Source organism: Mangifera indica, chromosome 9 (genome assembly GCF_011075055.1).
Source record: "Mangifera indica cultivar Alphonso chromosome 9, CATAS_Mindica_2.1, whole genome shotgun sequence".
In the NCBI taxonomy this organism is placed as follows: domain Eukaryota; kingdom Viridiplantae; phylum Streptophyta; class Magnoliopsida; order Sapindales; family Anacardiaceae; genus Mangifera; species Mangifera indica.
In genome coordinates this window covers 6,216,105-6,288,193 of record NC_058145.1, presented here as the reverse complement: position 1 = coordinate 6,288,193, position 72,089 = coordinate 6,216,105, and the positions used below count along the sequence as shown (strand labels likewise).

General features: G+C 32.5%; 2 protein-coding genes across 5 annotated transcripts; both read right to left on the bottom strand.

Annotated features, from left to right (window-relative positions):
* Positions 1–31,054: 31,054 nt before the first annotated feature.
* On the bottom strand, positions 31,055–34,260 carry LOC123225726 (lycopene beta cyclase, chloroplastic/chromoplastic). The gene has a single exon (XM_044649844.1). It carries the CDS (start codon positions 32,668–32,670, stop codon positions 31,165–31,167), a length of 1,506 nt encoding a protein of 501 aa, XP_044505779.1. The 5' UTR covers positions 32,671–34,260; the 3' UTR covers positions 31,055–31,164.
* Positions 34,261–34,404: 144 nt separating this feature from the next.
* LOC123225725 (ABC transporter A family member 1) lies at positions 34,405–65,027 on the bottom strand. 4 transcript variants are annotated; one of them, XM_044649840.1, is made up of 40 exons: positions 64,741–65,024; positions 64,443–64,522; positions 63,955–64,123; positions 63,106–63,188; positions 62,262–62,478; positions 59,550–59,779; positions 59,350–59,410; positions 59,170–59,256; positions 58,249–58,481; positions 58,003–58,117; positions 57,834–57,923; positions 56,319–56,542; positions 56,127–56,239; positions 53,558–53,664; positions 52,279–52,341; positions 52,096–52,182; positions 51,574–51,672; positions 51,309–51,493; positions 51,174–51,228; positions 51,000–51,071; positions 49,498–50,205; positions 49,150–49,328; positions 47,859–48,069; positions 46,808–46,891; positions 45,617–45,658; positions 45,435–45,531; positions 44,487–44,614; positions 44,289–44,393; positions 40,115–40,261; positions 38,988–39,251; positions 38,757–38,892; positions 38,332–38,411; positions 38,118–38,225; positions 37,374–37,524; positions 37,088–37,224; positions 36,341–36,415; positions 35,908–36,211; positions 35,207–35,340; positions 34,861–34,919; positions 34,405–34,770 (listed from the first exon to the last, which is right to left on the bottom strand). In XM_044649840.1, the coding sequence occupies exons 1-40, from the start codon at positions 64,825–64,827 to the stop codon at positions 34,692–34,694; spliced, it is 5,685 nt and encodes a 1,894-aa protein (XP_044505775.1). In that variant the 5' UTR covers positions 64,828–65,024; the 3' UTR covers positions 34,405–34,691. The 4 variants fall into 4 exon arrangements, with proteins under 4 accessions (XP_044505775.1, XP_044505774.1, XP_044505778.1 ...); XM_044649839.1 differs by having other exon boundaries at positions 34,405–34,773; positions 64,741–65,023; XM_044649841.1 differs by lacking the exons at positions 34,405–34,770; positions 34,861–34,919; positions 35,207–35,340 and having other exon boundaries at positions 35,986–36,211; positions 36,341–36,437; positions 64,741–65,027.
* Positions 65,028–72,089: the final 7,062 nt, after the last annotated feature.

Sequence of the window (72,089 nt, the reverse complement as noted above, 5' to 3'; positions counted from 1 at the left end):
CAATAAAGATAATAATCAATCATATCATAAGATACATAGAGACTATAGTTGATCAATAAAAGATTTGTCACACTTAATACAAGAGAAGATATTTCACATGAGAATATTAAATGATATTCATGATTGTTTGAATCTGTGGCCATAATGAGATGAGGTTATAACCTTTTTTATGTTAGTCATTAATGTATATCAATTCATATTAAGGAATCACTAGGATAGACACACTTTTATGTTTTAGCCTTGAGAGATATTGGTTGATAAAAAGATTGAATTACACTTAATTGTGATATTGTAAAAACTTAAGAGATGTTTATTGACACTTTGTCATTTAAGTAGTCATAATACTTTGGTAGAGGTCAATCTTGGTTTATGTTCAAATTCAACCAAAATCTAGACACTATCAGTTTGATAAAGAGCTTATAAGTCACAAACATTAAGAAATTGTATTTAACTCAGAGGTATAGATTATTTGTTGACAATCCTAGTGCTTAAGGCTAAGAGAGAGATTAAGTATGGACTAGGCTTGCCTATTAGGTTTGATAAAATTCAATTGACCATATTTTGACCAAGTATACAACCATACACCTTAATATGCAAACCGTGCACTTGGTGGGATGGTGTCAGACATGTAATGCATAACGTCAGCCAGTACCATGAGAAAAAAACTATATCAATCGGCACACATATATAGTGTTAACCATGCAAGCTTTTGGCCATTCCAACTGGTACACAATGTGATGCCAACTATGCAAGTCTTTTTTAATGCATGTTAATTGTAAATGCATATGCAAGTCATGCATGTGTGTGTTAATGAGTATCATGTTTGGACACTTGCACATATAAATTAAAGTGTGATTTGAGGAGTAGAGAACACAAAACATATAAAACCCTAACCTTTTTTGTGTTTTCTTATTTTACTATAAGCACACTTGTCTAGCCAAAGATCCTTAGTAGCTTCTTCACTTGCAATTCCTCTCTTTTGGATTCGTGCTTTGAATGGATACTAAGGTGCCACCTCATGAAGGTGGCATTTTGTAATATCTTAAGCCACTTGAAGTTTGAAGGGGCCATCAATGCAAGTATTAAATCTAAAACACCCTTTGAGTGTCTTTTGTATGTTTCATGAACTTTATGTTTAAAACGGATATCTTGGTTGGAGTTTTCAGATTTTTTTAGATTTTTAAAACTTTAAATTCCATTAGGTTACTGATTATTAGAGCCACCATTTAGCATAATTTTCATAAAAATTATACTTATAGTTATTTTGATTAATTTATATTTTAATTGCATGTAATTGGAAATAACTAGAACTAAATTGGTAAAGATGATTTAAAGTCATGTTGTTACACAATTTGTTAAATATCATGTATAATGTAAACTATGTTAAATTACTGAGTGATGGTTTTTTAATTTTTGTTCAAGTTTTTTATCAAATGCCTTTTCAAATAGGCTAAATACCATATGTTTCCTGTCGTTGAACGAAATCAACCTTAAATCTTGTTGTTGCATGATTCAAGTGTTGTTGTTAGAGTAAGTACGATTTACGTGTCATATTCCCTGACCCCAATGAATTGGTTTGCCTAAAAAATGATATTTTTTAGATTTCTTGTCATTGAAAAATCTTAAAATTTAATTTCTGGAAAGCCTACCATGCATGATTGGGACCAAACTGTGCATGATAGGTGTTAGGTGGACACCACCCAACACCACTAGGGTGGACACTTCCTGGCACCAAGTGTTGGTACATGAATGGAAATCCCTTACAACTTTCTAGTCGTGACCTTTGCATGGTGCCAACCTAGCACCTTGGTTCATTTCCAACCATGCATAGTGTCTTTCAATTGTGTCCTCTAGTCATACATTATTCTAGAATTTTAGTTAATTGTAAAAGCATGACTGAATGCTTTATTTACATGTCCAATAAATTTAAAAATATCAGTTTAGTCCTATTTTATTGAATTAGGACTGAATTAAGATTTTTTTGAGCTTTAGAGTTGAATTGTAATTTTGTAAAACTTTAGAGACCAAAATGTAATTTGACATGTATATGTGTGGATATATATATGCATGATGTCTAGTATACAACTAATGAGCTAGACATCCTTATTACTGAACACATAGGTGGGATCATTGATATAATTGCGTAATAGTGATACATGGAACATGTTATGAATGCAATCTATGCTAGCCAGTAGTTTATGCTAGTAGGCAAGTTTTTCCTATCGAATCTCATAATAAGCATGTAAGGGCTACTTTGACAAACACCTTATCACCTACTTAAAACTCAAGTTCACTTCTCCTAAGATCTGTGCAACTTTTTTCACGGTTTTAGGCTTGTTTCATCCTCTCTTTGATCAACCTCACATTTTCAATCATTCTCTAGGTTAGCTTGGGTCCTAATAACTAAACTAAGGCATCTTTCTCTTATCTCATCCTAATGCAACGATGATTTATATCTCCTGTCATATAGAGCCTCTTATGGAGCCATCTTGATGTTATCTAGTAACTATTATTATAAGCAAACTCTATCACTGTTATCACATGCATCTTACTTACTCTTTTTTCTAAGCAATAAGACCTCAACATGTCCTTAATCTCCTGATTAACTTTTTCTATATGTCTATTGGTTTATGGATGATATGTTATGCTAAAAGCCAATCTCGTACCTAAAGACTTTTGCATACTTTACCAAAATGCTAAGACAAACCTAGTGTCTTGATCTGATACTATCATCCTAAGTACTCCATAAGGTTTGACAATCTCTCTCATATAGATCTAATCTAACTAATCTGTACTTGTGGTGTCTTTGACTATTATAAAATATGCCAACTTAGTCAAACAATCAATTATGACCTACAATACATTATAGCCACCTCAGAACCTTGATAATCCAACCACAAAATCTATTGATATGTGTTCCCACTTTTATTCAGAAATGCTAAGAGGTTGTAAAAGTCCATATGGCTTCTGATGTTCAACCTTAACCTACTAACACATAAGACACTTAGTCATAAAGTCTACAATGTTTTTCTTTATTCCTAGCTACCAAAAGGTCTTCCTAAGATTCTGATACATCTTTACACTCCCAAGATGGTTATGTAAAAGGAATTGTGTACCTCTACTAGGATCTTATCTCTAAAACTTTGCTCTGAGGGAACATATATCCTCCCTTAAAACCTCAGGATGTCTTTTACCATATTGAACTTAGTCTTAACATTCTCAACCATTTTTTATCTGATTTGTAAACATACCTCATTTAAAGCTTATGTTACAAAGATCTTATCCCAAAGCTTATTGAATCTAGAGAATTGTCAACTACCTTATGATAATCTCAATCTGTTTTCTCACTTACGTCTATTGTAATTGACAGTGATTGGTAATCTATGATAACGACACTTTCTTGATAAGGGTATCTATAACTACATTAGTTTTACTCGAGTGGTACTTAATCTTGTAATCATAATCTTTTACTAACTCTAACCATTGTATCTATCTCATATTTAGTTCGTTTTTAGTGAAGAAATATTTAAAGTAGTGTATATGTTACTCTTCACCCTATATAGGTAGTGTTACCATATCTTAAGTGTAAACACCATGACTACTAACTTAAGATTATGAGTGGGGTATTTGGTCTTATACTCTTTTCACTAATGAGAAACATAAGCTATCACCTTCCCTTTCTGCATCAGTAGTGCTCTCAAACCCTGATGTGAAGCATCTGTGTATAAATCATAGTCCTCACCTTCCTCTGGCAAGGAAATGATAGAAGCTGAGGTTAATCTCCTTTTTAATTCCTAGAAACTTTGCCTCAACCATCTGAAAGAAATCTCTCTATGTGTTAACTTTATGAGAGGTTGTAACTTTATAAGGGGTTATGCTAACTTGGTGAATCCTTTAACAAAGTGTTTGTAATAACCTTCCACTATTCGAAAACTCTTAACCTTTTTAGCTATCTTAGGTCTCTGCCACTCTAGCACTGCCTTGATTTTATTGAGGTCTGCTGATATGTCATCTACTAAAACCATATGACCTAGAAATGCCACTCTATCTAATTAGAACTCACATTTAGAGAACTTTGCAAACAATTGCTTCTCTTTCAGCCTTTAGAGCATGAACCTCAAGTGCTACTTATGATCTTCTCGAGTTCTAGAGTAAACAGGATGTTGTTAATGAACACTGCCAAGAACTTATCCAAACAATCCTAGAATACTTGTTCATGAGGTCCATGAATATTGTTGAAATGTTGGTCAATCCAAAAAGGATGACTATAAACTCATAATGTCCATATCTCATCCTGAAAGCAGTCTTGTGTATAACTTACTTTGCTACCTTGACTTGATGATACCTTGACCTTAGATCTATCTTTGAGAATACTAAATAACCCTTAAGGTGATCAAACAATTCATCAATTCTCGAGAGTGTGTACTTATTCTTCATTATCACTTTATTTAATAGTCAATGCACATCCTTGTTGATCCATCATTTTTCTTTATAAAAATGATTGGTACACCCATGGTGAGTGGCTTATGCACATGCCAAATGACCTATTAGGCTATATAACTAGGACACCATGATCACATAGGAAAATTTCTAATAACATTTTTTTCCCTTACCACATAAACTAATCGAAACTGCTAGCTAACTATCTAAAGATGATCCCTACCTCGGGTATATATGTAGTGTATCTCATTAATCACGTGAGGAATATCTAAGAGCCATATCCTTACTATGCATACTTGAACTAAACTGAGTGGCTATTCATCTTGACGCTGAGTGCATCATGTATCTCATAGGTATCCAACTCTATTGCTTTTACAAGTATCGTCACTTATGCACATAGTTGGTGACTATCTAGTTGTATGACCTTAGCCTTAAAGTTGCTAACTTTTTAACTCAAATTTGATTCGATCGAGTTTATGCCATTGTTCATATAATTGAACACTTCATTTATGTCTTAATTTCTATTGGCTCATTATTCTCCTTACATAACTCTCTCTTCTTATGCAAATAGTTTGAGGGTATAAATGTCTTTTGGTCTATGTCTAAGGTTATACAGTCATGTGCTTATTAACCTATGCCCATGTGCCTCCTAAACTATATACATGAGTGTATGACACTTGACACGTGGTTATGTATAAAACAAATGTACATGGAGAGTTGGCTTGGACACGCTCTCATGCACTTAAATCCATATGTCCTTTGATACACATCGTCTACTTTTGGAGGGTCATACATGGGCATATGTCTCATACCATATAACCAAGTATTTCTTCCCTCAAAACAGGTATGAAATCTTTTGGTTTTCAAAATTCTGGAATGACACATAGGTGTGTATTAGATCACACACGACCATATGTCATAATCTGGGAATCATACCTTAGGTTTCTAAAATGTTATGATCCATATCAAGACATTCAAACATATATTCAAGTTTATACAAAGAATCTCTAAGTCCCTTAAGTTGTTTATTTATTGAAAATAATTCTTTATTACCAATACACACATCAAATCAATGACCTTATTGAACTATCAAATCAAAACACCCAACATTCATGCATTCAAAAGACTAAGATACTTATGGCCCATTATACCTACATTGATGGCTCCTTCAATCTTCAAGTGGCTTAATACAAAATGTTATCCAATATTCGGGAGGTGATACCTTAGTATCCATATAGAGCACAAACAAAAGAAAAAGCTAATTCAATCGAAAAGGCTACTAGGGCTCTTGATTAGAAGCTTTGTATTTAAGCAAGAAGAGAAGAGACACATTGTTTTACAAACACATTTATATATAGTTTTATGATGACAAGCACGACTAGCACTACTTGAATGCATAATTGACATTCCTTAAAACCTTGTGCCAGTATGCATAACTTAGTTAGCATAACTAGTAAACCATTTTTCATAGTGCCAATCAACTTCATGCATAACGAACAGTTGACACCTTATCTTACCATGGTGCACAGTAGGCCAACTTCATGCATGGTCATGCACTTGGTCAAAACATGGTCAAACTAGGCTTTCAACCCTATTAGACAAGTCTAGTCCATTCGTGATCTTTGTCTTGTCTCTAAACATTAGGATTATCAATAAATAATCCATGCCTCTAAATCCAATTTAACTTCTTTGTGCGTATGATCCATAACTTCTCTATCGAGTTGATAATGTCTGCATTTGGGTCAAATCTAGTCACAAACCAAGATTGGCCTTTAGAAAGTGTCATGACCACCAGAAAGATAGAGTGTTAGCAAATATCTCTTAAGCTTTGACAACATCAGAATTATGTGCAATTCAATCATTTCGTCAACCAATATCTTTTAAGGCTAAGACATATAAGTGTGTTTATCTCAATGGTTCTTTGGTATAAACTAATACATATTAATAACTAACATGGATCAGGCTACAACTTAATCCTGTTGTAGCCACAAATTCAAGAAGTCATGGATGTCATTCAATATTTTCATACGAGATATCTTCTTCTATACTTAAAAAAGATGAATCCTTTACTGCTCAACGATAACCTCTATGTATCTCACGATATGGCTAATCATTATCTTTAAGTTACCTCTATTACAACATATTGGATAGTGTTAAACCATCTGGATCCTTACATGAGACAGTCTGGTGACCTCAAATCAAGGGATCACATGCATTTGTGGTGTTTAGAGGACTTATTCCACAAATACTAAAGCAACCATCCATATAGATATCCTTTGATCAAGTCTATCCAGTGAACACATCTACAATGTACACCCATGTGTTGTACTAAATGGTTTATAAACAATTTTGATATGTAAAAACTATTGCTACCTTTTAGTGGGGTTATTCAACACTATAATAATCTTATCATTATTACATATGCCCTTACTCATTGTAATGTCAGGATTACGAACATTTCTAGAATGTCATTTAATGTGTGCATAAAGTTCTTATGATCAGTCATCATATCCCTTCATCACATTTCTTCAATTCTAAGGACCTGTTATTTGTACGATTATATAATTAATTGGCATATGAATTAAATAACCATAAATCTTTTATTAATGATTAATGTAAAATTATAATTGTAAATGTCAAATGTGATTGGCTCTAGAACATCTACCTTAATACCAGACACACCTATGTATATACTAAGAAAAGGAAAAAAGACTATTTTGCTAGAGGATGGTAAAAGATAATGGCATTTTAGTTAGTTTTTCGCATGGTCATGGGATATATCACATACGTGCTCGTGGTAGAGGTTATCTGAGGATGGTAATTTAGTTAGCAATCCTGTAGTTTTACATAAGTGGTAAGGGAGGGAATACAACTAGTTTTCCTTGTGTGACCAAGGTATCATAACTAGTTAGCCCAATAATCTAATTGGCATATGTGCAAGGCATAATAGTTACTAGACATCCAAGATGTTGATTGCTTTGTCTTGGGCATCAAATATACTAAAATTAGCTTTTTCCTTGTAGGTTGTGTGAAACGTCCTATGTATTTAAGGCACGAGAGTGCCAAAAGCAAGCAAATAGGCATAGAAGGATATTAGGAAACATCCACTTTTACCATATAAAGATTCAACAATGGAATATTAGTTTTAGTTTTATGCTTTGTGCAAGGTATCGAGAGGTCACCTACTTACTAAGTATTTTTCACTCACACATTCTTTTTTATGATTTTGTAGGTAGAAGTGAGTAATAGGGCATATAAGGGAGCCAACGATCTAGCTCAAGCAATTGCATGAAAATAAAAGGCAAAATCATCATTTCTATATTTTGTGTTATTTATGCATTTATGTTTTTAGTTTCTGGACTTTATGAATTGTATTTATGCACTATTAGAGTTATGGGATTTCATACACTAATTACTAAAATGATGGTTATTTAATTATGAATTCCATTTATTTAGTTACACTTTTTTGCAAGCACTTAAGTTTAAGCATTTAAAATTGTAAGAGTTAAGAAAGCCAATTGTGCCTGTCCCTTCAAGTCATATTTTGTATAGGGGTATGTATTTGGAAAGAAATGTTATAGGATGCTTATGCATGCACTTGGCATTATAATGCTTTAGAATTTGGGATGCTCATACAAGATAAGGAAAAGCCTGAGTCTAACTTCTTATGTGATTAGGGTATTATTAGCTCGAAACCTAGTTGATAAGTGTATTGAGTGCACTTTTATGATAAACATCTAAGATGTATGTTTTCATCATGTATATGGGATGTCAATGTATATCGTTTGTCATTAGTCATCTAAGATGACATTATCGATGGAGTTATGACATAAGTGTGCTAGAATGATTTAAATGGGTGTTTTTGATGTTAGAGAAACATTTGAGAATGCCACACTGTGTTGACAACTTGAACATATTGGTTTTAAGTTGTATAGATGGTGTCAAAAGGTTGTTTACTGATTGTTTTCACTCATTGTGTTCATTGTTATGATTTTGCAGGTATATGAGATGAACACTAAGGCAGTAGAGGAACTAGTGGACAACTTAAGATGTTGCATGAGGAAGGGGGCATTTGGGTCATTTTTTTGTATGGACATTTTTTTATATGTTTATGGATTTACATTTATGTTATGCATTATTGGTATTATTATGTGGATTTTAGACACTTTAGTACTTATGGATGATTTGTTATGGTTAAATTATGACGTGGATGTTTATCATTAAATGTGTTCACACCTTTTTGCACATTGTATGTTGAGATAAGTTTAAATCATGCTTTTAAATTCTTCTATATCTTTTAGAAAAGTTTGAGTTAGCATGTCTGTTCGGATCTATATTCTAAGTAAAGGTGTGTATGTGGATAGGGTTATTACATTTATAGTATTAGAGAATGATTTTGGAACCCAAAAAAATATTTATGTTAAGGGTATAATCATAATTATGTTTATAAGTAGCTTATCACGTAATGCGCCCCTCATGTTATGCCGATTTTTCCCACATGTTTACTATTATAAGTATATTTTACTTGTATTTATAATAGTAGTATATCTGCTGAGTTTGTATATTTAATTTCAAGACAAAGAGATTTAGGAGAGGCTTATAGTGTCCTTACAAGAAACCAAGTTGAGGTTCAAAGAAAAGCCTTTAATGCAACTATAACATGACAGATAGACAATTCAATTATCAAGCAAGTCGTGCAAGAGGTTCTTTAAAAGAACCAAAAGGCATATAAGAATATTGGGCAACCAGTCGAGGTTTCTCTTATAGTTGACTAGCCACCAATTATGGATCAAGCATTGTAGTAAGATAGAATGGGCAGAGAGGCATAAAAATAAGCTATTATAGGTGGTAGTAGAAGTCAGCTACACCCTATTTATAAGTTGGTAGGTAGACATTAGCTTCTTAAGTTTAAAGATAACTTAAGGACTTGATCTATGCCAGCCAAGGAATGACTTAAGGCATTTGAGGATGTTATGGGGTTGTTCAAAATGATCAATTAGGATAAGATCTAGTATGTTAGATTCTATTAAAGGGAAATGCCAAGATGTGTTAGCATATGTTGTGTGATACTTACCAAGCTATAAAGATGTCATGGGTTGATTTTAGGTTTGGCCTTTAAAAAATAGTATTTATCTATCAATATCCTTTATGTCTAAGCCTAAAAGTTCATCAATTTAAGGCAACATAAGATAACGATCAAAGAATTCTCCACTAAGCTTAATGGTTTAGTAAAATTTGCCTTGGAATTGCCAACACTAATAAAGGTAAGATAGAGATATTTATTAATGGGTTCCAACTAAAAATTATTGAAGATGTGATGATATGAGATAATGTCCCAACTTTTTATTTTGAGGCCTTGAGTAGAGCACAAGGTTAGAGGCCATACAACAAAGGATGGCTAAAGACAAGTATACATCAGTTCAGCTTGACATCGTAGCCCTAACCTCGAGACCTGATCAAACAACTATAAGTGGCAATCATAATAAAGACAACTATGATTATAAAGGTAAAAGAGATTCTAGTCTAAAGGATTTAAAAATAACTAGAAAAGTAAGAAGCTAAGGAGAGATTACTAGTCGAAGAGTAATAATCTTTCAACTTGTTATAAGGGCAGACATATACAAGCCGAGAAGAGCAAAGTTGAGTAAAAGTTATGATTTAGGTGCAAACAACCAGGTCACTTTGCCCCGTAAATGTACAATAGTAACACCAGCCTCTACTAAATAGACTGTCGGAGGAGGACAAACAAAGGTTTATACAACAACCATGACTCAGGTTAAGGTTAGCTCTTTTATAATTATAGGCCAGTTATATTTTCAATTTTGTTCATTATATGTATTAATTAATTTTGGTGTCATTCATAGCTTTATTGCATGAGGTATGGTTGAGATTTAAGATTAGAGCCTACATCAATTTCATATATTTGCATTAAGATGTCTGATAGGGATAAAGTATTAAGTAATCAGATGTTGTTAGATAAGTTTGTTGTTGTGAGAAGTCGGGAGTTGGTCATGGACCTTGTTGTGTTTAATATGCCAAATTTCACTGTGATTCTCAGTATAGACTTTTTGAGTAAATATAGGACAAATATTGATTGCAAAAAGAAGAAGGTTTGGTTTAGTCTAGACAACAATGATAAGTTCACTTTTAGGAAGGGTCAAGTTCTCAACATAATGGTTAATAATGTTAATGCTAGAAAGATGTTAAGCAAAGGCTATATGGGTTATTTGGCATAAATTATAAGTAGAGTTAATGAATCAGTCTTGAGTTTACAAAATACTCCAGTGGTGTGTGAATTTCAGAATATGTTTCTTAATAATCTATTAAGGTTAACATTAGAGAAAAAAATGGAGTTTTATATTAAGTTGCTCTCAAGACAATGCTGATGTCCAAGGCACCAAAAAAAATGGCCCTAGCCAAACCTTAGGAATTAAAAAGGCAATTACAGGAGCTATGAATAATGGCTTTATCAAACCAAGCCACTCACCTTGGGATGTACTAATCTTTTTTGTTAAAAAGAAGGATGGATCGATATACAAATGTATTAATTATCGAGAATTGAACAAAATGACTATAATAAATAAATACCCACTTTCGAGGATTGATAATTTGTTTAATCAGTTTAAGGGTGCCTCAATGTTATTTAAAATTGACTTAAGATCTAGGTATTGTCAGGTTTGGTTGGCTAAGAGATATTTCAAAGATTGCATTTAGGATGAGATATGAGCTCTATAAGTTTGTGATGATGCCTCTTAGGTCGACTAATACTCTTGTAGTTTTTATCGATATGATGAACAAGGTATTCCAAGATTACCTTAATAGCTTTATTGTGGTCTTTATAGATGATATTATAGTATACTCCAAGACTCAAGAAGAGTATGAGTAGCACTTGAGAATTGTGCTGCAAAGATTAAGGGATAAATAGTTCTATGTTAAATTCTCTAAGTGTGAATTTTGGTTGGATAGGGTAACATTCCTTAGACACATGGTTTTAACTCATGGCATCTCAGTAGATTTAAGTAAAATTGAGGTTGCGTCTAAATGGTAGAGGCCCAATATAACAAAGGAGGTATGAAATTTTTTTGGATTGGTTGCGTATTATAGAAAATTCATAGAGGGCTTTGCTAAATTGCCCCGACTATTGGCTAAGCTAACATATATCAGTGTTCCATTCAGCTGGTCTGACTTTTGTGATGAAAGTTTTTAGGAGTTAAAGAAAAGATTAACATCAACTCCTATTTTGACATTGTTGACTGAGGGTGAGGATTATTATATCGATACTAATGTTTCACACCAAGGTTTATAATTCGTATTGATGCCCAGAGGTAAGGTGATTGCATATGCCTGTTGTCAACTTAAGGATTATTAAAATTGACAACCTACTTATGATTTGGAGTTAGCAACAGTGATCTTCACATTGAAATTATATCGACTTTATCTGTAGGAGGTCAAAATGAACATATATATAGACCACTAGAATATTAAGTACTTTTTTACAAAGAAGTAACTTAACATGAGATAGAGGAGGCAGATAGAGTTAGTCAAAAATTATGAATATGAGATCAAGTGCTACCCAAGTTAATGCCAATTTTGTTGCAGATGTTGTAACACTTTACCCTGAATATTCTACCTTTTGGAGTGAAGTGTTACTAAAATCTCTATATGCATGAATGCCATCTAAATTTAAAATCAATGCTCTCAATTCTGATATGCATAATATCTCCTATAATATGAATAATTTCTCAAGTCTGTATTAATAAAATAATAAAAGTTACAATCCAATAATCACAAAATAATCCCCAAGCATATAAAATAAAATCCATAAATCAATGTATTATGAATCATATCAACTTTACAATCATAATAACATCAAGGTTTATCAATCAGGTTATCTACATCTATGACTCCATCTCTAGCATAGCGTTCTATTATAGAATTGTCACCTTATCACTATTGTCATCTCAAATCTTGTCACTTACAAAATGCAAAGGAATAGAATGAGTATAAAACTCAATAAGTAGGAATGATTTATCCTACAATTTGAAACCTTAATTCATCTCAAATCAATGTATCAATTCTAGTGACCATTCTCAAGGCAATGTCTCTCTAGTCTGGATTGTCCAATCTTTCATCACTATTCGATAGACTCATAGTCTTGATTAAATTAATCGATAAACCCTCAAACTCGTTATATCTTGGTAAGTCTTAGACCCCCCTAATCAACAAACTATTTATATCCTAAGAAGTCTTAACCACTCAATAGATACACAGTTCTAGCAATGATGTATCCCTTAATCTAAAGATACCAATAATCGAACTTTACCTTATTGCAAGTTTACTTAAGTCACAAGTACTCTTTTACCAGCCTAATAATCTTAATCTCTATGTCCCATAGGTATCAAATAATCTCAAATCTCAGTGGGATATCTAATCTTTATCAATACCCAATCTCTCGAAATATTTTCAGACTTACCTCGATCTAATTTATTCATAACCTAGGATTTTCTCTCTCTTTGATCATATATATTCTCTCCCTCAGGTATCTATCCCCTTGAGTATTTTTCTCATATTTGTATTAAATCTTTGCCTCGGATATTTAATCCCTCAAGTATTTCTCTTATCAATTTTATTCTTTTCTTTAGGTATTTTACCCCTTGAGGACCTATCTTATGTTTGTATTGAACCTTTCCCTTAAGTATTTAACCTTTTGGGTATCTCTTGTATCTATATTAAATCTTTCTCGTGGGTATCTAACCCTTTAAGAATCTTTTGACACCTTAACAAGCATTTTATCTTAATCAGACTTATCACAATTCTAATAATTTATAAGTCGCATTCAATTTATGTGCAATCAATTTACATTTATATTTTTAGTCATATTTGGATATATGAATTGATAGGCTGACATGTGATTCACCCCAATCAGAATCTAGCCATATATCACCAAAATCGATTAATGTTTGACATGTTTTTCCTTATCACACATGGAATTTTTTTGAAAACATATTTGCGATGATAGTAAAAGAATTTTTTTGATTCTCAAGCAATTTGTGGCTTAATATTTTGACAAGAAAACCAGTCTAGATTTGTAACCCAAACACATTATGTTTAAAAATGTGTATGACACTTTCATGAGAAACATTTCAAAAGCTTGTCGATGTCCTCAAGAAGAGATGTTTTGACTAACATATGATCTATTGTCCAGCCTACATCAACAAACAGTATACTAATTTCTCTTTATGGGCCAAAAAAGAAACTTTTAGCCTAATTTTTTGACCAAAACTCCAATCTGAACTCATAAATAGAACACATCATGTTTACAAACACATGTAAATGTCTCATGGTGAGCATTTTGACAACTAATCGACATCCCTGGGAAGTAGATTTTTTGGCTCAAACTTGGTCCAACATAATAATTTCTAGCAAACCTAATTTTTTTTCTTTTCCGCATACATTATCACAAAAGTTTTATCCCTTTTATCTTTTATCACATGAATTGATACATTATCCAATACAAGTACACCAATTCAACAACCATCCAAGAACCATCTTTGCTTTAGAATGGTGTTGGACCTTCTAAGAATAATTAGTAGAATCTTATGTAACAAGTATTAGGATAATGTCCTAGAGCTAATTGTCACAATTAATATTTAATGTAATATTTGGCATTTAATTAATAAAAAAGCATTTATATTATCTATAAATTATATCAAATAGATAATTGTCATAAAAGTAGTTGAACTATGACGAGGGTATCAATGCTCGACATATGATTGTAAGAACCATATTAGCACATTTAGTGGCTATTCTTAAAACATTCATAACTTTGATATTACCATGACCAAGGGCACGAGTAATAGTGATAGAGTTATTATAGTGTTGAACACTTCATCAAAAGATGATGACAATTTTCTTATTTCAAAGTTGTTTGTTAATAACTTGGTACAACACATAGGTGTACGTTATAGACAGGTCTATTGGACTGATCCACCAAGAGGATTCTATATGAATGGTTGCTTAAGTATCTATGACAAATATCTTCTTAGTGAACGAAGGTACATATTATCTTTAGACTATAGGTCACCAGGCTATCTTGCACAAGGATCGAGCCCAACATAATTTGTTTAGAGGATTGTCGAAAAGGTGGTGATTAACTATATCAAGATCTATACAAAGGCTATGGTGGATTAATAAAAGATTAGTTACTCCAAAACATAGGAGTTGATATCTCAGTTAGGGTTTACTGACATATATCAATGACTAATTAAATCTGTGACCATAGTAGAATTGAGGTAATGCCTAATTCAATGTTATTCGGTCATTAACATATGTCAATCTATGTTATTCGGGGAATCTTGAGGGAGATACTTAATTTGTACCTCAGCTTTATAGAGATATTGTATAATGAAAGGATCGAATTGTACAAGTAACTGTTTCTCTAACAAGTTAAAAGAAGTCACATTCTGACCTTTACTAATCGGGTGGTTATAATGTCTTATTAGAGGTCAATCTTGGTCTGTGTCCAAACAAATGTCAAGTTGAGAGCTTGATACAAATCCAATCACTACTAACTTAGTAAAAAGCCTATAGGTTATGCACAAAAAGAGTTAATGAACCTTGGAGGCGTAAGGATTGTCCAAGTTAGATTCGGTTCAAATTTTGGATGGAGAATCTAAACCCTTCGAAAGGTTTGTCGACCTGAACAAATATATTTTATTGTATTTTGGGACCTTAGTGCAATAATCTTAAAGGCTACTTGTCTTTGTGAGAATTGACAGGAATGAGTTTATCCAGTTGGATAAATCATATCCTAGTCAAATATTTCAAAATTTAAATTAAAATATGATAGGATCTTATCCCATCCAAAATTGTACCCATAATTTTAGTTGATTGCTAAAATCATTCGATTGAAATATTTGGGGATTTTATTCCACCAAATTTCCACCCATGATTTTAGCACTTTTTTAGTGCTAAAATCATGGGATTAATAATTCTATCTAGAATATACACTTGGGTTCTTATGAAAAATGTGTGTGTGTATTTCGTTTGCATAGAACAGTTAATTTACACAAAAAACCTATCGGTTGAAGAGAACTTCAACCTTTGCTGAAACATAAGACTATTCTTAAGCTCTAGCAAGTTTCGAGTACAGTCAAGCCTCCTTCCGAGTTACTGCTTCGTGTGAATACCAAGGAGCAAGCTTAATCTTTGTTCTAAAAGCACAACCTCACAACCTCTCGCCATCAGAGAAAGACAAAGGAACTATCAACTAAGGTATATCCAAAACACCCTAAATGTGTTATATATATGTTTGTAAATTAATCTTATTATGAGGATGATCCAGAAAGAGGTTACAAAGTGAATGTGTTAATAAATTAAAATTTTAATTTGTTATTTCGTTGCTAAAAATTGCAAAATCCAAATAGTGATATCAGAGCCACCCTTGAGGGATTAATTTTAAAAAAAAATACTTGTGTATAATTTTGTTTCGATTGCATATTTATGTTGATATCAAATATTATTTAATATGTAATTTATTATTAAAATTGTTGTTGCAATTTTGATTGATGTTAATTGAACATAAATTGTTTGTTATATTGTTGATATTTATTTTCTTAATTTATGTTGATTTAAATTGCAAAGATTCTTAATATATATATATATATATATATATATGTATGTATGTATGTATGTATGTATGTATGCATGTATATTATGGTTGATGTTTGTTTTTGTATAATTGCAAGAAATCATTCTTATTATGTGTTGATACACACAATAGGATTATCGAAACGGGATTGGCTTTCACATGGTTTTTTTGGCCAAAATAGACTGCCGAATTTCGAAAGAATATTCCAGAAATTTATTTCATGATAAATTACGGAATATACACTATCTTAAGGGTGCTTGGAATGTGAAAATTTTTCTCGTAGAAAGTGATGTACACCAGTGTGCCAGAAAGTATATAAGCGGACATTGGCTAATAAAGCCAATGTACACCAAGGTTAGAAACTTTGTCCAGGTGTACATTGACGGAATATAAGTGAATGTGCACCTGGGCAAGGTGTACGTAATTAAAACAAAACTTAAAATATTGAGTGGATTTTGGGGTTGTGTACACCAATTCAAACTACAGTCACAAATAAACATGCATTTAAAATATTGCTTGACCAATTTTGACTCAATTAGACTTGATTGTAATTTTAAAATGCTTTGGGAGCTAACAAATTTTTGGAAAAATTAAGATACTAAATTGTAGTTTAACAAAATGGTAAATAATAGCACTATTTTATTTCGTGCATACAAAAATGTCACTTATCTTAAAGCTTTCACAAATATACCACAACAGTAATCACCTTCCCCAAAATACCCCTCTTCAAGTTTTCATGCACAAATTCTCTCTCTTCTTCTCTGCAACTTTTTTCTCTCCTCTTCCAAAGTGATAAAGGAATCACTCTCTCTTCTTCCTCATCTTAAAAAACAAAAGTAAGAAAGAAAATACTGAATTCTTCAGATTAAGAATTTTTCAAAGTAAGGATTTAAAAAAAGAAAAGAGTAACTCACAAAAAAACTCAACTACATCCACTGTATATACCTTGGAGGAAATGACGATCGGAAAAACCATGTAACAGTATTTAATTGGAAAAAGAAAAAAAAATTAAAATTTAAGGATTAAAACTGAAAAAAAAATTTTTGCTTTAACTACAAAAAAAAAAAAGGTGAAAGTTGCTGCTGGTGCCAACCCCTGAAGATATATACATATAAGGGTTGGTGACGCCAACCCTTATATGTATATATAATATATTTTTTATATATAATATAATATTATATAATATATTATATTATATATATTATTATAATATTATATTATATATAAAATATTATAATATTAATATTAATATTATAATATATAATATTATTATATTTATATACTATAATATTATAATATAATAATATATTAATATAATATATAATATATTATAAATACATAATTAAATTATAATATTATTATAATATTTTATAATATTATATTATATATAATATAATTTTGTTACCAAGGGTTGGCGGCATCCCTTGGTTTATATATTATATATATAATATACATAATTATATATTATATATTATATAAATATATATATAATTAAAATATTATAATTATATATTATATATAATATAATAATATATAATAATATATTAATACATATTATATATATTATAATATATAATATTATATTATAATATATTATATATATTATATATATATTATAATATATAATATATATTATATATTATAATAATATAAAAAAAAAGAGGGTTGGCGTTGAGAATAAAAAAAAATTAATTAATAAAACAAGGTCAACGCCAACCCTCTTTTTTTTATATTATTATAATATATATTATATATTATAATATATATATAAATATATTATAATATAATATTAATATATTATAATATATTAATATATATTATAATATTATATATAATATATAATTTTAATATTTTAATTATATATATTATATAATATATAATTATATATATTAATAATATAATATATAATTATATATATTAATAATATAATATATAATATTATATATTATATATAATATATATATATATATAATAACCAAGGGTTGGCGAAGGGTTGGCGATGTCGCCAACCCTTGGTAATATATATTATATATAATATAATATATATTATATTATATATAATATTATAATATATTATAATAATATTATATAAATTATAATATGTTATATATTATTATATTAATATTAATATTATAATATTTTATATATATATATATATATTATAATATGTATATATATAATATAATATAATATAATATATATTATAATATATATAATATATTATTATATTATTAAAAAAAATTAAAAAAGGGTTGGCGTCCTTCAAAAAAATATACCAACACCAACCCTTACTACCTTTTTTTTTTTCACTTTTAATATTATAATATATAATATCTATATTATATATAAAATATATTTTATATATTATAATATATAATATTATAATATAATATATTATATATAATAATATAATATAATAATATATTAATAAAATGGTGATCAACCCTTTATTTTATTTTATTTCATAAAAAGGTACGCATGTCAATCCTCGCATTATATCTTTTATAAAGAGATGGGGCTCATATCAATAAAAAGGTTACAGTATTATATTATAATATAATATATATATATATATATATATATAAAAGGGTAATAAGGGTTAGTGTACGCCAACCCTCAGTGTTCCCAACTTTAAGTTTTTTTTTTTACATTTTTTTTTCAGTTAAACGTAAATTTTTTTTTCAGTTCAAATCCTTAAATGCTAATTTTTTTTTCAGTTAAATCCTATTAAATGGTCTTCTTCAATCGTCATTTTTTTCAAGATATAAAGTGGATATAGTTGAGTTTTTATGGATTGTTTTTTTTTTTATATCCTTACTTTGAAGAATTTTTAATATAAAGAATTCAGTTTTTTCCTTCTTGTTTTTGTTTATGAAGATGAGGAAGAAGAGAGAGTGATTCTTTTATCACTTTGAAAGAAGTGGAAGAAGAGAGAGTGATTCCTTTATCACTTTGAAAGAAGTGGAAGAAGAGAGAAAAAAGTTGTAGAGAAGAAGAGAGAGAATTTGTGCATAAAAGATTAAAGAGGGGTATTTTGGGGAAGGTGAGTACTGTTGTGGTATATTTATTAAAACTTTAGGATAGATGACATTTTTGTATACACGAAATAAAATAGTGGTAAAAATTTCAATATCCCAACTTAAAATATTTAGTGAATTTTGGGGTTGTGTACACCAATACAAACTACAGTCACAAATAAACATGCATTTAAAATATTGTTTGACCAATTTTGACTCAGTTAGACTTGATTGTAATTTTAAAATGCTTTGGGGGCTAACAAATTTTTGGAAAAATTAAGATGCTAAATTGTAGTTTAACAAAATGGTAAATAATAATTAAATTTATTTAACTATTGTATGCATGTTTGATATTACCATGACCAAAGGCACAAGCAATAGTAATAGAGTTAATATAATGTTGAACAATTCATCAAAAAATGATGACAGTTTTCTTTTTCAAAATTGTTTGTTAACGACTTGGTGTAATACATGGGTGCACGTTGTAGAGATGTCTATTGGACTGATCCACCAAGAGAATTTTATATGAATGGTTGTTTCAGTATCTATGACAAATATCTTCTTAGTGAACGGAGGTACATGTTATCTTTAGACTATACCTCACCAAGCTATCTTGCACAAGGATCAAGCGCAACATAATTCGGTTAGAGGATTGTTGAAAAAGTGGTGATTGGCTATATCAAGATCTATGCAAAAGCTATGGTAGATTAATAAAAGATTTGTCACTCCAAAACATAGGAGTTGATATCTCAGTTAAGGTCTACTGACAGATGTCAACAACTAATTAAATCTGTGACCACAGTAGAATTTGTAGGATCGAATGGCCTAAGAGGGGGGTGAATTAGGTAATTTAAAACAATCTTTACCCAATTAGAGAATTAGAACAACTTATTCAAATCAATGAATATTGCATATTTTTAATCAAATTTATGAGAATTACTAAAATATTTCAAATAACCAACACAATCAAAATAACATAACATAAAGTATGAGTTTAAGGGAAGAGAAAATCAAACACGCGATGTATAGTGGTTTGGCTCAACCCGGCCTACGTCCACTCCTCCAAGATTTCTCTCTTGGAGTATTCCACTAATCCTTGGTTGACCAAAACCTCAACCAAGCTTCTCTTCACAACCAAAAATAGCTTCCAAGGTGCTATTAACCTTTACAAATGTTAAAGCTCAATTTCTCTCACTAGAATTTTTCTAATCTCTCCAAGAATGAATCTCACTCTTTTATAATACAAATTTTAGTACGAAATTGAAATATGATCTCTCTCAAAGAGTGTATATGAAAGTTAAAGTTTAGTACAACCCAATGCAAATGAAATTACAAAGTGTATGAGCAAAGGTTTTGATTAGAGAAAAGAATTTGTAAGTAAATAGCTCAAAACTAATTTGCTCTCAAATATGTGAAAGTTCTTGGTGGCGAAAGTTCTTGGTGGCAAAAGTTCTTTTCGAACGAATTTGATTGGGTTTATATAGGGAAAAATAAGGAAAGTTACCATTGTGCACAAAGAATAGTCGTTTTAGTTTTCCAGAAAATGCACAATTCGATCGATCAGATTTAATTTGGTCAACTGGATGCGACATGACACTTCCATGAAGCTTACGTGGCACTAGCTGTTGGAAAATTAAAACCAAAATTCGATTGACCGAATTTTTAGAAGCCAAAATACATGGCTTCTGGACAATTCGGAAGTTGATTTAGTCGGTCAAATTCGGTCGACCAAATTTTATTAAATTTTACCCCCTAAATTTTCAAAAATCACAATTTGACCCCTAAAACTTTGAAAAGTGACAATTTAACCCATTTTTGAAAATTCTTTCAAAACCAACTTTAAGATATGAAAATGTAGTTCACAAAACGACATTTTAAACCCATTTTAAATGAATTAATAAACTTTAGTGAAAAAATTGGCTTAACCCAATAAGTTTGAAAAATGACATTTTAACCCAAAATGTGAAAGATATGAAAGTGAGTTTTCAAGTGAGCTATCCCATGCAAATAAACATTTTATCAAAACGAATGTTCCAAATTATAAACATATCTACCTAAACTTGAGTTTTACTTCAAATCTTCAAGAATTCTTCACTTGAGTCTTGTCTTCATTTTCATCTTGAAACGCCTTCAAGTGCATTAGATAAATTCTTGCAATCTAAACTCACATTCAAGTAAAATCATTAGTTAATATGCTAAGGGACATATTAGTTTGTTATCATCAAAATAAGAGCATAATGACTCCTTGAGTCAACAAGAATTGAGGTAATGTTTGATTCAATATTATTTGGTCATTAACATAAGCCAATTTATGTTATTCGGGGAATCTTGAGGGAGATACTTAATTTATACCTTAGCCTTAAAGAGATATCGTATAATGAAATGATCGAATTGTACAAGTAACCGTATCACTAACAGTTTAAAAGAAGTCACATGCTAACCTTTACTAATTAGGTGGTTATAATGTCTTGTTAGAGGTCAATCTTGGTTTGTGTCCAAACAGATGTTGAGTTGAGAGCTTGACACAAATCTGATCACTATCGACTTAATAAAGAGCCTATGGGTTATACGCAAAAGGCATTGATGAACCTTAGAGGCGTAAGGGTTGTCCAAATTAGATTTGATTTGAATTTTGGATGGAGAATCTAAACCTTTAGAAAGGTTTATGGACCCGAAAAAAAATATTTTATTGTATTTTGGGACCTTCGTGCAATAATCTTGAAGGCTACGTGTCTTTGCAAGAATTGATAGGAATGGGTTTATCCAGTTGGATAAATCATATCCTAGTCAAATATTTCAAAATATAAATTAAAACAAGATAGGATCTTATCCCATCCAAAATTGTACCCATAATTTTAGTTGATTGCTAAAATCATTCAATTGAAATATATGGGGATTTTATTCCACCAAATTTGCACCTATGATTTTAGCACTAAAATCATGGGATTAATAATTCTATCTAGAATGTACACCTGGGTTCTTATGAAAAATGTGTGTGTGTATTTCATTTGCATAGAATAGTTAATTTACACAAAAAAACTACCCGCTGAAGAGAACTTCAACCCTTTTCTAAAACATAAGATTGTTCTTAAGCTCTAACAAGTTTTGAGTACAGTCAAGCCCCCTTTCGAGTTACTGCTTCATGTGAATACTAAGGAGCAAGCTTAATCTTTGTTCTAAAAGCACGACTTCATAATCTCTTACCATCAGAGAAAGACAAAGGAACTATCAACTAAGGTATATCCAAAACACCCTAAGTGTGTTATATACATGTATGTAAATTAATCTTACTATAAGGATGATTTAGAAAGGGGTTATGAAGTGAATGTGTTAATAAATTAAAATTTTAATTTGTTATTTTGTTGCTAAAAATCGCAAAATCCCTATAGTGGTATCAGAGCCACTCTTGGGGGATTAATTTAAAAAAAAATACCTGTGTCTAATTTTGTTTCGATTGCATATTGAACGTAAATTGTTTGTTATATTGTTGATGTTTATTTTCTTAATTTATGTCGATTTAAATTGCAGAGATTCTTAATATATATATATATATATATATATATATATATATATATATATATATATATGTTTCATGTTTGTTTTCGTATAATTGCACGAAATCGTTCTTATTATGTGTTGATACATAATAGGATTATCGAAATGAGATTGGCTTTCATATGGTTTTTTTGGCCAAACGACTATTTCCCACCCAAGGTATGCCTTTTTTCCAAATCCCCCCCCCCCCCCCCCCCCCCCCCCCCCCCCCCAAAGCCCTAAAAATTAACAATTTCTCCACAACCTAAGTTTTCAAAAACTGTATTTTTTCCCTAGGGTTTCTAAACTTTTAGATCCAATTTTTTCAACGACGACCGAAGATCTCTAAGCATCTACTCTCTTTCTCCGACGACCCCTCCTTCCGACTGTACATCTTTCGATGTCATATGGTGTCGTCTGAGATAAAGACACATCGTCTTTGTTGACGATGATGCCTAGGAAGGGAAGACATCACACGGTCAAAAAGAGGAGACACCGGGGAGGAAGAGACGTCGCCTGAAGATCGTCAATCATTGTCAAAAAATTCAATCCGAAAGTTCGGAAACCCTAAAGGAAAAAATGTTATTTTTGAAAACCTAAGGTGAGAAAAAATTGTTAGTTTTTAGGGTTTGAGAGGAAAAATTAAATTAAATTTAAATTTATGTTTAATATTATAGATAAAATAACGATTTTACCCTTAAAATCGTTTTTTAAACAGCCTATGAATAGATAAATGAAATTTTTAAAATTAAAGAGAGGGAATTTGAAAAACAACATACCTTGGGTGGGAAATAATCTTTTGGCCAGTTTTTTTGTTTCAAAATAAACTGTCGAGTTTTGGAAGAATATTCCAGAAATTTATTCATGATGAATTACGGAATATACGCTATCTTCAGGGTGTTTGGAATGAGAACTCTATCACTATGTAATATTCAGACATGCACAACTGAAAATTTTTCTCGTAGAAAGTGATGTACACCCGTGTGCCAGAAAGTATATAAGCGGACATTGGCTAATAAAGTGAATGTACACCAAGGCTAGAAACTTTGCCCAGGTGTACATTGATGAAATATAAGCGAATGTACACCTGGGCAAGGTGCACGTAATTAAAACAAAAACTTAAAATATCGAGTGAATTTTGAGGTTGTGTACACCTGTACAAACTGTAGTCACAAATAAACATGCATTAAAAATATTGTTTGACCAATTTTGACTGAATTAGACTTGATTGTAATTTTAAAATGCTTTGAGGGCTAACAAATTTTGGAAAAATTAAGATACTAAATTGTAGTTTAACAAAATGGTGAATAATAATTAAATTTATTTAACTGTTGTATGCATGTTTGATTTATCTGCATAGTGTATGATATACAAATAGATGATCTATGTTGAATGTTGTTTATTTTTGGGTTTGTAATTTCAATAAAATAAGACTTGCGAGCCTTGTCTTCGCTCAATTTTTGATGTACTTCTTTTCTCACCTAACTCTCTTCAAATGTAACTTGAGATTTTTATTTTATAAATGTAAAATTAGAATAAGATTTAATTTTTCTGTTAAAAAAATTGTAACCAAAAAATAAAGTTTCAGGACAATGTCTTCCAATACAATGTTTCAGGACAAACCCCTTAAACATATTAAGTAAAAAATAAACCCTTAAACATATTAAATAAAAAATAACCAAAGTCTTCCAATACAATGTTTCAGGACAAACCCTTGTTTATTAGAACTTTTTTCTCCAAAGTAAAGGTAATACTTCTACTAGGCAAAAGATCAAATGATTGTTCATATTGGATCTGACTTAACTAGTACACTTAGCTTGTTCACTAAAGCAAAGGTGAAAGTGTATCAAAGGCAAAGTTAAGGACTTGCCATTATCATTGCATAGGCGATATGTATTATCCACCCTATTGTAGACCGAGAGTCACAATTGAGATCGTAAGATTGATTCATGCTAATTGTTGAATTAGAGATCGTGGATTTTTGTGATTGGTTTGATTAACCTACTTATTGATTAATTTAAACTTATTTGTCAAAACAAAGGGAAAAGTTAATGCAATGGGATTTAGCCCCATTGGGAAGTCCATCGGAGTTCTTGAGTCTAATAAAGAGGGCTATTGGTTTGAATAAAATATTATGAGGATTTATTTAATAAAGATTATGTTGAATAATTAATTAAAATCAAGTTTATTAATATTACTTTTATGCACATGGAGATAAAAAACCCACCATGTCAAACAATATGCACCTTCGATCGATTTTGGAAGAAGAAAGCAGGTTTGAAGGTAGTAACTTCAATTATGGGTACCGAAGCCTTCATATTATACTACGTCAATAAAAGAAACTGTACATTCTTGAAGGAGTAATGCCCTTAAGCTGGTTCTGATGCCACCTAAGAATAGAAGAATACTTATTATAAGTATCTTGATGACTCAATGATGTCCAATGTTTAATGTTGGTTGTTATGACACCTAAGCTACAAAAGCATCATGAAGATATTGATGCCCAATCCATTCTTATTCACTTTTATGAGATGTTCGTAACTTGTACAAGGTATGAGATTTACAAGGTGTCAAAAGCATTTTATAAGTGCAAGATGTCTAAGAGAGAACCAGTGGGCCCTTATGTAATCAAAATGATTGCTTATATAGAATGGTTGGCGTCACTGAGAATGATTATGGGTAATGACTTTGCAATTGACCTTGTCTTATAGTCCCTTCCTGACTCATATGGAATGTTCATTATGAATTATCTTATAAGTGAAAAGGAAAAGCTTTTCCTAAGCTCCAAGGGTTGCTTAGGACTATTGAGTATAAGGTAAAGAAGTTTGCTAATGTGCTTCTAGTAGATGCCAAGACATGCAAAAGCAAAAGTAAAGGCAAGGCTAAAGCCAAGTCCAAGCCCAAAAGCAAGCTTCTACCCTTATGTAACCTACAAGTGGCGTTGGAAAAGGTAAGGTTGTTTGCTTCCATTATAGCAAGAAAATACATTGGAGGAAACATTGTGAGGCCTACCTTGAGAGCAAGAAGAAAAAGTTAGTTGTTTTAGTTTTAGGTATATTCCTTATTGAGATAAACTTGTCAACATCTATATCTTGGGTTGATAACATTAGATGTGGTTTTCACATATGTTCCAATTTGTAAGAACTAAAGGAGAGTAGATTACTTGTCAAGGGAGAAGTGGACTTACACGTTAGATATTGAGCTAGAATAGTTGTATTAGTCATAGGAAATTGTTTTATCAATTTGCCTTTTGAGCTTGTTTTGGAACTCAAAGATTGTTTTTATGTTCCTAGCATTTCTAGGAAGTTAAGTTATATGTCTACTTTGGACAAGTTTAGATATTTTGTCTTGATTGTTAGTGGTGTTATAACCATCAACTTGAATAATGTTCATTATAGAACTGCTAGTTTAATAAATGGTCATTATGTTCTTGATTTGAGTGATAAAATATATATAGTATTGAAAATAAGAGAACTAAACATACTGATTTGAACACTACATATGTGTGGCATTGTAGGCTCGGTTATACAAGGTTGAAAAGCATTTTGAAACTTCACAAAGATAGGGTTTTATAATCTTTTGACCTAAAATTTTATGATTAATGTGAATCATGCCTTTTAGGCAAGATGACCAAGTCATCCTTCACTAGACATAGTGCAAGAGGAATTGAATTGCCAGGTATCATCATAATGATGTATGTGGACCCCTAATAGTGCAAGCTAAGAATGGGTATTTTTACTTTGTCACATTTACTAATAATCTCAGTAGATATTGTTATGTGTATCTAATGAAATACAAGTATTAATGTTTTGAAAAATTTAAAGAATTAAGAGAAGTAGAAAAACAGACTGGAAATAATATAAAGATCCTCCAAAGTGATCGAAGAGGTGAATAATTGTCTATTGAGTTAAAAGATTACCTAAAGAAACATGGGATAATATCACAAACTCACTCTTTTAGGTACACCATAATATAATGGTGTCTCTGAATGAAGAAATATGACTCTGATGAGCTTTACAGAGTTATCCATATCATTTTAAGGATATGCTCTAAAAACAAGCGTGTATACATTGAATCGAGTCTCGTCGAAGTCAGTGGATAAAACTCCCTATGAGTTGTAGACTAGGTATAAACCCAATTTAAAGTATCTAAAGGTTTGGAGCAATGAAACTTTTGTCAAGAAATTGACTTTGAACAAACTAAGTTCCAAATCTAAAAAATGTATCTTTGTAGGGTATCCTAATGAAACTAAGGGATATTTCTTCTACCACTTAGACGAGCAAAAGTTCTTCATTGTTGGGATCAAAGTTTTCCTAGAAAATAAGCTCATCTTTAGAAGAATGAGTGGAAGGAAGATTGAATTCGATGATGTTTAACCACCATAACATATCACAAACATAAGATAAAAAGATATGCCACCTTAGGAGGTTAAACATCGTGAAAAGGTTGTTGTGCAACCATCTCAACATACACATGAGTCATATAGGTCTAGTTAAGTACATCACGGGTCAAAGAGGTTTGGTTATCTCTTGACTCAACACAATAATGTACTGGTCATTCAAGATGACAAACCTAGGACTTACTAAGACACTTTCTTAGATCCCAACTCTGCTAAATGGCTTGAAGCCATGAAATCCAAAATGAACTGCATATACCAAAACCAAGTATTGACTTTGGTAGATCCACCTGAAGGGGTAAAACTTGTAGAGTGTAATTGGGTCTTCAAAAGGAAGACTAGCATGAAAGGTAACATGCATACTTATAAGGCATGACTTATTGCAAAAGGTTTCACATAAAGACATGACAAACTATGACAAAACTTTTTCACCAGTTGCAATGCTGACATCTATTCAGATTATGCATGCAATAGTTTTATACAATGATTATGAAATCTGGCAAATTGATGTCAAAACTGATTTCCTGAACAGAAACCTAGTAGAGAATGTATATATGGCACAATCTAATGGTTTTGTCCTTAATGGACAAGTAAATAAGATATGAACAAAGATCCATTTATGGACTTAAACCAGCTTTTAGGAGTTGGAACATTCATTTTGACAAAACTATGAGAGAATTTGGATTCATCATAAATGAAGATGAGCCAAATGTGTATAAGAAGGTCAATAAGAGCAAAATAGTATTTCTGATATTATATGTCAATGACATATTAATTATTGGGAATAATATACCGAATTTGTAATTGATAAAGGCTTAGTTGTTCAAGTATTTCTCCATGAAATATTTAAGAGAAGTAACCTATATCCTTGGAATAAAGATTTACAAAAATAAATCACGTAGGTTATTTGGACTAAGTTAAAAAATGTACATTGAAAAAGTGTTGACGAGATTTAGCATGGAAGAATCCAAGAAAGGATACCCTCTAATAGGTCATCACGTATATCTTTCTAGTGATATGCGTCCTAAAACACAAGAAGAGAGAGATAAAATGAAACTTATCCCTTATGCTTTGGTGATAGGATCAATCATGTATATTATGTTATATACGAAAATTGATGTCTCATATGCTTTAAACATCTGTATTAGATATCAATCAAATCCAAGCAAGCATCACTGGACTATTGTCAAGAACATTCTCAAGTACTTTAAAAGGAAAAAATATATGTTATTAGTTTATAGAGGAGAGTTTGAGCTCATTGTACAAGGATACAATGATGACATTTTCCAAACAGAACGAGATGATTTCAAATACCAATCAAGATTTGTATTTTTCTAAAATGGTAGGGCAGTCGGTTGGAAAAGTTCTAAGCAAAGCAGTACAACTAATTTTACAACTAAGTTTGAGTAAATTACTTTGTCAGATATGGCAAAAGAAGCAGTGTGGTTGAAAAAGTTTGTCATCGAACTTGGTGTGGTTTCATCTATAAAAAATCCTATAGAACTCTATTGCAACAATAACAGAGCGATAACGCAAGCAAAGGAGTCATGGCCTCACCAATAATCCAAACACATACTCAGGAGATACCGCCTTATTAGAGAAATCATTCAACATAGAGATGTATAGGTAAGAAGAGTAGATACTGATGATAATTTGGCTGACCTATTGACAAAGCCTCTGTTACAGTAGAAACATGATAAACATGTAGTCTGGTATCACATTAGATATATGTTTGATTAGCTATAGTACAAGTGGGAGATTGTTACGATAATACCCTAAAGCTAATTGTCACAATTAATATTTAATGTAATCTTTGATATTTAATTAATAAAATAACATTTATATTATCTGTAAATTATATCAAATAGATAATTATCCTAAAAGTAGTTGAACCGTGATGAGGGTATCAATGCTCAACACCTGATCGTAAGAATCCTATAGCATATTAGGTAGCTATTGTTAAAACGTTTGTAACTTTGATGTTAACATGACCAAGGGCACAAGTAATAGTGATGGAGTTATCATAATGTTAAACACCTCATTAAAACATGATGACAATACTCACATGTCAAAGTTGTTTGTTGACAATTTTATGCAACACATAGATGTACGTTATAGACATGTCTACCAGACTAACCCGCCAAAAGGATTTCCTATGGATGGTTACTCCAGTATCTATGAAAAATATCATCTTAATAAATAGAGGTATATGTGATCCTTAGACTTGAGGTCACTAGATTGTCTTGTACAAAGATCGATATGGTTTGACACTAACCCAACATAGTCCGATTAGAGGATTGCCAAAAAAGTGGTGATTCACTATATTGATATTTGTATGAAGGCTATGGTAAATTAATAAAGGACTTATCACTCCCAAATATAGGAGTTGATATCTTAACTAGAACTTGCTGATAAATGTCAATGACCAGTTAAATCTATGGCTATAATGAAATTGCGTTAATGTTTGATTTAATATTATTTGATCATTAACAAGTCAATCTATGTTATTCAAAAAATCATGAGGGAGACACTTAATCTATACCTTAGCCTTGAAGAAGTCACATGCTGGTCAAATTATACACTAACGCAATTTATGATGAAAAGATCAAATTATACAAGTAACCCTATCACTAACTAGTTAAAAGAAGTCACATGTTGATCTCTACTAATCGAATGATCATGATGTTTTACTAGAGATCAATCTTGATCTATGTCTAAACGGATGTCAGGTTGAGAGCTCGATATGAGTTCAATTACTACCAACTTAGTAGAGAGCATATGCGTCATACGCAAAAGAAATTGATGAACTTTAAAGGTGTGAGGATTGTCTAAGTTAGATTTGGTTTGGATTTTGGATGGAAAATCTAGAGTCTTGAAAAGGTTTGTGGACCCAAACAAATATATTTTATTATATTTTGCGACCTTAGTGCAATAATCCTAAAAGCTACAAGTGTTTGCGAGAATTGATAGAATTGAGTTTACCTAGTTGACTAAATCAAATCCTAGTCAAATATTTCAAAATTTAAATTAAAATAGGATAGGATCTTATCCCATCTAAAATTGTTCCTGTGATTTTAATTGATTGCTAAAATCATGGCATTGAAATATCTGAAGATTTTATTCCACCTAATTTGCACCTATGATTTTAGTACTAAAATTATGGGATTAATATATTCTATATAGAATATACACGTAGGTTCTTATAAAAAAACTTATGTGTATTTGACTTGTATAAAATAGTTAATTTACATTAAAAAAAACCTAGACACCAAAGAGAACTTCCACCCTTCTTTGAAACATAAGACTATTCTCAAGTTTTGGTAGGTTTCAACTACAATCAAGCCTCCTTCCGAGTTGCTACTTTGTGTGGATACCAACAAACAAGTCTATATTTGGCTTTGAAAGCACGACTTCACAATCTCTCTCTATCAAAGAAAGACAAAGGCTCCATCAACACAAATATTTCCAAAACTCTGTATGTATATTATATACATGTTTATAAATTAATTTTACTACGAGGATGATCCAGAAAAGGGTTTTGTAGAGTGAATGTGTTATCAAATTAAATTTTTAATTTTTTATTCCGTTACCAAAAACCTAAAAATCCTAACAGCAAGCAAGCAACAATGCAAACTATGTAACAGTTTGTTTGGACAGGATTTTTACCCATTTAGTTCATAAAATTGGGAAATTATCCTTCGAATATATTAAGCTCGTTCAATAATTTCAGCTTAAATAAATGTGTAGATCATTTTTCAAGAATAGAGCCGAAGTGCACCGCAGGCTTACAATTTATGAATCAAAAGATTGCCACTTGGTGCATTTCAAGCATTCATAACAATGCTCTAACTCAATTACTTCTATCATAGTTTATTCATTTGATCTACATACTATCTACCTAAAATTGTCAAGTCAAATGATATTCAGCTTCTTGAACAAAAAATTAAATTAACAAATGAATGAATTAAACTTGTATAGAAATGCATGGAATCAACAAAATTTAATAGGGTATAAACATAACAACAAATTTGAGGTGTTTTATTGACAACTAGGGAAAGTGCATCTAAACTATTAGAAGCAGATACATAAACACATTAAGCATATAACGAATAAATATAGCAGTGATTTTAATCTCTATCCTGTACCAAGTTGTTGACCATGTTAACCAATGGAAGAGTTCCCTTCCTCATGATCTCTATTCTACAAGTATTAGAGGCTTGTGAGAATAGCGAAAGCCCAAAAACTACAAGTTCCGGAAGAAACAGTCTTGATGACAAGAAACCATGCCAATAATGCGGTTCCAAATCAAAAAAAGCATCAAAAAAACTTCTAGTGCCTTGTAAATCAAGCTTCAGCAGTATATCCATACCAAAACAAAAGAATTCCCTTTGTCTCCTCCTTTGTATAGGCCATAAATCTTTCCAAACTTGAGCTGACAATTGATTTCCTGAAAGGCTTCTGTCAGAATCAAGGCACCGTACTATAGAGTTAGCTACAATAGGGGCTGCTGCTAAAGTCCTGGCCACCATATACCCAGTCGAAGGATGCACCATACCAGCAGTACCGCCTATTCCAACTACTCTTTGTGGAAGCACTGGGAGGGGTCCACCCATTGGAATGACACAATGCTCATCCTCTTCAATGCTCTTTACTTTTATGCCCAAGTGCTTCAGTCTAGCCACCATTCTTTCCTGGATATCTTTCATGGGCACTCCAGGCCGCGCTACAAGTGAAGTTTCCTCAAGAAATATCCTGTTGGATGAAAAGGGCATTGCATAAAGAAAAGTGGGAATTTTACTATTAGCTTCTTTTAGCACCGAATTGCTGTTTAGATGTGAATCTCTCCAATCCATAAAAACCATCTTATCTGCATCAAATGGGTGCTCTTCTACTTCAGCCAAAATTCCATACGCCACTTGGTAACCTGGATTATAGGGCTTATCATACTGAACAAGGCACCTAGAAAACCCAGTTGCATCAAGAACCACAGCAGCCTGAATTGTAACACCATCGTTGCAAATCAACAAGGATTTCCACTCTTCATGGATAACCTTAATAACTTTAGCTTGGTGAAACCTAACACCATTGGATATGCATTTTTGCAGCATTTTGGACTTGAGCTGCTTCCTATTAACCCTCCCATATGGTCTATCAAGATCCTTCTTCACACCATTGTCAATGTAAACAACTGCGCCAGACCAGGTGGTGTCAAGGCAATCAAGCAAATTCATGGCTTCAAATTCATCCACCCAAACACCGTAATTGTTGGGCCAAATCAATTTGGGGGAGGGGTCAATTGAGCAAACAGAAAGCCCTGCCTCAGAAACTTGCTGAGCAACAGCAAGCCCAGCTGGGCCACCACCTACAACTGCCAAGTCCACAACGAGACCCTTTAAAGGGTCATATATGGGAAGCTCAAACTCTAGATTTTCCTTCTTGGTTTCAGGAACAAGCTCCAAAAGAGTAGTACTACCGGCCTTTACACAGCTCATACAACGATGATACTTCTTAAGACCATACCTAATCTCTGGACCCTGACTCTTTGAAGAGCTTAAACTAGAGGATTTATCAGAAACCCCATGAAGCTGGGGCAAGAATTCAAGTTTGTTATGTGTTTTTAGTAAGGTATCCATGGATTTCGACTAAAATACAAGATGGATCTTAAAACAATTGATGAAACTAGAGAGAATAAAGATTCGAAAACTTACCGCAGAGCAGAGAGAAGAAAAATAGATGCATTTTAGAGAGAAGATTTGGAAAGCTTTGTGGCCAATGAATAAACAATAATTTGGGTAGCGTAGTGCTGCAGTAGATACATACGATACGAGTCATTATCGCACCTTCACGAACACTCACTCAAGACTAGTCTCTAAATATGCCACGATAACACCGGATATATACAAATATTGCAAGGGTACTTTTGACAAGACATTTTCATATAATAATATAGTGAGTTGGCCACTTGAGGGTACACGAGTCATAGGTTTTCCCTTGCTCACTTTATATCCCTGTCAATTGGATGGGTACCTTACGATTTTGCATCAGTTTTCTTTTGTTTGTCCAAACTCGGCATCCTGTATCGTCTTTGCTTTTGTAGTTGTTATTCTCCACCTTAAAGTTGCCACTTCAGAGAGGTATTTCCTCTTACAACGCTTTAGGCATTGTTCAATCCCGTAAGGAAATGATGGAGTCACTTTTCTTCTTTGTCTTTTATCGCAACTTGTACACCCTGCATTGTATGGTTTAGCAAATCCTTCTAAGACTACTCATTTTAGTGTTGTAAAAGAGAAATTAACTTATATCATTGTTGAGCAATGGCAATTTCTCTCTTTATTCCTTGATAAAATTGCTCTTCCAACTCCTTCCCTCCAAATAACACTTTCACGAAGTTCGTGGACTCTAATCTTCTTCATATAAATCACCACTTAGTTTTGGCAGTTTTCCATGTATGAAATCAAGCTTGACCTCGTACACAAATGCATAGATGATTGAGCTTCACCAAGTTGATTGTCAGAGCCTGTTGGAACTGCTCAATAGATAATATGAAGGCCTATCATTTCAACTTGGTGCTCTTTTGGTGGTTTCTGTTTCAGATAACATTTTACTCTCACAAAAATTCCAGCTCTTTGCTCTGCTCTAATTACCATTTAATATATAGTAAGGAAACTGATCATCTTTTCATAACTCAACGTAACACATACAAAATCTAGAAAGAAATCTATACAAACAAAAGTTAGCTCTTAACCTGATTCAACGGTGAACTCTTTTTGTATAGTAGATACAGCTATTATCTGAACGGTAGAAATGAGTTGATCATATCAATGATATTATCCTGAAATTCCTCAAATCATGCAATTGAAATATCCCAAAGTTCAACACCCCCATCCACGAAAGAGTATATGCACCATCTTTCCTTGCTATACAACAACAATTCATGAGCCTGGATTTTCCATATCAACATTACTTTCTTAAATTAGTTGGAACAATTTGTTCATCATCCCAAAACAAAGGAATTCTCACTAACAGGAACTTATGAATTTATGTAAGACAAAGAACCCAAGATATCTATGCCTGCCCCCTCGTTCTTGCCTTAGAGAACTAGTTTCTATAAAGTAGATTGGCAAGATTTACAGGACAGGTATGCACTTAAATTCATTAGGACTTTGGATCCTACCAACACTTCCTCCCACAATGCATGTGTTCGGGGACTACTTATAAGCCACACCATGTACTTGCAACAACTATCCATCTTAGCATGTGTCTTCAGTTAGATTCCTAATAACAGTACATAGCGACAACAATCCCAAGACAATATACATCCATCCCCTTTCTGTTACCTAAAAAGACCATGTCCATGCAGAGTCACCTGAACCAAATTTACCTATCTGATTTTATGTACCAAATGAGAGCAAGACAATTGCATCTATAGTAATGACAGCACTAGTAATTCTTCTATATGACGCATATTACATGTATTGTGACTTTACAATTTAATTAATATGCCAAGATTTTAAAATTGAAGATTGCCCATTTATCATATTTACAAGTGGCCTGTAAACCATTTTTGTGCCTTAGCCTAGGGAGAAGCAAATGCTCTTTGAACCCTTCTAAGAAATAAGGGTCAGAAAATTGAACCTAAAAACATGGGTATATGTCATGAGTTTGCTGCAAAATGATTAAAGATGGTCTCCAGTGTTGATTGACTGATACTGTACTCTGCTATTCCCAGTCGACTTCTGACAAAGAATTTCCAAAAAAACCTGGTAAGCTTGATGAGCCCAATTTCAAGGAAGATAAAACAAAGAATTGAACATGTGCCTCACCTGTTCTGTTCTAGGTGTCCAAAAACATCAGCAAGCGAAAGGCTTTCTCCATATGGCAGCTGCAGTAAAATTCTGGATCAATTACCATTACAACAAGGAAGTAGCTACGCACCATACCACACAAACACATTCAGCTGGCACTAAACGCTACATCTAATAATTTGCACAGATCATCAGGGCTCTGGTCAATTATTTATGCATGTCTTGCTTGATTGTCATTTCATTTGAAACTTTCTAGTTTCTAGAACATTGAAACGAGCAAATGGAATTCTATCATGCAGTTGAAGATTTACATGTGTTATAAGATAATGAAAAGCCAATGGAAAATTAACACCATCAACTTTACCTGATATTTGACACTCAACCCATTGCATCCGTGAAATGTACAGCCAGGAAATGACGACAAGATAAAAGAATCAATCACAGAAAATTTTTCCTTCTCTAACCACCACTCAGAAAAAATTGGCAAAGGTATACCACCTATGCAAATTCAAACAGCTAATTGTGAGGAAGAGAAAATAAACAACAATAAATGATCTTCCATAATGATTAACAAATTAATTATGATTTAATAACAGACAATGATTCAGGAAAATAGCTAGTGGAAGTTGACTTGACCTCATGAACTCTGATAGTACCAGCATGCTTATTCAAATAACAATGAGACACATAGCATAGAGAAGTCAAAAAGGAACTTATAATTTTATATTTGCAAAACTCTGTTATATGAAGTACAAAATGCTTGACATGACTAGACAGACTTCAGCATTTATATATCCATATTCACAAAGAATAAAATTATAAAATGTTATATAACTAGTGCAATGCAATAGACCAATAAAACTGCTGCCATGAAGGTGATTGCCGTGTGATCAACATTAGCAACCAGACAAATCACAAGTAGCAGGAGCAATCATGTGAGAGTTTCTGTGAAGAAATTTGAAAAAATAAAAACTTGGAAGATGTTTCAACTCACAATCTCCAAGCAGACAGGAAAATACCAAAGTAATTTAAGTCACATATCAAAATATAAAGAATCATTTATACCATGTCGAATCAACTGCTCTGTTAACTGTTCACCAAAAGCCCCACCAGGGACAGATGTTGAAGAAAAAAGAGTCTTCGTTCTTTCTTCATTACCAAGCCAACGTCCAATTGTAACTATCATTTCTTCTGACAAGCTAATCTCCGCCACTGATGCATTTTCTGATGTAATGGAATCAGGACCACCAATACAAACTTCAAGGTCATCCAGTAAGCTCCTTGGATGAGAAGGAATGCCAAAAAGCTTTTGTCGAATAACTTGGCAAAAGTTTTCCAAGTCCATGGAACTGACTTCAGTGGGTTTAACCTGAGATGGAACACAGAATTATGTATTTGCCTGAACACTAAATCTTGTAGTATGCACTGGAAAAATCTAAATTTTAGGAATTATCAGTTTTAAACTCATCAAAAACAATGTTCATATATCATGAAATACCTCTAACTCTAGATAATTTCCAAATCTTGTCTTCAAATGTTGCGGACTTCCAATGCATCTTAAGTGGCCTCCAACCTAAGAGTATAGTTAAATGGTCCTGTCAAAGGTCACTCAGAAGTGTCTCAAATCGCAAAAGCTTGTAGTGTAAAATGTAGGGGTGTGCACGGTCCGGTTTGGTGCGGTTTACAATATTTTTTAACCCAAACTGAAAAAAACGGTTTGAAAAAATTTCAAACCAAACCAAACCAAACTGAAAATATACGGTTTGGTACGGTTCGGTTTACGGTTCAAACCGAATAAAAAGTATTCACTTTCAATTTTTCAAATTCAAGAAAAAATAAATGAATAATAACCATGATTAAAAGACATAATTAGTGAAAAATCATCATCCATGTCTTCCATATGTGAAATTTAATAAAATTATAATAATACTATCATAAACATAACATGTTTAAGTTATAGTAATAGCATCATAAACACAAACCTAAAAAAAAGCACATTCAACATATATATATATATATATATATATATATATATATATATATATATATATATATACGGTTTACGGTTTGGTTTGGTTTGGTTTGAAAACCGTTCAAACCGTAAACCGTTTTTAAAAAATTTTTTAACCCAAACCAAACCATTTTATAATCCAAACCAAACCAAACCGTAATTTTCAAACGGTTCGATCCGGTTTTACGGTTTGAACCAAATTATGCACACCCCTAGTAAAATGTAAATTTGTACCATTATCCCAATTCGAGTGCACAAAGCTTGAGCTTCATTCATACTGTGGGTAGTAAGAATCACAGCTGTTTTCCCTTGTCTTGTTGATAAACGGGATATTACTTCCCACATAAATCGTTTAGCAATAGGATCCATGCCTGAAATAATTATATTAATCAGCAACAGAATATAGAAACAAACTTGTTGACAAGAGTATGAGTAAATCTATAAAGCACAACTTTTTGTCTGAGTAGCTATAACTTGTTGATCCTTCAGCAAGAAGTAAACATGAGAAGTATATATATACCTGTTGATGGCTCATCAAGGAAGACTATTGGAGGATCCCCAATCATTGCAATTGCAACAGATAATTTGCGCTTGTTGCCGCCGCTCAGTGTAAATGATGGTTTGTTAGCATGCTTTAACAGGTCAAACTCTACCAACTTTTCCTTAACAACCTACCAACAACATTAGAAGTGTCACTCGTCCATAATGCAATGCTCACTCTGTAAATATTTCCACTTAAAACCTTTTTATAACCCATAATTCTCTTGATGTATGAACCTAATTTGAAATTTAGCAATACTGTAGGACATTTTAATCTGTAGTTAAGGGAATTCAACCTATCAATTCTTGGTTACAGACAAGTCACACCATTTCATCTACCCACCTAGGCTTTGCAAAAACTTCTATAGATATGGTAGAAAATTGCAGCCATGCAACATTTAAGATATTTTTGCAAAACCAGTCACATTTATGCAACTGTGGGACTATAAGTCAATTCTACCTAACTTGTAAATTCAACTCCAGAATAAAACAAAAGGAAAAAAATTGCTGCTGGGCAACTTCTAAATAGTATAATATTTGAGCTTTTACTCTTTCTTTACTTTGAATTGGAGATGAATTTACAAGTTAGATAGAGTTGACTCATAGTTCCTAAATTAGATACCCATATCAATTTCAATGTTGCAACAGTTAAACTACAGAAGTTATGAGCAAACCACATATGCAGGAAATAAGAATAATGGTATTTCTAATTTAATATACATACATCCTCTATCCTGTAATCTGCCACTCCTTTTATCCTCGCATAAAGCTCAAGATGCTCTTTGACAGTCAGATATTCTAGTAGAGCATCAAATTGGGGGCAATACCCAACCTGTCATTGATTGAATAAAAAATAAAAATTAAATAGATCAAACTTATTTTCCAACAGATGTACACACCCAATTACAAAATGATAAAAGAATTGAGTCAGAACATACAAGCCGTCGTGCAGCCTTGGGATTTGAACGTATATCTTTGCCAAAAATAAAAACAGTTCCATCTGTCGGGTATTCTTCTCCTGCACATTAATATAAAATCCAAAAATATGAATAATGTATCCTTCACAAACTTTATTCAATTATACAAACAGGCACACATTATTACAACATTCAGAAGCATGGAAAGGCACACATTTCACTCCTAATATAATAAATGTTAATATTGGATAAGTGACATAATTATCAAATATCTATAGCACAGTTAATATTCATTACGATCTATCTTACTACATAAATGTTCCTTGTGAAGCAAAATCGTCCAACAAAATAAACAACAACTATCTTGGGAGTAAATAATATTATTCTATATATTCAGAGTTACAAAATTTTGCAATACTGTAATTTGGCAAAGACTTGTTAATTACCGGATAGCATTGAGAGAGTAGTAGTCTTCCCAGCTCCATTTGTTCCTAAGAAACCAAAACACTCTCCTGCTTGAACTGAGAAAGTCAATGAATGAACAGCTATTTTAGGATCATGATGGTTTCCTCCAGGATAAACCTGAAATGGGTGAAATTCACTATTAGATAATGATAAATTGATGCAGTAAAACAATTCCAAAGATTAACTTGAGGGCAGAAAACATTACAAATAACCTTACGAAGATTACGCAAGTGGATTATGGCATTATCAACAGAACCAGAAAGTACTCTGTTTCTTTCCATCTTCACATCTATATCTTCATCAAAGTCAACAGCAACAGTTTCTGTGGAAGATCTTAGTAGCGGCTCTAAATAACTAGAGGGATTATCACAGTGGAGATTTTTTGTAGGCTTCCACCATTCTTTAATTCTCCCAAGAGTCCATTTGTGAGAAGGCAAAAGTTCAAGTCCAAGTGTTATAAGTAAGTAACCAACACTCTGTCATAGTTGAACATTATGAATAAGATCTTTGGTTATGTTAGTCTTTCTTTCCTCGCTCAAGAAGATTTACATATTTAGGAAAACATATTCCTCAAAAACTATATCATAAAAAAGGATAATAAAATTTTTTAGAAAACATAAATAGGAAAATAAATGCCAAGTCTTTTGTCTACACTAACATAAATAAGTTGATCCTTACGATGCTCACTAGCATCATGACCTAGATGTGGACTAATATTTGGATTGCATACTAGGCATGGACTCAAGCTTGATTGCCAGCTCAGTTTAATCAAGCTTGAAACAAGCAACCATTGATATAAGAAAGTATTGAGCTCGATCCATGGGAGGTTTGGCTCGAGCTCGATTGAAAAAAAAAAATTGATTTATAACAAAATTATTTTTTAAAATTTATGTTTTATAATAAAAAAAACATTAAAGTTAAATTTTGTTGAGAAAGTTAAAAAAACAAAGCTCGTTTATAATGGGTAAGGTGTGTTGTTAAAGTTTATCTTCTCAATATGAGATTTTTGGAATTGGGTTGAGCTTATTTAAATTAGGTGAATGAGTTGTTAAAGTGTCTCTTTCCAATTTGTTATATTTTTTAAAACTCTTCTAATCTAGGCTTGAGCTCGATTTCATTTTGTTAAGTCAAGCTCGAGCAAACCCAAGCTCGAGCTCAGTTTGGCTCAACTTGACCCCACCCTTATTGCATACTCTCCCTATCAAGTGAAATAGCGTGCTACTCTAACTATGGATATTGATGTTACCTCTAAAACCTATTGTGGTAAGATAATAGTACCACCAACAAGCATTAAGAAGAATAATTTTATGTAGAAACCTTGAATTGCAAATAAAATCACCTCACAACCAAGGTAAAAAATGGAGGCACCCGTAACATTCCAATCAAAAGCTTCATTGTTAGATTTTACTTTCAACCCTTGTCGTAGAAGAGCCAGTGAAGCAAGCCCATCAGCAAAGCAAAATCCTGGCGACAATCTGAAGAAATTCTGAAAGTGTATATTACAAAAGTCAAACCAATTTCTTCAACATTTATTAAAAAGCTACTTCAAAATATAATAAGCTCTTTAAGTGATTAATAGCATAAGACTGTCAAAAGGTTAGATTAAGTGTAACAGCAGATAAGTTTTTGCTAGGCCTAGAATTTCAAGGTTTTGTTTGGTGTCCTAATAATAAAATAACAAAAATAACTATATCAATACACTTTTGAGTACACACATAGATACATACAAGATATATCATCATGTAATTAGATAATTTTGAATTAATAATAAAATAATGTTTAATCATATGATGACACATTATGTATATACCCATTTTTGTACTCGAGTGTAGGAATAACATTGCTCATAAAAATAGAGTATACATAGGACCATCTTTAATTGGAAGAATTTATGAGGTTTGTATTTGATTTATTTAATTCATTAGATATATGAAGACTTCTTTGTCTCATTTTACCCTAAGGAAATGACCTGACCTCTTAAGTGGATAACTGATTATTAGTGTATTTCTTTCTTTCTTTCAATAATATTATGCAATCTTTCAATGCTTTCTAAGAAACAATATAATTCCACAACTTTAACCATGCGAGAACTTTATTAAAAATCCTAGCATGTGTTATGTGCATAATTATACATCTTAAGATAATGAAACAGTTAAATTAAAAACCAAAAATTATGCCTTCCTTACTCATCATCTTTCAACCTCCAGAATGCTACAACAACTATAAAGGCAGTGTTTGAGCAAACTTAAACTAATTCAACTGAAGCCAAAAGAGTGAAGAAAGTATCCTATGAGGAGTCTCACACATTATTGGTGTGTGACATGTTAAAGAGGTAAAGGGTCTTCCAATCATCTTTTGATTCATTGCATTGTAGCCTTAAATTCAAGGGCAAGAGTTTGTATAAAATCTAAGAGATCAGGTGCCATCATGGGTTTTTGTGATTCACTTCTTATGATGAATTTTATTTCTAATTTGGAGAGGAAAGAGGTTTATTAACACTTTGGAGATATGGCATTTCTGTTATTCTTTGGGAGATTTAGCTAGGAAGAATTAATTAGATTTCAGAGAGAAAACAGAAATAAACACAGTGAACTATGAAATAGAATTTTCCATTTTGTTACCCTTTGGCTTTGATTGCTACGGAGGGTGAGTCTTCTTTACATATATATATATATACACACACATACATATCAATTAGGAATAAATAAAGATTAGATAATAATAATAATTATAATAATAATATTGTTGAGAAATTCAATGTTGTCTCTTAATTAGGAAACTGTAAATTGTTACTATTTTGTTAGGGATTTAGCTGCAATTTTATTTTTAATTTAGATTCCTTTGTTTTGTTTCCTATTTTTTAATAGAGAAGTTAATCAAGCCAGTTCCTAGTTTCCATTATATGTTCTATAATCAATTGTATATAGCCCAAGATTATTCCTGAAGAATAGTAAGATTAATCAATTATTCAACTTTAATCATGGCATTTTTTTTCTCCTGATATGGGCTTCTTATGGTGAAATTATTGTACAAGGGCTCGTCACACAATAGACAAGTGTTGGAAACTCATGATAAACCTCTCAGGAATGGAGAATCAAAGGGGCAAAGATAAATATATGTGACAAATACTCAACAAACAACTGAAGAGGGTCCTCAAGCACATTCAAGAATGGTTGAGCTCAACAGAAAAAAAATTAAAAAATTGAGAAGTTTTTTTGGAGTTGTTGAAGAAACCAACAGGAAAAGGTAGTTGTACTCCAACCTTCACAAGTATCTCTCTCTAATCTCATGCGCTTAATGATTTAGATATAACTCACCCAAATCAATGGATAGTTGACTCATGAGCTACAGACCATATGAACCATTTTTCTCACAAATTTGTTTCATACATACCATGCCCAAGTAATAGGAAAATAACCATTGCTGATGGTTTAATAACCACTATTGCTAGTCAAGGAGACGTTCATATAAATACTTATCTCACTCTAAAAAATGTACTTCATGTGCCTAGACTGTTTACTATTCTTGTGTGAATCCAAAAACTCACATTCCAATTGCAGTGCCATTTTTCATTCATCTCATTGTGAGTTTTAGGAAAACGACACGAGGAGGATGATTGGACATGCTAAAGGGAGATGGATTTACTACCTTGAAGAAACCAATGGACTAGTTAATCCCATGATACCTTCACCTTTATCATTTCATGTTGACTCATCCAAATCCATTAAAACACAAAATTTGGCTTCACCACTTTAGTTTTGTTCATCCCTCTAGTATTTTCAAAATAATATTTCCATTATTGTTTAAAATATTAACTATGGACGATTTACATTGTGCTGTAAAATATAAGCAAGTTCAATTCCCAATTAGTAATAAAAGAAGTATTTGTCATTTTACAATTGTTAATAGTGACATTTGGGCACCTTCCACCATTCCTAATATTTCTGAGGCTCAATGGTTTGTTTCCTTTACTGATGATAGTATTCGTATGACATAGCTATTTTTTTTGAAACACAAGTATGAAGTGAGCCTAATTTTTCCAATCTTCTACAATATGATCCAAACACAATTCAACATTGTAATAAAAAAATTCATTCAAATAATGCAAAGGATTACTTCAATCAGTCTTAGCTCTTTATTTTCAGGAAAATAGTATAATTCATAAGTCATCATGTGTCAATACACCACAACAAAATGGAGTTGTTAAAAGGAAAAATGAACATTTTTTAGCTATTACAAGAGCACTTTTATTTCAGTATAATGTTCCAAAATATGATTAGGGGGTAATAGTTTTGAGAACCACCCCATTCTATAAACAGATTACCCTTGAAATGCCTTGATTCCCAAAGTCTAGTACAACTCACAAAATTTTTTCCCACCTTAAGGGTCTTCAATGGTTGTGTCCTTTGTACATGTCCATTCTCAAACCAGAGGCAAACTTGACCCACGAGCCCTCATATGCACATTTATTGGTTACTCTTCCACTCAAAAATGTTACAAGTGTTCTTTGCCTGAATTTCTATAGCCTTCGATTCCAATCTCTACTCTCATTATGTCCCATACTTTTACTCAACCTATGTCTGAATCTCTTACTCTACCTGAGTCTAAACCCATTGTGTCTCATACACTTACTCTACCTGAGTCTAAATCCCTTACTCTACCTAAGTTTGAGTCTCTTAATATTTTGACTTCTTCTAAGTCAACTTCTCACATCAAGAAAGGAAGACCAATTAAATATGACTTGTCCACTATAGGTGTATTCAAGCAGAAAGATGCCAACTACTCAATTTAGATAGATTCAATTGCTTGAGTCTGGTCCTAATTATGAAACTGTGAGGTAAGCACTGCTCCTAAATCTGATAAAATTGAAATTTTTGTTCTAAATGATTTAGATATTCCTATTGTCATTAGAAAATGTATTAGAACATGCCCCAAACATCCTTTGGTTGAGGTTGATAGGGAGACTACAACCTTTGGGAGGACTAACACCTGTTATTGCCAACGCTTTTATCTTTTAATCTTAATAATATAATATTTGAAAACGATTAGGATAAAATAAATTATATGGATAATATTTGAATTTGAAAGTTAAATAGGGGTAGAATAAAATAGAGGTGATTGGATTGATTGAGGAGAGTATTGTCATTTGGGTATTTTAAACAACCTTTGGCTGAGTGATAAGGAGGCTATGACCTTTGGAAGAAGTTGACACCTCTTGTTATGAACACTTTTATCTTTTAATTTTAATAACTTGTGTTAGATCCCTAACAATAACAAAGAGAAATTTGTTCTTCTTTCTTCGTTTTTAGATTCTTTTAGAACATCTAGTCCAAGATTATGTCAACCTTATACAGTAATCAGGAAAAAAAAAAACACAAACAAAATATAAATGTATAAAATAAAAAAGCAGCTGACCGAAATTATGAAGGACGAGGAAATACAAACTGACTTAAAACTTAAGAAGAAACTCTCTTCTTGGATTTGACAAATATTAAAAAAGAATGGAATCAAACCTTGAGAAAAGAATTTGCATTTACTGTAGCTGGTATAAGCCCCATAATAAATGACATAAGCATAAGAATTAGTCCAGTGAAGAAGTGAACCAAGAGAACTACATTCTGCATGTACAATAGAAATTTGACAATATATGAGAGTAATCTTGATTCCCAGGAATTCAGTAATAGCAGAAAAAGGAAGTAATAGTACACTACCTGAGCCATTGTGTGCTCAGAGAAGAAGAATGTCAGGCAATATGTTGATGATGCAATTGCCAACCCATATTCCAAAAATATGATTACTGTTTGCAACAGGCAATCCCTTCCAATAAACTGATCAAGACCTAAAAACCGAACAATCTTTGTGACCAAGAAAAGATTATAAACAGAATTTTAAACTAAAAAACTAAAGAGAGAGAATGAGAGAATAGTGGAAAATACTGTATGACATACAGTGCAGTTCAAAGAAAAGTAATTATCTAAAGGAAAAGAAGATACGATGATTTTCTCGAGCACCCAATTGACCAAAGAGCAGGTAAGCAAGAAGAACATGCCACTCATGCAATTGCATTGGATCAGTCAAAAACACAAGCACAACCCACAACCAAATATACAACTTATATGATAACCAGAAACAAAACATATTATAATTTAAATTATACAATATTAAAGTCTTTCTTAACCGTTACTATAATCAAAATGTCCAATTCAAAATGTACATTGAGTTACTGGAATTGATGCATATATCAGTGGTAACCTTTCAGAAATTTAACATAATTGACATGGATAATCAATCAGTAGCAAGTGTAAGGAATAAATATAAGATATTTTATCGTAGCAATTAAACTTTGATGCTTGAAACATCACTTCAGATTGCTAAAAAAAAACCAAAGCATTTGAACCCTTTTTTAATTGGATGATTATGAAAAATGACTGGTATTAGAATATTCAAATTTATAAAACACAGCAAGACGTCCGTTAAAACTAAAAAAAAGTGGCAAGGAGACTTAGTATTTTAAAAATTCGCATGACAAAAGCATTTTGAGAGTGCAAATTGGTTATATGGTGGGAAATCATATTACATTTATATTCACAAATATAAGAAAAAGAAAGCCTGAATTGACCAACAATTATGCAATTAGCAAGGGAAGTCTCACAACATACCAAAGATGTAGAAGAGAATTATTGCAAAACTTGAAGGAATTAAAAAGCTGATGAAGTCCCATATGTATATAGATGTCCAGTATGAGAATACAGAAACCTGAGTTGTATTATGAAATAATTAATTACAAAAGTATAGTTTTAAAATTTTAAAGAAGCTGAATTTTGTAAAAGAAAAGCCATACCCCACTAATTAATTGTTGATGCTTAGCTTTTACTTCCCGTTCCTGCATCAAAAAAGACTGGAGTAAATTTCACAGATAAAATAATAAAAAGATCCCACAATAAAGATAAAACAGCATAACGTAAAAATGAGCAATATTCTTCATTATAAAATAGCTAAATGATATTTGTTGTCAATTAAGTGATATATGAATATAATTGGGTAGATAGCTCAATCAGTGCCAAGATAACCAATGCTATTTAAAAGTAGAGGATCAAAATAGTCAACATAACACAAACAACAATTAGCAGTTTCTCTTATGTGAGCCAAAACTAGTGGATGCTTCATTGATATGTAAAGAAACAAGCAACGGCTATATGAGAAAAAAATTTCACCAAACTGAGAACAAATAGTCATGAGGTCAAAGCTGTTTCACAAAAAAACCATAAAACAGGACAAGTGAGCAATAACAAAGCAACGGCACTGACTACAGGTGATCTCTAGAAAACAATTATTAAATTTAACATCATATATGATAATTTACATATTTTTAACCATATTAAAAGGTTCTTTATGTATTTCAGCAGACAAAGAAGACCAAATACAACAAGAGTTACTAATGGAACACTACCAGTTGCTGAGTTTATTTATGAATTCTTGTTACTACAGCTTGCCTAAAGAATTCCTAGTTTTTATTTATGAATCACAACGTTCCCTGGCACTCTCAAAAAAGGAAAAAATAATAATAATAACCAGAGAAGGCATATAAAACCTATATATATTTCTGATAAGAACAGACCTGATCAGCACATGAATAGGCATACAGTTGCAAAAGTAAACACTTGGAAATATGCTAAATGAGAACATATGACATGAATTCAAAGATAAGTTCTCTTTAAACCAACCCTAATTTTTGGCATCATACATGATAATTTACATATTTTTATAAACAGGCCAATTCAAGAGTATGCTATATGTATTTCTGCAGACAAAAAAGAATAACAAGAAGAAGAAACCAACGAGAAAAATAACACTTGCTGAGTTTGCATAGCTAGGAAGACCGGAGAACTCGATGCTAAAGCACAACTATTTATTGATGAATTATGGATATCCAGACTACAGCTTAGCCCTTGCAATTTATATATAATATAGATATAACAATATATTAATCATGAAGCAATACCAGATATTAGAGAAGTTGCTAAAAGTTTACCTTTACAATGGAAACAGCAAAGGAAGCAGGAATGAATGAGAAGGCAATACTAACAATAATTGCAGCAGAGAAGGCATCCAGATCCTACAAATTACAAAATTCAAGTTAAAATCTAATCAGGATATTATGATATTATGAAGTCGAGAAACTGGTAAAAACCTAGATCTGTAGAGCAGATAGGAGCAACATAGTAAAAATATAAAATTCACTCTTCATACCAAACGTTAACACAAGAACAAATTCACGTAGGTCTGTTAAGACCTCTTTTTGACATGAGCAGGTGGAGTCCTTATCACATGGAACACTAAGTTTCCATTAGAAAAGGCCACAAAGTGAAATATGATAAAGAATACAGCCACAAGAAACTATGTAGCCTCTGTTACAAAGATATGTCAATAGTTTGTGATATGCCATGCATAATTTAATCATGCAATATTGCACTCTGGCCGAAGGAGCCCTGCTGACCTTTTAGGTCCAGAAAGCAAACACATGAAAATTCTCCATATGATATGTAACCAGAGAAATCTCATCCATTTTCCACACATCTATAAAGAGTGTTGCATTTGTCTTCTTTGAGTGTCCAACAGATCATGAACTAACATCAGACAATTTTAACATAAACTAGCAGAACATTTTAAGCATCAAAACTGAAATATTATTTCTGAGCTTCACAAACATATCCTCCATTTGTTATAGAAAATAAATAAATAGCTACAAAAATTAAAAAGAAAAAATAAATACGGTGTGTTTGCAATCAGTTCCTTTCATCAACCAATTAAAAAACCAATTAACTTCAAGGTGAAAATACTTCAAATGCATTCCTTCTAAGAGAAGAGTTGGATCTTATAAGGCTGTTGCTAGTATATAGGGTGTTGCAACGTGATCTGTAATGTTCAATGGGTTATTCACCTGATCTCCTCGTGTAAATCTGTGTATCAAGTGGGTGTCAATGGAGCTAATATTCTCATATATATCTTAAAGCAAAAGGCTTAACCCTTCAGTTTAAAGAATATATGTTTGAAAAGACACAAAAATGAACAGATTGCCATACACGATGTTGTAACCTCTGGCTTTTTGTCATGGGCAGAGGATGGTTGCGTGTTCGAATAGTCATATTATTATTACGAGTAGCAAGCCTGAGGATTGCAGCATTCATAACATTGATATAAGTTGGAGCCCCATGCTGGCAAGAACTGTTATGCAGTATAGTGAATCCTAAACTTCCATCACTATTCTGATTATCCATCACAACAGCCCCATATCTGGATATGAACAAACATCGAAGTGCAAAAAAATAATCAGATCAAACTGCTCAGAATGCTCACAAGAAACATATTTAAAGAAATCCAGACTTGGGACTTCAGAAATCAAGTCTATTAAACTACTTCTACAAGTAAATATTACATGTGAGGCAATGGTTGATAATAAAATAAACATGGCAAGAACATGAGAACATAAATTAAGTGAATTATCTTTTTTCACTTGTGTACATCAGCTATTATACAAATAATTATTTCAGTATATAACAGAAGAAAACACAACATGGAGAAAATAAACAAAGAATCTACTTATCAGGTTGTATGCTTCTGCAGCATTCTGTTTTATGCATAGCAATAATCTATGCTACATCCTCCCATGCAACACTTTCCTATTCTATTGTCTTGTCCATGTCTTCTGGGCCTTTCTATTCTCAACTCTAACTATTTCTTTATATCCATTTCATACTCTTTTAAAAAAAAATAAAAGAATTTAACACCTCACCAGCAACCTGGCATTTTAATCCAACCCCAAGGCTTGGGTTGAGTGGCTAAGGCCTTTGGTCTCAAAAAGGTGGTCATGACTTCAACTTCCCTGAGAGACACCTACTCAGGATGTTATATCTCACACGTATCTCAACTACTAAGGCTAGCTATTATAGGATCAATAATAGTCTGCTATTTTGAACTTCATAGATATCTAAGAGATGCTTGGGTTAAAAAACCATAAAATGTTATTATTTTTTTTGAAGAAAAAAAGATCATAGAATGCTAATCCTTGGTTGACAAGAGTGATGCAATTAAAAATTTCAAGGATCAAATTGAAGAAGATGAAACAATAAGGACTATATTAGAGACCTAAGTGAAATATGCAGCACTTATAACCATACTTTAACTTTTTTTTTCTCTACTTGATTCAGTTTCTTCAAATTATATATAGGTGTCCATAAAGAAATGCTCCTCGAGAACACAATGAAAACCATTCCACTTTGTTTTCCAAATGGCTATCCACAAGACATCCTTGAAGATTAAACAAATATTTGAAATTCAAATAAAGAAGTAATTTGCAAATTTAGGTCACTGCACCTTGACTGGTAGGATTGATTAAAGCTTGACATAAGAAATTCACTCATTGAAAGTAAAACTGGTCCCAGAGTAGGCCCTGCTGCCTCAACTGCATCAGCTAGTGCCTTTTCTGAACTGGGAAATTTATATGTACTGTTTTTAAAAGTTTGAATCCAACCCCCTTCAATGTATTTTGAAACCTGTGGCATCAAGAACATTTTAAGGGGAGAGAACATTGTATTCGCATGTCATCAAAATGAGCTCCAGTAGCCAGCAAGCTTAATGAAGTTTAAAAACCATAAAATTACAGTAAAAAATAAAAATAAGACAAGAAGAAAATGCCTCAAAAAATCAGTAATTACAACAGACCTCTTTTGCAATAGGCCAGGATAGATCAAAAGGAATAGGACCACCACCACCCCCACCACTTAACAGAGGATTAAACTCTGAAGTTGTGAAGGTTACAGACGGCTGATCAGGATGTGGCTTAAGCTTCAGAAAAAGTAGACCAAAAAGCAAGAAGATAGCAGGAATCAAAAGCTGGAATACAATCGTTTTGCGGTCCCTACGAGCAGATACTGCCCTCTTTATAAATAATGCTCTACAATGTTGCCAAAACATTGAGCGGGGAATGATACAACAGGAACAACACTTCATACTTAAGAAGTTCAGGAAACTGAGAATAGTGGCCAAAATCAAACCGCAAGCTCTCTGCACTACAGTGAAAATGACTCCAACTAGCCATTTATAATTACCAGACAATTTAGAAAGGGAAATCTGTTTGGAAGATTGTTCGTGAGAAGCATGAAAAGCCACAAGATCTGGTGTAAAGAAATTATTTTCCTGGTTTTTACACTTAGATTCATCAAAATTACATCCTGCAACTCTTAGAAATACCTCCTCCAGCGTCGTGACAGATATACCGTAACTTTCAATGCCAAAATAATTTTTATCTTCACCACCAAGTGTTTTGACATTAGAACCTGATCTTCTCATACAACTTTCTATTTCTCTAAACATATTTTCAAAGGTCGATGAAGATGCCAGGGGAAGCTTGAAGGTGATCTCAGTCCCAACCTGGAAAGGTAGTCAATAATCATCATGAATATGGTATAGATGAGGATTTCCTTGGGAAACAAGGATTCACAGGGCTAAATAAAATTATATATGATAGAGGTACAGCAAATTGTTAAGCATTATTGCTGTAACAAACATTGATCTGAAAATTTTCATCAAGTACATTTACATTAAACCAATTCTGGCAAATCAGAAAAATTCTTGCCTTTTTCACTTTCTAGCCTTCTTTGGATATAAAAAGTGATTTAATAATTAATGTACAGCTTAGAGGACATGAAGTTCAACAACATCCTGTCATAAATGGCATGGATGTTCTAATTACAAAAATAAATTTAAAAAAAAGGTTAGTCATAACATGTGCCCTAAGCTCAGTCCACTGAAATATAAAAATGTTATTACATATCAGTGCATGGAAATTGTGTTTTCATGTCTTTCTGTAAATAAGAGGAATTCATGTAGTAAGAGATGGTGTCTTCTTGTAGCCTTATCCTATGCCCCTAGAGTACTTATTAAGGCTATCTATAAATAATATAGAAATTGAAGTTTAATGCATAATACATTGTAAACCTTAACCCCTAAAAAAAATTGCATGTAATACATTCTGATTAAAAACATTACAAATGACAGTGAAAGCCCATTCTTGTGTATTGTCTTAGAAAATCAATAAACTTTGCAGTTATATCAAAGCTGCTAAAAGAATTGGAGATTACTAGGAATAAATGCTACAATGGCAGGAATTTAATAGTTTAAGCAAACCAAGATTCAGTCTACAAAAAAAAAAAAAAAGATAATACCTCACTAACACACATGGCTGATGGAATATGCCGATAAACAATATCAGCAGCTGTAGAGGCAGTGGGCACAGACTGAACAGCATAAAATAAGGCCATTCAGTAGCATATCATGCCTAAAGAATTAAGAAAACACAGTTCAAGATACTGTACAGAATGAACATATTAATAGCAAACCTTCACCAAGGTAAGGGTATATCCGACACCATATTGATGCTTCAAGAAAAGGGAACTGTTGAAATTTGATCATTTCAGAATTTAAATAAGAATGATCATCAAAATAAAACAGAAGGGAGCTAGAAGAAAATTAACCTTCCACAGCATTTCAAACAACCATTGGCCATGATAGCTATCCTATCTCCGAGTTCATCAGCTTCATCCATTGAGTGAGTTGTTAATAATATAATCCTTCCTTTCTTTATTTTTTTAATTAACTGCCAGGTCAAGCGCATTGAATATGGATCCATTCCACTAGTGGGTTCATCAAGAATTACAACCTGTGAAAGAAAATACAAGAAACAATTCAATATACTCCCACAAATAGGAAATATCAATCTCCCCTAAAAATTTCTGCCACCTTACTATCTCCTATCAACGCAATTCCAAGAGACAATTTCCTCTTCATACCACCGGAAAGAGCCCTCACAACCGTGTTAACTTTATCAGCCAAACCCACCTGATCAAAATAATTTTAGCTAACAGTTAAATAATGCAATCTGCTAACTTGATCATATAACAAGAAGTAAAAATACAAATGTGCCATGTCATCTTGTATAAAGCATATAAGATTAGAACTTCAAAAGTAGAAATAGGGACATTTATTTGAAACTTTTGTTATCTTTTTCTCTTTTCTTTTTTCCCCCTAACTTTTCAATCAAACACCGTTATTGAAATCTCATGTCTAAGGGTAAAAGAGGTTGATCCCCCAGCATAGGTATGTATGAATCCACTACACCACATTAGTAATTGATATTGAAGACTAAACAAAAAGAAATAAACCAAATACTTTATATCTCAATCCAAAGTTAATCACATAACATATAATTTAGAATAGTTTGTTCACCAAGGAGTACTATCAATTAAAAAGACATTTACTCACTTCATCGACCATATCAGTTACAACATTCTCCAAAATGTCTTCCTTCACACCCTTCAATATAGCAAACATCTCCAAATGCTCCCGAACCTGGATTGAGGAACCAAACAAGCAAGGTATTTATATATAATAAATATAAATAACACCAATTAAAAGGGAATTATAAAAGCAAAACTGGATTCTCACTGTCAACTCTGGAAAAAGAATATCTTGTTGAGGACACACCCCTAGCTCTTTCCGTATCTCATCCTACAAAACATAACCACATTGATCATCTATTAGAACTCCAACTCCACACAAAAAAGCAGAAGTTCATAGTAAAAATGACAAATCATTAATCAGTTAGGTCAACAAAAGTAGATGTTAAATATCAGAGGTTAGCAAAACTGGTGGAACATTAAAACTTTCAAGGAGAAAATTTGGGTTCGAGCCTTTGTCACGCTTGTGAAACCTTGATTTAAATTACTTACCCAAAAAAGAAAAAAACAAAAGTAGATGTTCTTATAGTGATTTATCATTGACATAACAATTTTGCAATGTAATAGGACAATAAGTAGCAAATAAATGCTAAACTAAAAGTATAACTCCCAAATACTATAGTTTTCCATCTCAACCCAACCCATATCTAGCCAAAAAACATCACATCATTTAAGATAAAATTACTTCTGCTTATCCAAACTCAAGATATTGATAAAATAATTATTGATGCATAAATTATGTCACATGATTGAAAAGTTTAAGATAGATATATTAGAAATAAGGTTTACCTTCATTATAAGAGATCTACAAGGTGGACCAAGTGTCCACTCTATGAAAGTTAGAGCTTTACAAAAAAAAAAACCTCAAAAATCTTGTGCATATGAACGCCAAAAAGAGAGAATCCAAGGGATCCCAAAAGCCACAAATGCATCAACTAAAAACCCCTATCCAATAACAAAAAATGAAAAAAAAAATGTGCTCCCTTGGAAATCTCTTGCAATGGACACCCAAAGACCAGTGAAAATTCTGATTTTCTCCCATAAAACATTAGCCTCTTCTCCTTTACTCCCTACATAGATTTGGCTAATCATTTCACACCACATAACCCACAAAAAATCAAGAACTACACATTTTTACAAAGTCTTTGCCTTATTTACTTTACAGTAAGTTTCAACATTCTCCAGAAGTAAAAAAGGGGCAATCTCTCAATGTTGCCAACCAGATTTTAACTTCATTGCATAATTTAGCCCACAACAACATGCCAATGGGCAATGGAGAAACAAGCAATCCACTATTTCTACATTATTTCGACACATAACATTCGAAGAAGAAAAAGGTTCATATTACAATACTTGACTTGAACTGTATCAGTTGTGTTAAATTTCCTATGAGCCAAAGTCCAGGTAAAAATTTAAACTTTGGGAGGGACTTTAGCCTTCCAAATTTAAACTTTGGGAAGAAAGACATTTTCAAAAACAGTACTTACCATATCTGTTACAACATTTTTTCCAAACACCAAAGCATCCCCAGATGTCGGAGGAAGTAACCCAACAAGCATTGATATCGTTGTGCTTTTACCAGCTCCATTGTGTCCTTCAAGATTAAGATATAGAATCAATAACTCAAGGAAAACAAAATTTACTCAAGAGCAAGTGGCATCTCCATGCCCCCAACTGGACAAACATACATACATATATATCTTTATATATATACATACATATACATACATATATATATATATGTATGTATATATATATATATGTATGTATATGTATGTATATATGTATATGTATATATATATATATATATATATATATATATATATATATATATATATATGTATATATTCATATGTATGTACGTGTGTATATATACGTACGTATATATATGTACGTATATGTATGTATGTATGTATGTATGTATGTATGTATACATATATACGTACGTATATATACACCCGTACATACATATGAATATATATATATATGTATATCCGTATGTATACATATATGTATGTACATATATGTGTGTGTGTGTGTGTGTGTATTTTTTGTCAAGTTGGGGGCACAGGGATGTATGTACGTATGTTTTACTTTCTAATTTGAATATAATACGCTCTATAGATTACATTCTGTTAGGATCCCAAGTGCAAGGTATGAGACTTGGATCCCACATTGGAAAGTATGAGCAACTAGTGTGGGGTTTATATGGCCTTGGGCTCTCCCATCTCAATAGCTAGCTTTTGAGGTGTGGTTCTCTTAAGGTTCGTATCACATTCCCAAATTGCATTTTTCACCATTCCATAAAACCATATGAACCAAGAGATTTATCTGAACTACACTGCTAAATTGCCTTTTTAGCCTCCTCTCTAACTCATAAGGTCTTTTCAAGCAAGCAGCCTTAGAGATTATATAGGAAACCAATCTAGCCTTGAATAAGAGGCCTTCTTAACTCTCCCATAAGAATAAAGTCCTTGCTGCTGTACTTGATAATCAATGTGATAGACTTGTTAAGGCGTATATAGAATAAGGAGATACATATTAGATAAAAGTTGTTGAGGGGTGAAACGGTTTTGGAAGATTCCTAAAAAAATGACTGGCTAACATGGCAGTTAACGAGGGAGAGAGAAAGATATAAGTTTAGGTACACATTTGGGGGCTGGCTAGGTTGTTAAGGGGCATGAAGAACATTGTTCTGAGTAGCTATATGCTAGGGACATCACCAGCTCCTTGAATTGCTGGATTTCTGGATTTGTGACTTGAGTAAACTGATTTTAGCAGTCAAGTTTAAATAGTGGTAGTCATAAATAAAAATCAGATTCATTATAGTTACTTTCATTTATTTGTGCATCTGCAGAGTGGTTTTTGGTGTGTTAATGGATTTGCAGGTGAAACTCTATCACAATGTTTCAATGCCCCAGTCAGCCTCTACAAAAGTGCCATTATAAGACTGGATTCTGTTTATCCAATTCTTTTTTAACCTCCCATTAATCGATTTACTGTCCATGCTGGTGTTGTTGTCATCACGCCAAATCCCCAGACCATTAGCCTTTTTTTCTCCAAAGAATTTCCTCCAATTAACTCTTAAAATATGGTTTCTAAAATCTCTTTAGGTCATCATCTAGCAAACCTTTCCTTCCTAATTAGTCAAGATCATAAACTCTCCCTTCTGTCTCCTTTTTCTTTCAAATTTCACACCCCCCGAAAACTTAGTGGTACCGAAAGTTTTGCTTTCTTCTCATAAACAACAGGTTCATGAATTTGTATACCTCCATATCTTCCACTTTTAATTTCTTAAGACCTGGACTCTCCCCATCTATCTACTTTTCTTCCCCTTCTAACATCCCCAAAACTTCAATGCCCTAATATCTTAGCTTATTTTTCATGAACCATAGTTTCATGAATTTATGTGCCTACAACTTGAGCAAAACCAGAATCAATCTCCTTCAACTACTCTACAAAATGTTTGAAATACAATGTAAAGAGTTAATAATTCCTATAATCAAAGAAAACAGGTAGATGAACTGAAGTTCCACAAAATCATATATCATTCAAAGAAATTCCATCTACTCAATACCAAGCTTCAAAGCAGGAAAACATGAAAGAAATATTTGAAAAATCACAACTTCCAGGAACTTCAACTAGAACTCTCAATCATGACATTAAAATTTGGCCCATTAACTTGAAGACAATATTTGCTTTGGTGGCATCATGCCCAAATTAATTAGATTCCATTGAAAATCTCCATGGCCATTTTCTGAAGAGAGCCAAATTTCTACCAAATTGCTAATTCCTAAACCTTCGATTTGTTTTTATTCCCTTCTTTAACCTCACCACCTGATCATGAAGCTAAATGCAAACCTTTATAGCATCTGAAAGAAGTGAACACATTTCTACACTAAAGGTAATTAAACCAAATCCATAGAAAAGCATTAATTATATGAAATTCAAGAATCAAGCTGGATGAATAAATAAAATAAAAGACCAGAAGCATAAAAGGAAAACACTTGAGATAACGAAAAAGAGAAAGAAGGGGTGAGGATGGCAAACACTCACCTAGAAGCGCAAGTATTTGGTTTTCATATAAGGTGAGCTTTAGTGAGTTAACAGCACAACCATTCCCCCTTTTAGTAGCATAAACCTTATGCAAGTTCCTAATTTGAATGCATCTACATGGGAAATATAAAATGTAAGTGAAAAACCAGATCTTCTAGTATGAGTACTTACATCTAGTTACACAACATATACCTTCTATCAAGCTCTTGTTGCTTCATATCCAAGCTTATAGGTTCCACAACAGGTTCGCACATATCTTTTCTTAAAAAGTTCACCTCTTCCTTGGAAAGCTTATTATCATTAATTTTAGCTTCTGCACTGGAAACATGATGCCCAATGATGTTCTCTTTTCTCCAAAAACACTTGTGGAATATGAAGTTCCATCGATATCGCACTCCATTTTCCTGGGGAAGGACCTGACCAAATGAACATATTCGGACATGCTTCATCACTCAGGCAATATTGTACAAATTGGAAGTCAACATAATAACAGAAATTAGAAAATATAAGAATATTGTTCAAAGATCTAAGACACCTGCAGGAAATAATGAATCCTTATAATACCAGGCGGATTATTAAACCTGCCTCATAAAATATAAGGGTCTTAGTATGTGGTGCCTAGGAGCACATGTCAAAAGTGCAAACAAATAACATTACATTAACATAGTGCTAAAATAGATGAAAATTTGCACTTTATGATACACTAAAATAAGAACAACTCTGTTCTTTCCACACGTTTTAAGTGAACATATTATTACATATATGGTACATGAAAAAATGATTATTAACAACAAAGCTAGTTACAAATGATAGTGAATTAGCAATCCACCTCTACATTTTCAAATAATCACAAATACAAAGATTCCCAAAAGCAAAAAAAAAAATCTTAAACCAATCACCATGAAAAAAGAAATGCCTAAAATTGTTTTATGACTAATGAGCATCTCCAACAATTCTTATATAAATTTTTTATCCAAATAAGCTAAGGGGGGAAAGGGCAATACGCAGAAAAAAGGGCAAAACAGCATCTCCAAAAATTGATAAAAAGTATGAAATTCCTTTAAAAGATCCTCTGCACAAAATGTTGTATAACAACTGAAAAATCTTGTAAATATGACAGATTAAAGTACGAAATTCAGAATTATTTCCCTTTTTTCTCTTCATTTTTTGGGGATGAAAGGACTACATTGGGACCGCAAACTTAATATGACCAGAAAACTTAAAATGCTTACCAGATATGACCCAAAAAGCTCTTGGATAACAATTATACAATAACCTGCCCTGTTTACTTCTCTTTTCTCACCAAATTCCAATAATTTCTTTCACATCAAATCACCCAAGAAATAGATTGACCAGGAGATCTTGTTTCTGAATTCTCCTTGTTTTTATTAAGATAGAACAGTTGTGTTAGTGTTTATTATAGTGGTTCTGGTTATGGTTGTATTTGATTACTTAATATTGATCAACATAAGGCAACCACAAGTGATACCATTTAAACGAAGGACACCAAACTAAACAACTGACACTTAAGTTGCATGGATTTGTGGATAGACAAACTTGAAAAATCTTTATTTGAAAAACAAAACTGTTCCCTTTTCTTTGCATTCAGCTTTAAGGAAACAGACAGTTTCTTTAACAGTAAAATAGATACCAACCCGAAAACAATCCTACTACTTTGAAAGAATGAAAGAGTAGCAAAGATAATACCTTATCCAGATAGAGACCAATCATGCCATATAGCAAAGTGTCAAGCAACATCATCAGGAGACAGACCAAAAAATTCACTCCAGATGATGGCTACATCAATCAAATTTTAGAAAGTTTAGAAGGGTTCCAAATTATTAAAGGTAGGAAAATCTCCACACACAGAATATACCCGCCATATGTTGCTCCACCGGAGTCCAACATGGGCACGCTCATAATCTGCAAAGTTAACTGATCCTAGAGCAAAGGCCGTAGGAGAAAGAAAAGAAGCAATGACCTTCAAAACCCTGTAAGTAGAAACATGTAAAGTGAATTACTTGTACATTGTATAATATGATTGTTTTGAACAAAAGAATTCACCATAAAACGTTTTTCAATTGAGACACGATGTGTGATAGCACATAGAAGGAGTACTCACATGGGTACAACCTCATCATTGACAGTGTAATAAGGAAAGAAGAAGCCAAGAAAAGAGAGGGTTCCAACTGCCACGGCGGTCTTTGATCGTGAGAAGAATGTAGAGATTAAAAATGACAGCGTAATTGTGCTGAGTCCAAAGCAAAAGAAATATGCAAACACCACTGTCTTATCACTGTACTTGAAAAGGTTGCCCATGGTACAAGCTGTTATAATCCCAGATGAAACTGCAAACTGCAAAAGCAGTTAACTAGAACTAAATAAGAACCTCATGATTATTTAAAATTTGATAATGATGATAATAATAACGATAATAATAATAGCAAGCACACACAGGACAGGAGGAACCTTCAAGACAAAATATTTTCAAACTTCTTATTGAATAGAGTTTATTGAAAAACCTTTAATTCGAAAACTTGGGCTACTAAGAATTGTCCCAATAACAATTGTAACATACCTAATACTTAAAAATGACATATCAATTAAATTGTGGAACTAATTTGATCTAGACAAATGATTGATTTGATCTCAACACAGCTCAAATATGCTAATTACTAAAGTGAAAAATAGTGAAAATTGGCCCCTCAGCTTCAAACTACTAAAATTACAGAAATAAATACATTACACACATACATGCATGTAACAGGATCAGAGGATTTTTAAACTAAAGTAGAACTTAGTCTCAACATCTCCTTTTGTATCACAGAGTGGGCAGAGATGTAGACACTCTCTCTAGATTCAAGTTGTTGATTTCCAAATATGATTATTGCAGAGCAACAAGAAAACTATATATGGATTTCAATGTAATAGCTTGAGTTACTAGAAAGTTTGAAATATAAATAAGCATTCACTTTCCAAAATCTTCAACAAAGAATACAGACAACAATTATAATTCAATCAAAACAAAACATGAAAAACCTACCTGAAAAGTATATGTAATAAACCAAGAGAGATGGAATACACCATCTTTTAAGCCCATCATGTAGAGACCTTCTCTAATCTTTTGTTCCTGAATCATATAAAATAAAATAAGTTTGATAGCAAGAACTTCAAGAGCCAATCGTCATAAGAAAAGTAAGCAGAAATAATTATGTCACCAAACCTTCTCAAACACTGAATAGCTGATTAAGCGCGAAATTGGATACAGAAATCCTAGCAGATACCTGCTCATACAGATCCAATTCAACAAAAGAAGAAAATTAAAAAAAAAATTTAAGTTCAGAAAGTTTTTTTTTTAATAAATTATAGAATGGGAAGGATCAATGAATGGCAAAATAAAATGAAATCTAAATAAAAACATACAAAACTCCCATGACTCTCTTAATAATGGACTGGAACTCTTCATCAGTGTAACTTCTAGTTGGAAATGGAACTATTCGTATCTTTGAAGGGCTGAATTTGGTCCAAGGTAAGTTGAGAGGCATAGCCATGTCTAATGAGTATGATAATGGAGGGTCCTTCTTGTTAGCATGAATGTTAGATTCGGACTGTTGGGCAGCAAAAATTATGAACGAATCTAACACCTGCTGAAGCTGCAGAAAAAGTAAATAAATCAATAACCACAATGACACATTTGCACAAAATTTACTATGAAGTGGCAATATTTCAGTCAAATTATAAAAATAAAAGTTCCCCTGTGAAGCAAAATAAAAGGATTGCACGAAGTAGATCGTTTTTCTCTCAGGAAACACGAAAAAAGTTGAATTAATGAAGAAGAAGAATTAAAGTTTGTGAATTAGATGACCACAATTACATAAAGCCCTTAAAGAACAGAAGCTTACAAATCTGAATGTGTGCATCTATGTCTAAGAGGTGGCAGTGGGCTGGCCGGCCAGGTCATGTTGGGCCGATCCAAAAATAACAAAGCCCAGTATGCCACAGGCCAGGCTGGCCCACAAAACCTTAAGGCCCAAAACACAGCAGGTTGTGCATTAATGAGCCTTTTTTTGCGGACTGACCCGCAAAAATATAATTTTTAAAACTTTTGTAATTTTCATTTTTTTTTTTTTTTGGTGCTCATGTTGTGCCACCCGCAAGCCTTCCAGTGAGGGCCCGACACAACCAACTTTAGTCTTGGGCAGTGCCCAAAATTAGTCGGTCTTGTTGGCAACAATACCCTTACAAATGTGAGTAATCCTTACAAAGGAATGAAAATGGGGCGAGTGGAAGATTATACATACAAACAAATATCTTTTTTATCATGTAAGCTAGTGAGCTAAATAGTAATACATGCATACATACATATATATATATATATATATGAAAATTCTTAAAAGACCATTTTTTTTCTATTTAGCTCACTGACATGATGAAGAGAGGACCCATTAACTAAGACACCTTCAAAAAAATTAGGAGAGGCACCAATATTCAATACTAAGTCATAAACTAAGTTATACCATGTGCTCAAGAAATGAAGAATCACAAAAATTAACTCCTTACCTGCTCAGACTATTGTGAACCAGTGCAGAAAATAATAATGAACAACAAATCCATTGATCACAGGTTAACACAAAATAACATAGGCATTTCTTCCATCATTTCAGGGAAAAAAAAAAAAAAGAGCTCATACAGAAACAAGTATTCACTCGAATGTTAAATAGAACAACTCCACACTAGTTTTAAGACGCATAAAATCCTTCATGAACTTCTTTAATGTATCAAGTGTTAAACCATAATCAAACACAGAGATTCATGACCACTAAGGCACTACCTAATAATGCCCATAATCAAATATATTAAATGCCACACAATGTATACAATAAACTATCCACCGGCTCCCACTTGCTAGGACAGGAACAAAACACCCAACAGAAACCAAATTATTTCCAGTCGAATGGCTACGGTCACGCCTCCAATAGAGAAGATTCATAACCTTTAACCAGAATGCCAGGAAGACAAATTTCACCAAACCAAAGAATGTCCTTAAAAATATGACTAGAATTAAAACTAGGAACTGAACTTCTGTTTGATTCTTATTATCCTATATTCAGCCAATTTTGTGCTGAACTATTCAATTTCTTTTGTTTTTTCGTAGAACAGCCTTTTTTTGCAATGACCATTTGCGTGTCTGAGAAATTTGATACAGGAGATACTTTGGCATGTCAGAAGTACTCATGGGGCAGTCCACATTCATAAATTCCTTTTTTCCCCAAGAAATCCATCAACCTTCCCTACATATTCATTACAGTTCTTAACTAAAGTTACTTTTACCAATCAGACCCAAACCTTCAGTTGCACTCCTAACATATTGAAATAGTATTTTATTAGGTGCTTGTCATGGTAATTGTTCACAATTTAGTATCCAATTCAGTTCTCATCCACATCAAGTTGTCATTCACCCTTTCCTCAGTAACAATAGCATAAGTGGCATGCTTAATTCACCAATTTATCATCTACACATAAATAAATGCTGACGTAAACAGTTATGTGACACGTGCAACCAAAATACTTTGTTTGGCAAAATAATACTAAAATTTGGTCATGCAAGAGTTGAAAACAATCCAGTGGTATACAAAATGCAAAAGAAACTAATGGTTTGCAAAATCTAAAGTAACTAATGGTTTTCAAATGTGAAGTAACTTGAGTAAAAGAAAAGCAGTTCTATGGGGTTAATAAACAATTATTTTCCCCTCTCCCATGGCTTTGACAGAAAAGAGCAGACAAGCAAACCAAGAGCTATTATTAAGCATTTGGATTTTCATCCCGATATTATACAAGACCAATAACAAAGAACCAACAAAGCAAATTGTAAAAGATAAGAATGTGTGAGAGTCATGCTTCTACCCCAGTAAAAATGGTTATACTTATATCAAAAGACCAGAATCATGGGTAAAAAACCATAATAATTGTTATAAACACATTTTCAGGACTGTAAAAAACCTAATAGTGCTATAAATTAGCAGCTTTTAATTTAAAAACAAAAGTCAGAGAACTTCTAATTTTTCTAACTAAAGGACTAAAAGGAAGAAAACATGAAAAGATTAACATTGTGAGGAAAGAACTACGATGTCATACAGTCAAAAATCCACTGAAGCTGTATTGCATTGTCGGTACAGCACTAACACCCAATTCCAAGTCATTGAGATAAGGGCCATTAGTGTCCATGATGGATTTAACATCAGGAAATCCAGAGAAAGCCCATGTGTGGTTGAGACGTATGCTATAATCAAATGACTGAGGACCTTGATCATGAAATACCACTGCTCCCGTAATTTTTGGATTCAAACAACTCCTAAGCAAGAATGAAAAAGCAATTCCAGTAAGCTTATCAGTCCCATCGCCTAGCAACAGCAGTATAACTACTGATAAACTTGTACAAGCTATAATGCACTTTTTTCAACAAGAGCAGACTCTAAAATTACTCATAAAATCACCATTTTGAAATTTTCTATTGTCTTTTACACATAAGAAAATTACATTTGATCAAAGAATGCATCAAGTGGAGGCACATGAATAAATAATCAGCGAAAGAAATGAAAATAAAAGTGAACATAAGTAATATCATGAACTGAAAGTTCAATCACATGTATTGTGACCAAAGCCAAATTTGCACAACTTCAGCAAGATTGAAATCTTGCGGAGCTCAATTACATGTATTGAGACCAAAACCAAATTTGCACAAGTTCAGGAAGATTGAAACCTTGTGGAGCCATACAGTCAAAAGTGAAGACTTGCAATTTGTACTAAAAGTATACTTTACACTTTAAGTAACAATTAAACTCTACAAATATACTTTACAGTTTAAGTAACAATTAAACTATTAACACTCCTGAAAAGTAAATTTGGCGAACTAAATCTCCACAAAAAAGCCAATAGGATGAATAAGTTCAAGTATTTCTTTCAAATGTGTATAACTCACTTGACTTTACAGCAGGTGCCATAAAGATCTGAACGTATGTAGTTTTCCAGCTCAAGCTCATCTTTGTAAATTCTACTAACTAGCTGCAAAAGTAACAACAAAATTAATTTAGCTTAAATTAAGAAATTCATTTTCATACAAGAAAAAGTCAAATTGATTGGTCATTGCTCACATTTAAAAAGTTATAAGTTGACAGAGAACCAGGTGTAGAATTCTTTAATTATTATAAGCAGTGTATTAAACAAGGGATGGTAAACAAATACACCAAAGTTTTGTGCCATATCGAAAGAGAGTTCACACAAAATACCATGATATTTCCCCCAAAGCAAAGAAATAAAAAAGAACACAAACAATAAACAACAAGATGTTCAATCTACCATGATACACACCAAATTAGTTCCTAGTTTGCATCTAAAAGGTACTTTTAGTAAAACACGGAAATGGGAAATGAAAATACATTTGAGCACAATTATGAGTTGGACAGTCTAGTACATAGACTAAAATAGTACACACATGCTTCAGTGCTTCCATAAAAAGGAATAACTTTATGAATTCAAACATTTCATCTCATTCAACTTAAACAAATTACTTTAGCTCAAGAGTACCAAACAATTCAATCCATTAACAGTTATTAACTTGAATAAATAATTGTAAAATGATTCAGAACCATAAAAGGGTATATAGAAAGGCACAAGTTTAACACCCAGGCACTCATACAAAAACAAATGCCAAAATACACGAAGGATAATGGTTTTAAATGAGAACTGAGACACCAAACATATATAATTTTCAAAAATAAAATCATAAACAAATTTAGAAAAAAATATATATATAATGATTATTAAGTACCTTCAATTTGGGAAATTTTATCGACATTAAGTTGATCATAGTCCTTGTTTCCTCTGTATCAGGTGCAAAAGCCAGATACTCTCCCTTGGCCAACAATAACTCCAAAACTTGTTGGAAGTTGGGTGATATGCCTTTACCTATTTCAACAAACAAATCTTTCCGTATGTACCTACACCATTTCGATATAACCAAAATGCCATCATTTTCTCACAAATCAAGAAACCTAGATATTTATCATTTTCATTACTAACAATGAGTTAAAGACGCCAATATCCAATTTCACACAATTCCAGTTATTATTTATTTCAAAACTCATAATATACATCACTCAAATATTGCTTAATATGGCTCATGGATGATACAAAAATCGTAACAATGTTTAAAAAAAATCATTGCCCAGCTTATTTTCAGTTTCAAGCAACCGAACAGATCGGAAACAAAAATTAATAAAAAAAAGTTAAAAACAATTAAACTCTCCAATTACTTACGGTTGAGCAGGATGAATTTGCGTGTCAACTCGGGTCCTTACCGCTATCAACAACAACATAACAATGGTTGGTAGCAAAATCTGCCAGAAAAAAAAAAGCCTTTTTCAAATTTCATATTCTTTAGCGTTCATTTTCTTTCATTAACTCACAAAAAACAAACATATACCAAACAGAAATTCTTGATTGCGAATGATCAGAAGTCAAAACTCAAATTAAAACAGTTAGAAAAACATAAACAAATAAAAAAGTTTGATTAAAAAAAAAAAAAAGGGAGTGGTAATAAAGATTAGAGAGAGACCTCGACGGAAGTGGTTAAAGGATGACGAACTTTGAGAAGCCAATTCTTGCGAAGCATGGCATTCAACTGCCGCTTCGCGATTCCCATGGTGAATCGAAGTTGAAACCGTAGTTTTAGAGAGAAGAGAAGAGAAGAGCTTCGCTTTTGAGTTGTGGTTATAGAGGAAGAGACTCAGAAAAAGAAAAGAAGAAAGCCAGAAGAGAAGGTGGAGGTAGGTGGCGTGGCAATTCAACGGAGATTCCGTTAAAGCGTCACGGCATTTGGAAAATGTAACCATTAAGAAAATGATTTTAAGCTGAAAATTAGAATGTCTATTTTCTTTAAAAAAACATTAGATAAAAAATCTCATCCGGATGGGATGAGTTTGGGTGAAGCCTGGCCCAATTTCAGTTTTTCGTTAAAAGTGACATGCTCGCGAGAAGATTGAGTACGAGATTTTGGGAGATAATTTAGGGAAAAAGAAAGTTTGTTGTTTGGGTTGAGGGGGATTTTTGCAGGTTTGGCTTATACAAAGGGATATTTATTTAAATACTCACAATTAACCTACTCTAAACATAATAAACCAAATTTATTAACAGTAAACCAACATACCCAATTAATGTGCAATGACTAAAACGCCCACTTAATAACTTAGCCTAAACTATAGAAGAAATACATAAAATTCATGTGGACAAGAATTACAAACGCACGAATTTGTGCACTCAAAGTTTTTCAATTTTGATCCAGTGATTTTCTTTAGTTTTTTCAACAACAAAAATAGCAGAAAATGGTAGTCAATTAGTCATTATCATGTTTTATGCATTTTAGTGTAAAGATTTAAGTGATTTGATGCAGATTTTGGGTGTTTTTAAGCTTAGGGTTTTATTTTTGAACTTCTTTTAAATGACTTGAATCCTTCGTATTTTGAATGAATTTTGTTTGAGATTTTACATCAAAATAGGTATAGATTTGATTTTTAATAAAATCAAATTCGAATAATCAAATATTAGGGGAGGTTTGGCCACTACACAAATTCGCATGATGAGATGAGTTAGAGACAAGGAGAAATTTGCTAGTTTTCAAACAGTGTAGACACGTGATCCTATGTGGTAGGGAGAAAAGAGTGAGTTTTTAAATAGTAGGGGCACACAACTTGCATGGCTGGGGGGCAAAGAGTTAGTTTTGCAACAGGTGGACACACGATCCCACATGGTGGGGGGCTACATGTCAGTTTTGAAACAGTTGGCCACAAGATCCCGTGTGGTAAGGGGCTAACTATGAGATTTCAAATAGTTAGCCATGTGAATTTGTGTGTGTTTGGGAGGTGACAGGGCGGCAGCATATAAGTTTTCAAACAGTTCCAATCACGCGGGATCGTGTGGTGGTGTGTAAAGTGCTTATAGATATTTTCCATTTAAGGCCTTTTATGATATTTTTCATTTAGGGGTTTTCTAATATTTTTTTTAAGGGTCAAATTAATATTTAGTTTTCAAATGTTTTGTTCAATTTTAGAATAAAACAGTTATTACGAAAATTGATCTAATTTTAATTATTTTGCATGTTTTTCATTCTATTTTATAGTTTTTTTTTTACATGTTGTCTCATTTATTATGACAATTGGATTAATATTTCAAATATTTTCTATCTAATGGTTTGTAGACATGTATATTTCAAAATTTTGGTCTATTTTACCTGATGAAGCATTCTAAGGCACTCTTGGATATTTTCCATTTTGGGGTTTTTTAACATTTTCCATTTACACTTGCAAAATGAAAATTTTTCTACTATAAGATTTTTTGGCATGTGCCTACATTTTTTAATAAAAAATTTATTATGAAAATTGGCCTAATTATAAATTTTTTTTCAGAGATTAGCACAAAAAAAAAAAGAAAAATTGAAGAGTTAAAAGGGGAAATGAGATTCCCCGTTGAGCGGCACTTTAAGGCGCAGGTTAGTAACATAGGCATAGAGATTGATATCTGTGATTAAGTTTATATTGACGAAGGAGTAAATAAAATTTTTCTAGAGAACATGTTTTGGCCAATTCTTTCACCTCAAGGACAACAAATTTAGTAAAGTGTTGGTACACTTTTTCCTTTTAAGAGAAGTGATCAGGGCAAACTCAAAAGAAGAGTTATGGTTTAGGATTAATAGGGTTGAAGTCAAGTTTAGCCCCTATGAGTTCGTTGTTACTACAAGTCTTCACTTCAGTTGTTTGATGGATATTGACTTGTACCTTTCATCGATTGTCAAACATAGGCTCTAAGATACATATTTTGATAACGAGCAGTTATTAACATGCGATGATTGATTCATGTATTCTAGTAGAAGTTATGGGGGGTGGACGACAGTGGTGCAATGAAGTTGGTCATATTTTGTTATCTTTACCTAAGGTTGTTAAAAAGCAACAATAGGAAATTAATCTTCAAAAAGGTCCTTCAATTGGTAAATCATGTAGATATATTCAATGCAAACCCGTGGAAAGTACATGCGTGGTAGTTGATTTATCATTCGATAGATGACTACATTGATAGGTTATGTTTGGAGTCCAACCCTAGAAGAAGAAGATTACCCTTATGAAATAGTATTCTTAATAGCTTTCTAGTGTTCTTCAGCAAGATCAGATCAATATTTACTACAAATGCTCAGAGTATAAGAGATATTAATCCTCATACATTGCATGGCATATATAATGGATCCTATAGTAGATGCATATGGGATCTGACTCATCTTGTCTCTCTCATATTATGTCTAAAGACACATCTTTTTTTAGAGACACATAATAGGACATGGGTAAGAATCCTTTATTGGATTCTTTTGTATTGAACCTAATTAATACAGTGTATATGTACGTGTCTTGACTTAAACCAAGCAACCTATGTGATCTATAGTAGTAGATCTTAATGTTGAGGATCTAGTATATAACACCCACAGTACATCTCGAGGGTGAACTAGTCTTTATGTATAAGTTTAATTGTTAAGCGAAGGATTAAATACAATTTGAAACTTAACGTGTAAGTTTTCAATGACACATGATTATGCATTATGAGGTCATACCCGTGTGTTTTAGCCACATCGGTAGGATAAGATGATTCCATGTAAATCTCAAATTTAAGTGACACATGTGCCTATAACACACGCCCATGTGTGCTAAATACGATTTCAATTTTATAAAATGCACATTTGTTACGTTTTAGGGTTTTTTTATCCCTAAACAAATGCACACACCTTTTTGAGAGTGTAAAAGTTGTTTGATGCTCCTATATGATTTTGATTAACACAGAGTTAAAATATAATATCATGTTTAATTTCGTAGTTGTGATAGGACTTGTGATTTCATCATGAATTACATTACGATTGTGTGAAGAATATGTATGCTCTTATGTTTTTGTGATTTGTTACTATAATCAATTTCAAATAGCTAATAAGAGGTTTTTGTTAATGATAAGTTTTGAATAGAGGAACAAAATAGTATGATGAATGTTTGTGGAGTAGACATTGATCCAATATTATTATAATATGAATCTCTTGTGATATTAAGTACATGAAAATTCACAGATAGATATGTATGTTATATCAATGATTCATTTGATATAAAAACATATAAGTGATGTGTTAGATTGTTAGGAAGAGAAAAAATGTATAGAGAGACTAGATTTAGGTTATAGATAAGACTTTTTTGCATTATGGACTCGACATATAGTCGTGTGGTATAGAACACACATTCGTATGCTCAAGCCCTGAATTCAATTGATGTTCTCTGACATTCTGGCCAATGATTGGAAGTTGTTGAATGGTTAGTGGTCAACTAGGACATATTGACTTCCTATGAGTAGTATTAGAATAACTATGTTCAAGATGAAATTACTAAAATACCCCTACAAAATGACATGATTGAGATAAGTTTAGAAAAGAAAATGGAATAAATATCTAAAAAAGCACATGCCTATGTTAGTAAAAGCACATGTTTGTGTGCACAAGAAAAATAATACATAAGAAGATGCCATAGAAAGGTTAGTCATGTATGAGGAAATAAAGGGACGCACCCTTATGTGTTAAGAAGCATACATTTGTGTGTGTAAAACAAAGGCCAAACGACTATTTCCTACCCAAGGTATGCTGTAATGTCAAGTTTTCACCCTATAACTATGGAAACACCAAACACCAAACACCAAACACCCACCCATGGCCGGTTAAATTTAATAAAACCTTAACCCCTGAAAATTTAATCTCGTTTTCCCCCCTAAAAGTTAAAAAAAAAAACATTTTTTACCCAAGCTAAGTTTGAAAAGATCGCATTTCCCCCCTAGGGTTTAGTTTCCAAACCCTTTCACTTTTTCTGGTGCCATCGCCAGTTGTCTCTCCTCTCGACAGTTTCTCTTCCACTAACGGCCCCCTTCAACTCCACCTTAACTCATCCGATGCAGAGAGACGTCGTCTGGGAAGAGAAATCGTCTTCCCAGATGAAGACGACTCATCTTCCCAGAGAACGACGAGTCATCTCGTCTTCGTCTGGGAAGATGAAAAACTTCATCTTCCCTGACGAAGTTCTTCGTCTTCCACGACTTCTCTGACGCTGATCGGATGTCCAAATGGGAGGAAAGAGATCATCGGAAAGAGAAGATGCTTCGAGAGGGAAAGGTCGTCGGCAATAAAGCTGGAGATGTTGTCGGAGATTTCAAAATGAAACCCTAGGGTGAAACTATAATTTTTTAAAACTTAGGCTGGGGGAAAATTTTAGTTTTTAAAGTTTATGAGGGCAAAAGTAGATTCTATTTTAGTTAATTTTTAATATTATAGAGAAAATGATGATTTTACCCTTACTACCTTTAATTTTAACTGCTTATGGGTGGGTGTTTGGTGTTTCCATAGTTAAAGGGTGGAAACTTGAGATTGCAGCATACCTTGGGTGGGAAATAGTCGTTTGGCCTAAAACAAAATAAAAAGGAGAGAAAGGGGAATCAAGCTAAAAGTCTAAGGGTCGTCCCAAGAGTTAGTAAAAGATTCTCATATGTAATAGTACCTTAAGTGTCTAAAAGTATAACACGAGATATATTTTTAAGTATAAGTGAGATACATGCATGCTAGGCATCCTAAGATCACTACAAGGGGGCACCATGAGTACACATTCATTATACCACCCACAGTAAGATACATTTGTATTGAGGTACTTGACTATGGCATACATAACCATGGCGTCAAATCCTTAAAGGAGTTTTATGTCGACTTCGAATGATAGAGATAGTAAGGGTCGAAAGTAAGGGTATTTTGCAAATTTAAGTAAAAGTTATTAGTAGAGTCTCTTACTTACTGAGTGTCTTGTCACTCACTCCCTTATTTTCATATGTGCAGGTTAGGTGATCGTGACGACTGTGAGACGAGAGATGGTTAGAAGGCATAAGTATCGAGGGTTTTTTCGTCATTATTGAATAATAAACTTTTATCAATTTATTTTATTATTATGAGTTCATTTCTATATTTGACTGCACATTAATATTTTCCATTTATGTTTTTGAGTTATGGCATCTTTTATATGCTACTGACTATCGTTTGACAAAAGTATTTTTGGTATTTTTACATGGTTTAATAAATGAGATTTTATTTAGTTATTTTACATGTTTTATTTGTTTATTTAATTAAATGCATGCTCAAAGTAGTCAATTTAATGACATCTCACATTTTTAGAGAGGGGTGTTACAAGTTGGTATCAGAGCATGAGTTTAGTACCTAAACGATATCTTAAAAATGAATGTGTAGTTGAATAGAGTAGAAATGTAAGTTTTTCACGCCTCATTAAATTGACTACTTACAGGCACTTGTAGTTGATCATTGTAAGTAAAGTTTTATTTATACCTACTAAGTTTACTAGAGCTAACATTAGAAATACCTAAATTGATAACCCACAACAGAGCCAAAATAAGGGGGTAGTACCCCTGATTCCCTAAATAGGTTTAAGTGTTCAAGATGCTAGAGAAATATTTAGAAAGATATTTAGAGAGTAACGAGGTGCTCTAACTCAGGTTGGTACAAGCACAGGGCTTAATTGAGGTGACTTTGACACCAACAACAGTACTAATTGTAGTACTAACCAAGACTCAACTACATCCTATCTTTAACCTGTCTAACATGCACCAATCCAAAAAATTTAATGGTGTTAGGGATCTAATTATAGCTAAGGATTGGTTGGAGTCAATAAAGAGTGTTATAACCTTATTTGATATGATGAATTAGGAAAGAGTCAGATATGCCACATATTTCTTCGAATCTAATGTTAGAACACGATGGAACTTGGCTTGAGAGACGACAATGATTTCAAAAATGTATTTGTTAGAGTTTAGAAAAAGATTTGAGGCTGAGTATAAGGGAGCAAATATAACATGTATTCGAGTTTAGGAGTTTCTTATATTGACATAAGGTATAGACAAAATGAAGGAATATTCTAATAAGTTTAACCACTTAGCCTGATATGCCCTTGAAATAGTTAAAATAGAGATAAGGTGCATGAAGATATTTGTTTACAAGCTTGATCCAAATATAACTCGAGATATCATGACAAGTACATAGCCACCCCAGACTTTGAAGGCTGAGGTGTTTGTTAAGAGAATGTATGGACAAACTCAAACCATATTAGCTCCAGCACTAGTATCAATATAGGCCCCAATGCTAATGCTAATACCAATGTAGGAGTTAGACAACACAAATGCCCTAATTTATAGAGGTCCTCTTTTAGAGAGAAAAGGAAAGAGGTCATTCCAGTCCAAGGGTAATAAGAAAGGTTGGAAGAGTAATAAGAAGCAGAGAGGACTTGAAATTCTAACTTTTTAGAGATATGGTAGGCATCATAAAGGAGAGTGTCTAACAAGGTAAATAGTCTGCTACAAGTGTCGCCAGCTAAGGTACATAGCCAAATTTTGTCGTGAGGCTCCAATCCAAGGTGATCAACCAATGAGGGAAGTCATTACCAAAGTGTACACTATCACCCAAGGGCTAGTTGAGGTCAACCTAGTAGCAATTATTAGTCAGATTTCTTATTTTGGTACTCTTATTTATATTTTAATTGATTGTGGTGCTACACATTACTTTGTAACTAAAAGCCTAATAGAGAGATTAGAAGTACAACCAGTAAAAATAGCTTAAAAAGTCAAGATAGAGTTACCTAATAGAAGATCAATACGAAATAATGAGATGTTGATGAGACGAATTATATAATTACAAGGAAGACAACTTTTTATGGACCTAATATTTTTTGAGATGCTAGACTTTGATATGATAGTAGGGATAAATTTCCTAGGGAGGAATAGAGTTGAGATTAACTATTGATGCAAAAAAGTTTAATTCAACCTTAAGAATAAGGATCAGTTTGAGTTCGG

What these genes read in the sequence shown, in the direction of transcription:
- LOC123225725 (XM_044649839.1), bottom strand. Translation starts at nt 64,827, where the DNA reads ATGGGAATCGCGAAGCGGCAGTTGAATGCCATGCTTCGCAAGAATTGG. An exon ending in ATCAACAATTAATTAGTGGG is followed by an intron (nt 45,532 to 45,616) that starts GTATGGCTTTTC and finishes AATACAACTCAG; the next exon opens with GTTTCTGTATTCTCATACTG. An exon ending in AGAGCAGTTGATTCGACATG is followed by an intron (nt 35,341 to 35,907) that starts GTATAAATGATT and finishes GAATTTGCATAG; the next exon opens with GTGGTATACCTTTGCCAATT.
- LOC123225726 (XM_044649844.1), bottom strand. Translation starts at nt 32,670, where the DNA reads ATGGATACCTTACTAAAAACACATAACAAACTTGAATTCTTGCCCCAG.